The 57,888-nt window shown below is 41.7% G+C and overlaps 1 protein-coding gene across 2 annotated transcripts; it reads left to right on the top strand.

Moving 5' to 3' along the window:
• The first annotated feature begins 17,410 nt into the window (after window positions 1–17,410).
• Window positions 17,411–46,987, top strand: LOC126210194 (uncharacterized). 2 transcript variants are annotated; one of them, XM_049939371.1, is made up of 3 exons: window positions 17,411–17,829; window positions 33,293–33,569; window positions 44,672–46,987. In XM_049939371.1, exons 1-3 carry the CDS (start codon window positions 17,569–17,571, stop codon window positions 44,923–44,925), a joined length of 792 nt encoding a protein of 263 aa, XP_049795328.1. In that variant the 5' UTR covers window positions 17,411–17,568; the 3' UTR covers window positions 44,926–46,987. The 2 variants fall into 2 exon arrangements, with proteins under 2 accessions (XP_049795328.1, XP_049795329.1); XM_049939372.1 differs by having other exon boundaries at window positions 17,413–17,829; window positions 44,696–46,987.
• Window positions 46,988–57,888: the final 10,901 nt, after the last annotated feature.

The following is a 57,888-nucleotide window of genomic DNA, read 5'->3' as shown; positions in this document are numbered from 1 at the left end:
CATGATAAGATGACCGGGCTCCGGATGGCCATCGTGTTCGACGTATGGCTATGGTGCATCACACTGTATCCACTGCAGTAATCTGAGAAGTCCTTGGCACCGCAATGACACAACGAACTGTTACAAATTGGTTACATGTAGGACAGCTCTGAGCCAGACGCTCTGTAGCGCGCATTCCACTAACACGAGACCCTCACCATTTGGTATCAAGCGAGAGGTCATTGGAAGGCAAGATTTTTTGGGTTTTCTGATTAAAGATGTTTCTGTTTCGGTGCCAGTGATGGCCATGTGCTGGTTAGAAGGAGGTCAGTTGAGGGCCTGCAGCCAATTTCACTGCATGCTCGACAGAATGAACCTACACCTGCAGTTATGATTGGGGGTGCGACTTGGTATGCTAGCAGGAGCACTGTCGCGGTTATCCCACACACCCTGACTGAAAATCCGTACGTCAGTCTGGTGATTGGACCTGTTTTGCAGTCATTCATGAACACCGTTGCAGAGGCTGTTTTCCAACAGGATAACGCCCGCCCACAGACCGCTGTTGTAACCAAACGCTCTACAGAAGTGATTTATGGCGTTCCCCAATGTAGTGTTAGAGGCCCTATGCTGTTTCTTATCTACACTCCTGGAAATTGAAATAAGAACACCGTGAATTCATTGTCCCAGGAAGGGGAAACTTTATTGACACATTCCTGGGGTCAGATACATCACATGATCACACTGACAGAACCACAGGCACATAGACACAGGCAACAGAGCATGCACAATGTCGGCACTAGTACAGTGTATATCCACCTTTCGCAGCAATGCAGGCTGCTATTCTCCCATGGAGACGATCGTAGAGATGCTGGATGTAGTCCTGTGGAACGGCTTGCCATGCCATTTCCACCTGGCGCCTCAGTTGGACCAGCGTTCGTGCTGGACGTGCAGACCGCGTGAGACGACGCTTCATCCCGTCCCAAACATGCTCAATGGGGGACAGATCCGGAGATCTTGCTGGCCAGGGTAGTTGACTTACACCTTCTAGAGCACGTTGGGTGGCACGGGATACATGCGGACATGCATTGTCCTGTTGGAACAGCAAGTTCCCTTGCCGGTCTAGGAATGGTAGAACGATGGGTTCGATGACGGTTTGGATGTACCGTGCACTATTCAGTGTCCCCTCGACGATCACCGGTGGTGTACGGCCAGTGTAGGAGATCGCTCCCCACACCATGATGCCGGGTGTTGGCCCTGTGTGCCTCGGTCGTATGCAGTCCTGATTGTGGCGCTCACCTGCACGGCGCCAAACACGCATACGACCATCATTGGCACCAAGGCAGAAGCGACTCTCATCGCTGAAGACGACACGTCTCCATTCGTCCCTCCATTCACGCCTGTCGCGACACCACTGGAGGCGGGCTGCACGATGTTGGGGCGTGAGCGGAAGACGGCCTAACGGTGTGCGGGACCGTAGCCCAGCTTCATGGAGACGGTTGCGAATGGTCCTCGCCGATACCCCAGGAGCAACAGTGTCCCTAATTTGCTGGGAAGTGGCGGTGCGGTCCCCTACGGCACTGCGTAGGATCCTACGGTCTTGGCGTGCATCCGTGCGTCGCTGCGGTCCGGTCCCAGGTCGATGGGCACGTGCACCTTCCGCCGACCACTGGCGACAACATCGATGTACTGTGGAGACCTCACGCCCCACGTGTTGAGCAATTCGGCGGTACGTCCACCCGGCCTCCCGCATGCCCACTATACGCCCTCGCTCAAAGTCCGTCAACTGCACATACGGTTCACGTCCACGCTGTCGCGGCATGCTACCAGTGTTAAAGACTGCGATGGAGCTCCGTATGCCACGGCAAACTGGCTGACACTGACGGCGGCGGTGCACAAATGCTGCGCAGCTAGCGCCATTCGACGGCCAACACCGCGGTTCCTGGTGTGTCCGCTGTGCCGTGCGTGTGATCATTGCTTGTACAGTCCTCTCGCAGTGTCCGGTGCAAGTATGGTGGGTCTGACACACCGGTGTCAATGTGTTCTTTTTTCCATTTCCAGGAGTGTACATAAACGATTTGGGAGACAATCTGAGCAGCCGTCTTCGATTGTTTGCAGATGACGCTGTCGTTTATCGACTAATAAAGTCATCATAAGATCAAAACAAACTACAACATGATTTAGAAAAAATATGTGATTGATGCGAAAAGTGGCAGTTGACCCTAAATAACAAAAAGTGTGAGGTCGTCCACACGAGTGCTAAAAGGAACTCGTTACAGTTCGGTTGCACGATAAATTAGTCTAATCTAAAAGCCGTAAATTCAACTAAATATCTAGGTATTACGATTACGAACAACTTAAACTGGAAGTAGCACATAGAAAATGTTGTGGGGAAGGCTAACCGAAGATTACGTTTTATTGGCAGGACACTTAGAAAATGTAACAGACCTATTAAGGAGACTGCCTACACTACGCTTGTCCGTCCTCTTTTAGAATACTGCTGCGCGGTGTGGGATCATTACCACATAGGACTGTCGGAGTACATCGAAAAAGTTCAAAGAAAGGCAGCACGTTTTGTATTATCGCTAAATATGGGAGAGAGTGTCACAGAAATGATACAGGATTTGGGCTGGACGTCAATAAAAGCAAGGCGTTTTTCGTTGCTGCCTGCGACCGTAGTAGCAGAGCGGTTCCCGACTGACGCGCCTAGAACCGCTCGGCCACCCCGCCCGGCGTGACTCGCAAGGGATATTCCTCATCGACTATCTGGAAAAGGGTAAAATTATTACAGATGCATATTATTCATCGTTATTGGACCGTTTGAAAACCGAGCAGCAAGAAAAACGCCTGCGATTGGACCGCAAATAAGTCCATCACGACAATGCACCAGCATACACCTCAGCAGTAGTGGTCGCAAAATTAATGGAAATAGGATTCCATCTTGTTTCACATTCCCCCTATTCTCAATACTTGGCTCCCTCGGACTACTATTTATTCCCCAATTTGAAGAAATGGCTGGCGGCACAAAGATTTTATTCAAACGTGGAGGTGATTGCAGGAACTAATAGCTATTTTGCAGACTTGGACAATTCCTACTATTCGGAACGGATCAACAAATTAGAACAGCGTTGGACGGAGTGTATAAGTCTAAAAGGAGACTATGTCGCAAAATAAAAATCGTTTACCCCAAACACGTAAGTAGTTTTTACTTTTGCACGGACTTTTCAAACGCCCCTCGTATGTTAGAAAATAACTGAAACACGCGCACTATTCAGAAAACTCAGTATCACGTCAGAAAAGCTAAACTTCTTTTCCAAGATCGCTAATAGTAACCTTTATTCTCGGTATCAGGTTTCAGTAACCTACATCTACATCTAAATCTACATTTATACTCCGCAAGCCACCCAACGGTGTGTGGCGGAGGGCACTTTACGTGCCACTGTCATTACCTCCCTTTCCTGTTCCAGTCGCGTATGGTTCGCGGGAAGAAAGACTGCCGGAAAGCCTCCGTGCGCACTCGAATCTCTCTAATTTTACATTCGTGATCTCGGGAGGTATAAGTAGGGGGAAGCAATATATTCGATACCTCATCCAGAAACGTACTCTCTCGAAACCTGGACAGCAAGCTACACCGCGATGCAGAGCGCCTCTCTTGCAGAGTCTGCCACTTGAGATTGCTAAACATCTCCGTAAATCTATCACGCTTACCAAATAATCCAGTGACGAAACGCGCCGCTCTTCTTTGGATCTTCTCTATCTCCTCTGTCAACCCGACCTGGTACGGATCCCACACTGATGAGCAATACTCAAGTATAGGTCGAACGAGTGTTTTGTAAGCCACCTCCATTGTTGATGGACTACATTTTCTAAGGACTCTCCCAATGAATCTCAACCTGTACACCAACCTTACCAACAAATAATTTTATATGATCATTCCACTTCAAATCGTTCCGTACGCATAGTCCCAGATATTTTACAGAAGTAACTGCTACCAGTGTTTGTTCCGCTATCATATAATCATACAATAAAGGATCCTTCTTTCTATGTATTCGCAATAGATTACATTTGTCTATGTTAAGGGTCAGTTGCCACTCCCTGCACCAAGTGCCTATCCGCTGCAGATCTTCCAGCATTTCGCTGCAATTTTCTAATGCTGCAACTTCTCTGTATACTACAGCATCATCCGCGAAAAGTCGCATGGAACTTCCGACACTATCTACTAGGTCATTTATATATATTGTGAAAATCAATGCTCCCATAACACTCCCATGTAGCACGCCAGACGTTACTTTAACGCCTGTAGCCGTCACTCCATTGATAACAACATGCTGTGTTCTGTTTGCTAAAAACTCTCTAATCCAGCCACACAGCTGGTGTGATATTCCGTAGGCTCTTACTTTGTTTATCAGGCGACAGTCCGGAGCTGTATCGAACGCCTTCCGGAAGTCAAGGAAAATGGCATCTACCTGGGAGCCTGTATCTAATATTTTCTGGGTCTCACGAACAAATAAAGCGAGTTGGGTCTCACACGATCGCTGTTTCCGGAATCCATGTTAATTCCTACAGAGTAGATTCTGGGTTTCCATAAATGACATGATGCACGAGCAAATAACATGTTCTAAAATTCTACAACAGATCGACGTCAGAGATATAGGCCTATAGTTTTGCTCATCTGCTCGACGACCCTTCTTCAAGACTGGGACTACCTGTGCTCTTCTCCAATCATTTGGAACCTTCCGTTCCTCTAGAGACTTGCGGTACACGGCTGTTAGAAGGGGGGCAAGTTCTTTCGCGTACACTGAGCCACAGCGCCAGAGATCGCTAGAGAGCATTGTTCCGCCGCCTCCACTGGCAGTGATTATTGAGAACTCGTGGTAGTCAGTGCTGAGATGTCGTAGTGAGGAGTGTTTGTTGAGATGAGCTAGTAGGCAGTGCTTGCTGAGATGTGATACTGAAAAGTTCTTGTTGAGATGTGATAGTAGCGAGTCGGTGTGGAGAGATTGTAATGTCTAGAGTGCTTTTCATCAATATAAATTAAGGTAACAAACTACTTTTCTTTTCTTTCTCATTATTTCAAGTCCTGAATAATGCGTCATTACAGGTTCAGTCAACAAAGCATCTGGCTTGTGTTCTTGTATTAGAGTGTAATTCTGGTTTTCTTGAGTAATTATGGTATTTCTATTTTCTTTAATTAATTCAGTATAAATGATATTTAAAATTTCATGTGTTGTTGAAGAAGAACCGTGCCACATGCGTACGTTGAGTCATACTTCCACACACAGAACAGTTACACTTGTGCTTTGGTTTCGTAGGTTTTATAGTTGCTGGGGACTTAATTAATTAATTGTGTTAATGAAAATTTCCATTTCATTCTTTGTTATTGTTCTATGCAGTCAGATAGCGTAATAATACTAGTCAGGGCCAACCGTTACGAGACTTCGTAATCGGACAAACAGCTACTAAAAACAAAAAAATTAAAATTATTTTCATTATATATTAATTGAGCCCCCATGCACGTGGCGACCGCTGCTTCGGATCGTCCCTTGGAATTCTTCTGATTGTAAAAATAGTAGACAGTAGTATTGTTGTAGTAATTTGTAATTTAGTAATTGTAGTCTATTTTGCATGTGTAGATTTGGTAATTGTCATTCTTCTAATGGTATTTTTTTTCTCTCAATTTGATTGTTGTCTTGTATACGCGTTTGACGATTTAGTGCAATTATTTCAATTGTTCGTTAATCGTATTTGAGGGAAACATTTCGGGTGAATGGTATTGTTGGAGATAAAGAGTCATTGTGTATAATTTCCGTACACTGACGAGTTTTGTATGTTTTGTAAATCATTACGCGATCAATGAAAAAGGCGAAAATGATGGATAGTGAGAATGACGAAATTGTTAACATGGCGAACTCGCCAACAGAGGAAAACAGTATGATGGATAATGAAGTGGAAAACAATGTAATAAGTCGGGAAAATAGTCCGGAACCATTTCAAAATTTTTCTCAATCAGAAAATTCACAGAATCCGAGATTAACGACAGAAGATTCTGAAATAGTATCGAACACAGATAGCTTTACAGCCATGACGAAAGAAGTTGGTTTCGCGGGAAATGTTGGGGGCGAAAAGAATTTCGAACCGGCTATTACGGAGCAGTTGATGAGTGCTATATTAAATTTGGGAGCAGGAATGGAAACAATTAAAACAGAGATAGGAACTTTAGCAACACGGTTAGACTCACAGGGATCACAAATAGGAATAATTACAACTGGTATGGGAACAATGGAGCAGTTTCGATCTGAATTTAAAACAGAAATAGGAACAATTAAAACTGAGATGGGAACAATGGAAACACGGTTAGATTCACGAATAGGGACATGTTTCAAAAATATGAAAGATGAATTAAAGAAAGAAATCAGAGAAGAAGTACAACCGATTTTGAATGCTCACAATAATAGATTAATTGCAGTAGAGATTAGACAAAGGGAACAGGATAGAGAACAGGAGGAAAGAGATCGCGTGATAGTACAAAAATTTTCAGAGTTAAATTTACAACGTGCACACGATAAGGAAGAAATATTTGAGAGAATCGAGGAATCCGTACCAAATGACAGATTAAATAACCTAACACAACAATATGGACAGTTAACTACCAAATGTGTCAATACTGAAACCCGAGTCGCGACACTTACGGAAGACGTAAGTAAACAGAAAGAAAAAATAGGTGACTTATCGGAAAGAGTTGAGGAGATTTCAGATAAATTGACAAATCTAAGTTTACATGGGGACAGAGATTCGGATGATACAGCTCCATTACCATTTGCAGAAACCGAAGAGTACCAGAACATAAATAAACATGTTGACAATCAGGGAAAATTTAATGAACGCGTGAAAAGGGAATTTGAGGCATTACAAAAGCAAGACAAATATATTAAAAGCGAAATCGTAGGAAAAGACAGCAGACGAATTTTAGTATCACAGATAGCAGAGGGCTTTGAAGAAAGTAATTTGTTTCATTTACGGGATAAACAAGAGAGCGCCAGGCGCGCGAACTTGACAATAATCGACATTGGGACTGGGACAGACGCGGTAGGTCTTTGTCGCCACGAGGCGGAAGCTTTGACTGTAAACACTTCTTGACTGTTCGGAAATTTAAGATCTTTCGTAATTCTAAGAATGAGATACATCCATGTGCATGGTTAGATCAATTTACGTACGCACTTCCGCCAAGTTTGCCACTAAGTCATAAACTGAAGTTTATGTGCAGCTGTTGATGTCCTCAGGGGATTCACTACACTAAGTGAATATGTGCCGTAGCGCTCACAGGGCCCCGAGCTGTAGTGGTGCTATTTCTCTTTTAGTTTTCTGCGCCGCTGCCTACTCTTTCACTATTCTTTGCATCTAAAAAAAACAACTCTTCTACTATCAATTTATCTAGACAGTAGGTAAACAATAACCGGATTTGACTGTTTTACCCAAAAGTGACTTTGGAAATTACCGTTTGGACTTACTATATTTTCTGCAGCATTAATTCGAGCTTAAATGAAATTTTACCTGTTTATATTCGTGACAATATTACTTCATATGTTGACGACATTCTTATTGCTAAACATTCTTGGAGTGAGCACAACAAAATTTTAGATTCATTATTACGTATTTTTGCAAGAGTTGGCATTACAGTGAACTTAGAAAAATCTGAATTTGGTCGTTCACAGGTGAAATTTCTCGGTCACATTATTTCTACAGAAGGTATTCTCCCTGATCCAGAGAAACTAGACGCTATTCGTAATTATGCTGTTCCTACCACAAAACGTGATGTTCGTAGTTTCCTTGGTGTCTGTAATTTTCTTAGACGCTTTGTTAGATTGGACAATTTGGCCACACCTCGTTTATGTGAACTATCTGGAAAGAAATCTAATTGGTGTTGGGATGAGGAAGCTCAATCAGAATTTGAACAACTTCGTGACGCTTTAGTTGCTGCTCCACTTCTTTCACATCCGGATTTATCTAAAGATTTTTGTTTGGCGACGGACTCATCATACAAAGGCCTAGGTGCACATTTATTTCAAGAGATAGAAGAAAACGGCGTTGTAGTACAGAAGACTATTGCATTTGGAAGTCGTGTTCTCTCTAAATCAGAAAAGAATTATTCGATTACGGAACTTGAAGCTTTGGCTGTTGTTTGGGCTTTCACAAAATTTCGCACATTTTTGTTTGGTAGACATACTAAGGTTTACACTGATCATCGAGCTTTGGAATTTCTTATGTCAACAAAATTAACTCATGGCAAATTGTCACGATGGGCGCTGTATCTACAGGAATTTGATTTTAGTATTGTTTACATACAGGGATCTTCAAATATTGTTGCTGATGCTTTATCACGTGCACCTATGGGTTTGAAACAAAGTGCTGAAGAGGACTGCAAAGAAAACCATTATTGTTTGATGTACATTCAAGGTGTTGCGTTTGAGAACTTTATTTCATCTTCGCTCCAGGACATCGCTAAGGAGCAAAATAAGGATCCAATCTGGAAGGACATTAAGGAGAAGTGGAGGAGAAAGGAAAGCGTAGCGATCAGACAGTATTATTTAGTTCGCAATGATATTCTTTTCAAACGAAAATCGGTCGACAACTCTGTTTGGTTAGTTTGTATTCCTGATGAGTGGGTCAATAAATTGATTTGGTACACACATTTCAGTTATGCGCATTTTGGTCCCAGAAAATGCTTTCATAAATTACGAGAAAATTGTTACTTCAGTAATATGGAAAAACGTATTCGATCTGTTCTTGCCCAATGCAAATTATGTCAAAAGGCTAAGCCGCCAAATATTTCTCACAGAGCACCGTTGTTTCCTATCATTCCAGCGAAATTAAAGGAGATGGCTGCAGTTGATTTGTTCGGTCCAGTGGTTCGATCTACTAATGGTTTTGCGTACATTTTTGTAGCAGTGGAATTGACATCAAAATATGTGTGTTTTACACCGTTACGCAAAGCAACAGCTCGTTCAGTATCTAATGCTTTCATCAAACATTTTCTTAAAGAAGTGGGTCATGTTGATAAAGTTATATCAGATAATGGATCACAGTTTCGCTCTAAAATTTGGCTTCGTACTCTACGGCGTCGTAAAATTAAACCAATCTTCATTTCACTTTTTCACCCTCAATCTAACGCTTCAGAAAGATGGATGAAGGAAATCAATAAATTGTGCCGTCTTTATTGTCATCAGAATCACAGAACTTGGGATCACTATCTTCATATTTTTCAAAACATTCTGAATGAACTTCCTAATGACTCAACCTCTTTACCGCCTCTATTGATATTAAAAAATAAAGTACCAACAAATCGCATTTCTGAAATCGTTCCTTTTCCGCCTTCACGGAAACTGCGGCATTCTGAAGTTGTCAACCTGGCTCTACAAAATATTGCATCTGCGGCTGCTAGAAGAGAGAAATCAGCTAAACGTCCTGGTCGTTTAAAAAACTTTGTCAGTTGGTCAGAAGGTATTAATTAAGTCTCATCGTTTGTCTCACAAAGGAAAAGGCTTATGTCGCAAATTTTTTCTGCTTTATAACGGTCCATATAGAATTCGCAAAATTATACATGATAACACTGTTGAAGTAGAAACTCTTAAATCTCGACGCTCTAAGGGAATACATCACATATCTAACGTTAAAATTTTTGTGGAATGACATACTTTAGAGAAACTAACAGCTACATGTAAACATGCAGAGAATACAAGGATACCGCGCCGTGTTCCGGCGACGGCACATACTCAAAGCAACAGTCAAGTCGGCGCGCCGCACAAGGCAGTCGTTGACCGCAAACAATCGCTTCCTACGTCACGCGCATACAGCTGATCGAGCGCTCAGTGCGAATGCACTGACAGACGTAAACAAATACACAGTCTAATTTCTCCGACTAAATTCAGTATAAAGCTATAGTGACTTGATAAATTATGTTATTAACGTTCAGTATTTTTCAGGATACGGTTGTATAAAATATTTAAGACCTTCAGGTAAATTCTATGTGTGTCCGACGTTAAGAGGACTTGCTATGGAGAAAATTTCAGGAAGAATGTAATTTTTTTTTTTAAAAAAAAAAGGAAGTAAAAAACCAAAAAGGTAACGATTAATTGAGTTTATTTTTCAGGTAACATATTTCCACTTAGGTACGTACTTTAGACGTAATTTGCTGCTCGCGATTACGTGATTCATACTTTGTGCTAAATTTCATGTTCTATGAATTTACTAGTGAAGCGACGTGCTTGCGCACATTAACTGATTTTGACAATGATTGACTAATGAACAGGGTTGTTATTTGTATATAGTATGCATTGCTTGGCTGCACTGCTTTTTCACTGATGTCATATTTTTTAATTATGTGCCTGCTGTGCTTATTTATTTAAATTGTAATTGTCACCTGATTAATTGTGCTGATATGGTTATGTATGTAGGTTACACTTTGTGATTTCTCTGCTTGCGCCTTCATGTTTACTTATTAAGATTACATATAAACATTTATTGGCTTATGCTGATATGATGCTAATGACTTGTTTATTACGTAAGATATATGTTTGCTGCTTTTTGTATGGATTGCATATTTACACATTTCTGTTTTGTTGTCATAACTACTCTCCAATTTAGAATATAGCAATGATGATGTACAGTGTACGAACATAGAGTTTAGGTTACACTGTGGTATTAATTATAGATTGTTCGCTTGGCAGAGCCTCGTTGTAAGAATTGTGCTGCATCCACTTGTTGACATTCTGTTCTCTACTGGTATATTTACTCGCTATTGCATGTTTTGCTTATGCTCAGTGCCTTATATTTTTAAGATAAGAAAATGAACTGCTATAATTCGACGAACGACATTAGTACAAGAAAGTCATAGAAGTCACATGAGCTGAGGTTTTATGGAAGCTGTATAAATTTATGCTAATAGGAAGGAACCTAACGACATGACATACCAAAACTAGGTTTAGACCATTGACAGTTATTACACTGCATTTTTCGTGAGCAATTAAAATAGGAAGTGACACTTGACACAAAAAATACTCCACATGTTTGCTTCTGCTATGATTCTTGAAGTGGTGTACACACTGTGTAATATTATGATCATTCACACTCCGTAATCGTACTTAATTACTGAGAGTTATTCGAACTAAGTCTGTTAGAGCTCATGTATGCATTTCTTTTATTTAATGATGGACAAGGAACCAAAATGTATCTTATAATTTATAATGAGTAGCAGATTTGGATCGGATGGATTACACGAGAGGTTGTGTGTTGACATTGTGTCTTCGGATTGTATGAGATGATGAATTGAAGTTTGCACTAGAATTTTGTCTGTACTTGTTCGAGGAGACTGACTAGAGGAAAGAGTTGTTATGGAAGTAAAATGATATTGGTGCTGAGGTTTATATATATCGACGTAGTGAAGAGGTATTATTGAAGTATTAAGATTAAGTGATGATTATTGGAGTTTTCGTGGACAAGAGGTAAGGTAAATGATATTGATGACAAGGTTTATATGTATCGACGTATTGAAGAGGTATTAGTGAAGTATTGAGATTATGCTGATGATTATTGTTTTGGTGGATAAGAGGTAAAGTAAGTGAGGAGCATATTTTTTTTGTTGGTCCATATGGAACAAGGAGGATGAAGATGGCAGACTAGAACACTCAAGTAGAAGGAAGATTGTCTACACACACACTTTGTCAAATCACAAAGCAGTATATACTTTTTTTTGAGAGAGGAAGCATTTGCATATCTTGGTACACTGACAGTTGTTCAGCAACCGTACATTTTGATCTGGCTTGGCAAACATTGGTCTAGACATGATGACTATGACGTTGACTTAACTATTATTGACTGTTATACATTGCTGCCACTACTACTTGGTACATATGATGAACATCAAATCTTGGACAGAGTTACATTTACACAGTTAATACTATTCAATTACACAGTAGTACTTAATGTGGATGAAAGATGAGTGAGTGTGTTTTGTGTGTTTTCCTTTCCTAATCCTACCCACCTATCTCCTAAATATTATTTTATTTGTTGGTAGTGGCTTGCACTGACACCCATAAATGTTATAGGTTTACTGGTATTTGTGTATTGTAATAGTTAATAGGACAATTATCTGATATCATTTGTGTGTTTGTTATGATTTGTATGTTTAGTGTAAAAGCATTGTATGTGTATTCAAACTATTGTTCATGCCTGAACTGTCTGATTAGTGATGGTGCTGCACTTTTCAACATGATGTGTGACATTTAGTCATGTTTAATTTCTGCTGATGAACTGTGTGATCAGTGATTGTAAAAATTATGGACTGTTACTTGTACCTTTTCTACATGATTGGTGCCACTAGGACATGTTTAATTTCTGCTTATAAACTCTGATGAACAGTGTGATCAGTGATACTGAATTTTATGGAACTGCTTCTGCTGAGAAATGTGACTTGTTGCTGTGTGTACCTGCTCAACATTACTGGGTGCCACTGATGGACTGCTTCTACTGAAATGGTGTTACTTGTTGGTGTCTGCACCTGCTCAACATTGCTGGGTGCCACTGATGGACTGCTTCTACTGAAAAGATGTCACCTGTTGCTGTGTGCATCTGCTCAACATTGCTGGTGCCACTAATGGAACTGCTTATACTGAAATGGTGTTACTTGTTGGTGTCTGCACCTGCTCAACATTGCTGGGTGCCACTGATGGACTGCTTCTACTGAAAAGATGTCACCTGTTGCTGTGTGCACCTGCTCAACATTGCTGGTGCCACTAATGGAACTGCTTATACTGAAATGGTGTTACTTGTTGGTGTCTGCACCTGCTCAACATTGCTGGGTGCCACTGATGGACTGCTTCTACTGAAAAGATGTCACCTGTTGCTGTGTGCATCTGCTCAACATTGCTGGTGCCACTAATGGAACTGCTTATACTGAAATGGTGTTACTTGTTGGTGTCTGCACCTGCTCAACATTGCTGGGTGCCACTGATGGACTGCTTCTACTGAAAAGATGTCACCTGTTGCTGTGTGCATCTGCTCAACATTGCTGGTGCCACTAATGGAACTGCTTATACTGAAATGGTGTTACTTGTTGGTGTCTGCACCTGCTCAACATTGCTGGGTGCCACTGATGGACTGCTTCTACTGAAAAGATGTCACCTGTTGCTATGTGCACCTGCTCAACATTGCTGGTGCCACTAATGGAACTGCTTATACTGAAATGGTGTTACTTGTTGGTGTCTGCACCTATTCAACATTACTGGGTGCCACTGATGGACTGTTTCTATTGAAAAAATGTTACTTGTTGGTTTTTGCACCTGTTGACCATTGCTGGGTGCTACTGCTGGGACTGTCAACTACTTGTTTCTTGGGCTATGGAAAGCGTTTATGTGAATATTTGTATAAACTGATTTTTTGTGTATTACTGTTTGTGAAAAGTTATGAGACTCTTACCTGCACATATTCGTCATTGCTGACGCTATTGATTGAACTGTTTAACCACATAATACTTGTGTAAACTATTATGTAAAGTCACATGTATGAAAGAATTTGTATTGCTTACTGTATTCTATATATTAGGTTATTGAAAGGTCAGTGCAAAGCCAAAATTTTATCTAGTTGTGTGATATTTACGCATTACTATTATCTTTTATTTTTGTCTGTATTTTTTTGACGAATTTGGTGGTATTTTCACCACCAATGCTGGCAAAAATACCATCAAATTCTAGCCGTGGAGGAAGGGCATATGAAAGGTGGCTACACTGAGCCACAGCGCCAGAGATCGCTAGAGAGCATTGTTCCGCCGCCTCCACTGGCGGTGATTATTGAGAACTCGTAGTGGGCAGTGCTTTGGGAGAACTCGTGGTAGTCAGTGCTGAGATGTCGTAGTGAGGAGTGTTTGTTGAGATGAGCTAGTAGGCAGTGCTTGCTGAGATGTGATACTGAAAAGTTCTTGTTGAGATGTGATAGTAGCGAGTCGGTGTGGAGAGATTGTAATGTCTAGAGTGCTTTTCATCAATATAAATTAAGGTAACAAACTACTTTTCTTTTCTTTCTCATTATTTCAAGTCCTGAATAATGCGTCATTACAGGTTCAGTCAACAAAGCATCTGGCTTGTGTTCTTGTATTAGAGTGTAATTCTGGTTTTCTTGAGTAATTATGGTATTTCTATTTTCTTTAATTAATTCAGTATAAATGATATTTAAAATTTCTTGTGTTGTTGAAGAAGAACCGTGCCACATGCGTACGTTGAGTCATACTTCCACACACAGAACAGTTACACTTGTGCTTTGGTTTCGTAGGTTTTATAGTTGCTGGGGACTTAATTAATTAATTGTGTTAATGAAAATTTCCATTTCATTCTTTGTTATTGTTCTATGCAGTCAGATAGCGTAATAATACTAGTCAGGGCCAACCGTTACGAGACTTCGTAATCGGACAAACAGCTACTAAAAACAAAAAAATTAAAATTATTTTCATTATATATTAATTGAGCCCCCATGCACTGTGTAGAATCAATGTTAACATCTTCGGTTCTCGACTGACGGGTTATTCCATGTTTCTTAAAGTAGCAGTAAAAGCACTCTTTCTCATGAATTCACTGGTACGTAACAAACTAGAAGGCTAATGCAAAGCAAGTAATGAAAGTGTGGTGAATCGAAATGGGGAGGCAGAATTTTATTGCACAAATTGACTAAAAGTAAGGATCTACATCTACGTACATACTCCGCAATTCACCATACGGTGCGTGGCGGAGGGTACCCAAACAGAACGAGGGAAAAATGACTGCCTATATGCCTCTGTACGAGCCCTAATCTCTCTTATCTTATCTTTGTGGTCTTTACGCGAAATGTAAGTTGGTGGGAGTAAAATTGTACTGCAGTCAACGTCAAATGCTGGTTCTCTACACTTCCTCAGTAGCGATTCACGAAAAGAACGCCTCCTTTCCTCCAGAGACTCCCACCCGAGTTCCTGAAGCATTTCCGTAATACTCGCGTGATGATCAAACCTACGACTAACAAATCTAGCAGCCCGCCTCTGAATTGCTTCTATGTCCTCCCTCAATCTGACCTGATAGGGACCGCAAAGGCTCCAGCAGTACTCCAGAATAGGTCGTATTAGTGTTTTGTAAGCGGTCTCCTTTACAGATGAACCACATCTTCCTAAAATTCTACCAATGAACCGAAGACGACTATCCGCCTTCCCCACAACTGCCATTACATGCTTGTCCCACTTCATATCGCTCTGCGATGTTACGCCCAAATATTTAATCGACGTGACTGTGTCAAGCGCTACACTGCTAATGGAGTATTCAAACATTACGGGATTATTTTTCCTATTCATCTGCATTAATTTACATTTATCTATATTTAGAGTTAGCTGCCATTCTTTACACCAATCACAAATCCTGTCCAAGTCATCTTGTATCCTCCTGCAGTCACTCAACGACGACACCTTCCCGTACACCAGAGCATCATCAGCAAACAGCCGCACATTGCTATCCATCCTATCCAAAAGATCATTTATGTAGATAGAAAACAACAGCGGACCTACCACACTTCCCCGGGGCACTCCAGATGATACCCTCACCTCCGATGAACACCTACCATCGAGGACAGCGTACTGGATTCTATTACTTAAGAAGTCTTCGAGCCACTCACATACTTAGGAACCAATCCCATATGCTCGTACCTTAGGAGTCTGCAGTGGGGCAGCGAGTCAAACGCTTTCCGGAAGTCAAGGAATATGGCATCCGTCTGATACCCTTCATCCATGGTTCGCAAGATTTTATGTGAAAAAAGGGTGAGTTGCGTTTCGCACGAGCGATGCCTTCTAAAGCCGTGAGGATGCATGGACAGCAACTTCTCTGTCTCAAGGAAATTCAATATATTCGAATTGAGAATATGTTCGAGAATCCTGCAACAAACCGATGTTAAGGATATTGGTCTGTAATTTTGAGGATCCGTCCTTCTACCCTTCTTATATACAGGCGTCACCTGCGCTTTTTTCCAGTCGCTCGGGACTTTACATTGGGCAAGAGATTCGCGATAAATGCAAGCTAAGTAAGGAGCCAGTGCAGTAGAATACTCCTTGTAAAACCGAATTGGAATCCCATCGGGACCTGGCGATTTATTTATTTTTCAACCCATTCAGCTGCTTCACAACCCCAGGGATGTCTATCACTATGTCCTCCATACTGGAATCTGTACGAGACGCAAACGGCGGTATGTTTGCACGATCCTCCTGCGTGAAAGATTTCTCAAATGCTAAATTTAAACTTTCAGCTTTCGTTTTGCTGTCTTCCGTTGCCACGCCAGACTGATCAGTGAGTGACTGGATGGAAGCCTTGGACCCGCTTACCGATCTTACGTAAGACCAGAATTTCCTTGGGTTTTCAGCAACATCTTTTGCTAAGGTATGACGGTGGTAGTGGTTGTATGCTTCGCGCATCGCTCTTTTTACAGCAGCACGAATCTCTACTGACTTTTGCCTGTCCTCATTCTGCCGATCTTTCTTGTACCGCGAGTGGAACTGTCTTTGCTTCCTGAGCATTCTCCGAATTGCTCTGTTAAACCACGGTGGGTCTTTTCCGTCCGTAACCCACTTTTTCGGCACATACTTCTCCAATCAATCAGTTTAGAAATGGAGGGAAATGTGGACTCTGAAAGGTGTAGACTATAGAGGGAGACCAAAGCCTGAACAGAGTGCAGGTTCAAATGGACTTTATGTTATAATAGTTACGCCAGGACGAAGGGGCGTGCACAAAACAGGCCAATGTGTACAGCTGCAGCTTCAGACTGAAGGCTACAGCAATAGATGCTGAAGTGTTTTCTTCCTTTCACGAAACGATTCCGAGGACTGTTGTGCAACAGCGAGGGTGCAGTATATGAATCTGCCCTTGACGTCCGCCGCGGTGTCCCAGTTTAGTTAGCTGATGAGGGGGAACGGCTAGTGGGATCTGAAAGAGAAGGGAGGGAGTGGGAGGGTGACAAAGGGGCGGGGGCGGTACGGTGCGCGGCGGCAACGTCAAACCTAATCAACGCAGATTCCTGCGGCCTTGTCGGGGCGGCGCGCGGTGCATGCAATTCGCAGCGCCGCGCGTGTCGGCGACCACTTCCCTCTCAGCGGCGGGTTCTGAGTGGGCGCTTCCCTCTCGTCGCGCCCCCCCTGCCCTCCCCCCACCCTCCAGCCGCTCGCTGGCTGACACGTGACGACGGGGTCCGTCCGCGGCGTCAATTGGCTGCCGCACCTGCTGGACACACTCTGGCGGCGGGCGCGCGAACTAGCGCACTGCCCTGACTCTGGCCGGCGCGCGTGGACCCATTAGACCCCATCAGGAGTCCATCCTGCCCGCTCGCTCCTCCTTACCAATCCTCCCCCCCCCCTCCCTCCTCCGACCCCCCACCACACTGGCGACAAGTGGTTCTCGTTACGGTCGCGACTAGAGGGGGCTGTTTGCTGCGCGCTAACCGGTCACTATAAAACGTCCAAACGGGGCCATCCAGTGCATTACTGCGTCCTCACGCCGCGACACCGGTGCACCAGTACCTCACTCGCTGCACAAGACAGGCAAGATGACGTCCTGTTGCTGGGTCCGCGACCTGCAGGCCGTATCGCTGATCCTGCTGCTGGTGGCTGCAGCGGCTTCGGCAATGGTCATCAAGGATGGGGACAGCGCCGAGGTCTCCACCGACGCCGATGTCGACGCGACCAGCACCGAAACTTCTCCCGAGGCGTCCTCCGAGCCCCCGACACCCACCGGCATCGAGCTGCTGAAGAAGATCGGCTGGGCATGTAGCCAAATAAAGCCTGTCTCTAACGTTTCCCTGGAAACGGTGAGTCCAATGCTGCAACTGGAGTGTGCTTTCTTAGCTAAATATGTATGTATCAACACTACCATTTATACATTCATTCATCAAACAGAACTTATCGCCAGTTGGTATTATTTGCTATCTTTCGAAAGCGTTTGATTGCGTTACTACGTTAGTCTATTAGAAAAACTCTAGTTTTATGGAACTGAAGGCTTTACACACATCAGGTTTGAATCACACTTCAAAAACAGTAGGCAAAAAGGGGGTGTTGAATAATACAGATAATGTCGGAAACAGACTGGAGAAAAAAAAAATAAATAAATAATCACGAAGGGTCTTCCACAGGGTTCAATTTTGGGTCCACTGCTGTTCTTTATACATGTGAATGAGCTTCCACTTAACATTCAACTAACAATAGTGGTACTTACGTCAGACGACACTAATGTTATAATAAAATCCATCAGAGAGAAAGCAACAGAAGAGCTGGTAAATGATATTTTCCAGAGAATTATTAAGTGGTTCTCTGAAAATGGACTCACTCTTAGTTTTGAAAAAAAAACACACTTCATTCAGTTCTGTAAAAGAACAATTGATGTAGCACAAGAGCAGGAGTCAGTAAATAGCGTAGAATGCTCCAAATTTCTGGGTGTACATATTGATGAAAACGTAACCTGGAGCTTCTAAGTCAAGTTGAACTACTTCTGCTCTTCGTATAATTAATAATTCTGGACCCAAACGTATCAACCTGCTGACATATTTTGCACATTTCCGCCCAGTAATGTCTTACGGAATAATTTTCTGGGGTAACACATCACGTAGAAAGAAAGTATTGACTGCACAGAAGCGAGCAGTAAGAATAATATGTGATGTTCACTCAAGGACTTCATACAGGTGTTCTTTAAGGAGCTCGGCGTTTTAACTGCTACGTCACAATACATATACTCGCTAATGAAACACATCCGTCACAATTTAAGGACAGTGATGTCTATACCTACAACAGTAGAGGGAAAAATGAACTTTATTACCCACTATTCTAACTGTGGCTCAGAAGGGAGTTCAATATGTAGGTACAAAAGTTTTTGATCATTTGCTCAATAACATAAAATGTCTAAAGAATAACGAAGCAAGTTTTAACTAATTTAAAATTATTCGTCCTGGAGAACTCATGTTCCATTCACAAATTTCAGCTTAAAATTTGATAGCCAGTAAAAAATAAAAATAAAGAAAAATTAGTGTGGTTGTACGAGTAGAGCTAAAAAAATTGTGTGCTCATTAATGTTAACACATGTCATGTGTGCGTATCCTATAAACTGACTCGTTCCACAACGTTTCGATTAGAGGATCGCTCAAATGATCCATGGAACATGTAACATACTAACTAATTAATCTAGAGTGGTGTAGTTCTCAGTTGGCCTAGCATACTAAGAGGCTTGTGCATATGGTTGAAAACCAATCTTTGTGTTGGTGGCAGCTCAATATTTTTGCAGTGTACTGTTTCAGGCTTTCTCAGCGTAGTAAAAATTGTTGAGATCATCGTGCTTACATAGAGGGTGGCACTTCTGGAAATATTTTTGCTTACCACCTTCGCACACTTGTAATGTTGACTGCTGTTGCGCCGGCCGAAGTGGCCGTGCGGTTAAAGGCACTGCAGTCTGGAACCGCAAGACCGCTACGGTCGCAGGTTCGAATCCTGCCTCGGGCATTGATGTTTGTGATGTCCTTAGGTTAGTTAGATTTAACTAGTTCTAAGTTCTAGGGGACTAATGACCTCAGCAGTTGAGTCCCATAGTGCTCAGAGCCATTTGAACCATTTTTGACTGCTGTTGCGAGAGCTCAGTGAGTCCCAAAGGAACCGGTGATGAGGCCACAGCAATCAACTTCACTGTAAAATAACTTTCGTCTAATACAACAATGCGTTTAAAAACTGTCATCATCACGTACCTAGCACTTAATGTCACTTCATTAAAGCGCACTCGTGCGATCAAAATATGAAACATTCATTAAATCAAGGTTCCTTGTTTTAAATGAATGCATGTTTTATATTTTGACCACACTAGTGAATTTAATTATGTGATATCAGTGCTGGATACCTGATGACAGTTGTGACTGTTGCAACGTGTTGGTTTTATTTTATTTTCAAACATCACGTTTCCTGAGGCTATGTGAACCACGCCAACTTGCTCATGAACAAGTAATTCTCCGGGTCACAGTAAACTTTGAGAAAGAGTTAAATATTTCAGAGACAGAAAATGTTTACAGTGCGTTGCAATTAAACTTCGATCTGTTAGCCGTTACGTGACTAGCTAATGTTGCCCACTACCCTGCCCGCTAAATCATTAACACTGCATTCTATATCTTTGACAATGAAATTTTTACCTTCTGCTAATAGTGCTTTCTGCTTATACAACTTTTGTTGTTAATCATCTGCCTTTTTTAGAGGCAGAACGTTGATAAATAATAATAAAACCGACAGAAGCAGAACATAAAGCTATTCCATTCAGATTGCTCTTTCTTTTTTGAATTAACCATTGTACGGCTTTCCTCATATTCCACAGTGTTGCAGCTTAAGGAAAAAGTGTATCACAGTCAAACGCTTTTGTTAAACCAAACAAAATACCTACTGTCCTTGACACCTTTGGCTCTGCAAGTACTTTGCAGTCAAAAGAAGAACCTGAACGTTTTGTTGACGTTCTTGTCCTAAAGCCAAACTGCATATCTAACAAACTGTGTTTGGTAACATGTGCTACTACACTTTTACAAACTGCCCCCATAAAAATTTTCGATTCACTAGCAGCAAGGAACTGTTCAGTAATTGTCTACATTGTCTCTTTTTATAAAGTGATTTTTACCAAGAATATTTTAACATCTGAATTCTGACTGCACATGAAAGACACATTGTTTTGGCTACTGAGTAAATAATGTATGGTGCACTTGCCTTCAATAGTCTACTTGATCTATTATTATTACTATTATAGTTGCAAAAGCGCAAATATCTGATATATTAAAGTTCATTTATTATTTTTTAAATGCATATTCCACCAAATTTGTCCCATATATGCATCTTCTGAAGCCATCCTCTCCTGGCGCGTAAATAGAGGGTTGTTGAATAATTACCGTAATAATACAACAATCACAAATATATTTCTTTCTGTGCACACATGACGTAGAACTGATTACGTCAATCAGCAGCACACAGGTGCTAGATCTATTACGTTAACACTGTACATTGTGAAAGTTAATTGTTTAAAATAATAATCATCTTTAATTTCTTGCTGTAGTAATTAATGTTGCTCATTGTCCTGAAAATATACGCGATACGATTTCGTCGAGAGGATGCCTTGATCTTGAAAGTGTTTACGAACAATATACTAACCTTCCTCTTGGGCTCAGTATTTTGGCGTAATTCAGCCGTCTACAAAAAGGCCTTCTGTCGTGTTCTCAGAATACTGCAATCAGGTATAAATTGAAACATAGTTGAAATCACCATCGTATACATTTCCTCACTCTCGAATAAGCACAGAACAATTTTTCACATTTCTTCAAACACCGACAATATATTTCACATTGCATTGCAGATATGTCACATACAGTCTTACCTCACCACGTCCAGTCATCAACACAGTTATATTACGACTTCGCTCTTTCACTGCTCACTGCAAACTGCTGTTAGAAAAGAGCAACACTAATCAAAGCTACAGTTTTACTTCGATAGATCATAGGGTATCATTCGATATTTCTTCACAGGTGACGTGTAGAATAGTTTACATCGAATAAAGGCATGTTGTTAAGTTTGAATAATAAATTAGTTTTAGAAAAAAATTATTAACAATTTTATATAATGATAAGATCAAGATTCTCTGCTGACAACTGGTATGTGGAAACATATTAGCCAATATGATTATCAGTGTTCCACCTTCAAAACTCGAAAATACGTAGTCTTTCTGAAATAAAGGAAGATAAATAAACATAACATGAGAAATATGGGACCCCAAACTTCGAAATAAATCAATAAACTCAGTTCGGTGTTTGGGGCCCATATTTCTCATGTAATGTTTATTTATCTTCCTTTATTTTTGAAAGCCTATGTCTTCGTATTTTCGAATTTTGTAAGCAGAATTTTGCGGGATGCGGAATGTCTGTCTTCCGGGAGCTGCAACTTCAGGATTTCAGCGTCTCCGTGACGCTCCACCTGGCTCAAATAAATCTGTGACCAACCGAGTTGCCCTTCTTTGTGTCCGTTTAATACCCCCTCTCAGTCATCTTTGGTATGGGTCTCACACACTTGAGCAATTTTCTGCCAGGCGACGCACAAGTGTTTTGTATCCAGTCTCTTTTCCAGATTGATTCCCACATCGAAGCTTCCTAGCAATGAATCGTAGTCTGCTGACTGCGGACCTACCTCATCATTCCACTTAACACACCGACAAATTGTTACGTCCAGCTATTTGTATGAGTTCCATAAATCCACCTGTGACTGACCGGTATTGTAGCCACAGAGTATTACATTTTTTTCGTTTTGTGAAGTGCAAAAATTTAGACTGCTGAACATTCAAAACAAATTACCAATCTTTGCACAAATTTGAAGTGTTATCAAGACCTGACTGAATATATGTCCAGCACCTAATATTGCCTGACAGGACATAAATATGCGACATGAACAGTAAGATTTCAAACACACTTCCCCTGCTATCACAATTCCTGTAAGAAAAGATCAACATCTACGAAAGAAAAGTGGATGCATAATATCCTGGACGTAGTTAGGAGGGGATGGAACTTTAATATTGGCAACTATTTATATACAGATCGTACAAAATAGACACGTGTTTCAAAGTTTTACTGACCTTCAAAGTAGTCACCGTGTATAACCCGTTGCCAGCGATGTGGAAGTCGTAGGATACTCTTAGCAGTGCCAGTTGTGTTCACAGTTCGAGCGGCGCGGTCTATTGCCCGACGAATTTAAAGCAGTTCTGAAGCGAATGCCGTGAAGTGTTTCCTTCAGTTTAGAAATCGAGATGATCTTACGAGGGCTTAAATCAGGGGAGTGCAGTAGGTGGTGTAGCACTTAGCAGCTCCATCAGTCAAACAAATCAGTAACAGCTTACACTGTACGTGCTTGAGCATTGTCCTGCAAAATGATGTTCAGGTCCTGCAGAAAGTGTCATCATGTCTGTCTCTATGCTGTTCATTTTTGGAATACAACCTACGACCAACTTAGAGACAGAAGTGATGACACTTTCTGCAGGACCTGACCATCATTTTGCAGGACAGTGCTCAAGCACGTTACTGATTTGTTTGACTGATGGGGCTGCTAAGTGCTACACCACCTACTGCACTCCCCTGACTTAAGCCCTCGTGAGTTCAACTCGATTTCTAAACTGAAGGAAACACTTCGCGGCATTCGTTTCAGAACTGCTACAAATTCGTCGGGCAATAGACCCCGCCGCTCGAACTGTCAACACAACTGGCACTGCTAAGAGTATCCTACGAGTTCCAGAACGCTGGCAACGGGTTATACACAATGCTGGTGACCACTTTGAAGGTCAGTAAAACTCTGAAACACGTATCTGTTTTGCACGAGCTGTAAGTAAATAGTTGCCACTATTAAAGTTTCAACCCTCGTATGAACACTCTAAAATAAAAGAAAAAAGCACCACGAAGACATTATTCGAATGGAATGGTAACAGATAGATGTTATACAGATATACAAAACAAATGATTAGAATTTCAGAAAAATTCGATGATTTTATTCAAGAGGTAGAGCTCCACAAACTGAGGAAGTCAATAACACGTTGATTCACATCTGGCCCTTATGCAAACAGTTATTTGGGTTGGCGCTGATGGACAGAGTGGTTGGATGTCTAATTCTGACCAGCTGGTCAGTTATATCGTTAAAATCACGAGCTGTTTGGCGAGCCCTGCCCTAATCTGCCTCCAATCTTTCTCAATTGTGGAGAGATCCTGCGACCTTGCTCGCCAAGATATGGTTTGGCAAGAACGGAGACAACCAGTAGAAACTCTCACCGCGAGAAGGTGGGAATTGTCTTGTTTAAATGTAAGCCGAGGATAGCTTGCCATGAAGGTAAGCGAAACGGGCCGTAGAATATCGTCGACGGACCACTGGACTGCCACCCCCCCCCCCCCTCCTGCCCCTCCGTTGTCGGGCTGTACGGCGGTCAACAGTGAAGCTGGTATCCCGCCGCTGCCTGGGGCATCTCCAGGCGTCCGTTCGGCCTGGAATCTCTGGAGTAGTATTGCTGTCAGTGATCAGTACGGCTTCGAATTGAGCCCTGAAGTGTCTGCCTTCGGTACGTTTACCACTGATAAAGCCAAACTGATCGTCATCTCAAGACTGGATTGGAGGTTCACTCGCGGTCTAGGAGTAGCGTCTTTGATCAGTAATCAAAACGTCTTGGATTCCAATCTTTCCACTGCATGTATTTTGGGTAATCAGCAGCAATGACACCGAAGATTCACGGCATAAGAGGTCACTCTCGTTCTGCCAATGGCCTTGTCAAAAGAGGGCCGACGAACTGACATTGCCCTCGGCGTGGGAAACAGCCCCTAAAAGTCCGAAGTACCAGCTATGATGCATGAGAATGCAGAAGGAAATATGTTTTGAAGAATTGAAAAGAATGTCATTATGATCTCTCCACAGCACAAAAGATTCCGAACTAGTCCCCCATTCGGATCTTTGGGAAGGTGACCACGAGAAAAATATTGAAAAACGAACGAAAGGATAGCGTTCTACGAATCGGGACGTGAAACGTCGAAGGTATGAACGAGTTAAGGAATCTATAAAATCTGAAAAGGGAAATTCTAGAGCGCAGTTTAGATATAGTGGGGGGGGGGGGGGGGGCATGAAGTGAAATGGAAAGAAGATAAGGATTTCTGGTAAAATGAGTAGAGGATAATATCAACAGCAGCAGAAAACGGCACAACGGGAGTAGGATTCATTATGGACAGGGAGGTAGGGCAGACACTGAACAGTTGAATGATAGGGTTGCTCTCATTAGAATCTACAGCAAACTAACATCGACAACGATAGTTGAGGTATACATGTCGACGTCGCAGGCAGAAGATGAAGAGACAGAGAAAGTATATGAGGATACTGAACGGGTAATTCAATACGTAAAGGGAGCTGAAAATCTAATAGTCATGGGGGATTGGAATGCGATTGTAGGGGAAGGAGCAGAAGAAAGGTTTGCGGCAGAATATGGGCTTGGTAGTAGAAATCAGAGAGGAATAAGACTAACTGAATTTTGCAGTAAAATTCAGCCAGTAATACCGAATACTCTGTTGAAGCATCGTGAGAGGAGGAGATATACTTGGAAAAAGCTGGGAGATACGGTCAGATTTCAGTTAGATTGCATCATGGTCAGGCAGGAATGTAAGGCGTGACCAGAAGCAGATACAGATTCTGGTCATAATTCAGTAGTGATGAAAACTAGGATGAACTTTAAGAGACTAGTCAGGAAGAATTAATGCGCAAAGATATGAGATACGGATATTCTAAGGAATGAAGAGGGACGCTTGAAGTTCTCTGAGGCTATAAAAATGGTTCAAATGGCTCTGGGCACTATGGGACTTAACATATGAGGTCATCAGTCCTCTAGAACTTAGAACTACTTAAACCTAACTAACCTAAGGACATCACACACATCCATGTCCGAGACAGGATTCGAACCTGCGACCGTAGCGGTCGCGCGGTTCCAGACTGTAGCGCCTAGAACCGCTCGGCCACTCCGGCCGTCTGAGGCTATAGATACGTCGATACAGCGCAACAGGCAGTTCAGTTGAAGAGGAATGAACGTCTCTAAAAAGAGCAGTCATAGAAGATGGAAAGAAAAACAAGGATGAAATTGCGAGGAAAACATGGGTAACGAACTACGTCAGTTGATCGACGAAGGAAGGAAGTATAAAAATGATGAGGCAAATTAAGGTATACAGAAATATAAGTCATTAGGAATGAAATAAATAGGAAGTGCAGGGAAGATGGGGTGAAATGGCTGCATGGAAACTGCGAAGAAATTGAAAAAGTAATGATTGTGAGAAGGACCGACTCAGCCTATAGAAAAGTCAAACAATCTTCCGTGAAAATAAAACCAACGGTGGTAACATTAAGAGTGCAATGGGAATTCCATTATTAAATGCAGAGAAGTGAGCAGACAGGTAAAAAGAGTACTTCGAAGGCGTCTATGAGAGAACTTGTCTGATGACGTGGTAGAAGTAGAAACAGGTGAGAGGTATGGGATTCAGTATTAGACGCAGAATTTAAAAGAGCTTTGAAAGAAAAACGGGAGTTGACAGGAAGAGGTAGCGGATGTAGTATTAGAATCCGAATTGAAAAGAGCTTTGAATAACATAATAACAAATAAGGCAGAAGGGGTAGGTAACATTCCATAGGAATTTCTAAAATCACTGGGGCAAATGACTATTGACGTTGATATGTAGAATGGTCGTGACCTCCGATATATCATCAGACTTTCAGAAACAACATCCACGCAATTCCGAAGATAGCAAGAGTCGACAAGTATGAGAATAACACCACAATCAGTTTGAAAGCTGATTTATGCAAGATGCTCACAATTAATATACAGAATAATGGAAAAGAAAATTTAGAATCTGGTGGATGCCGATCACTTTGGTTTTAGAAAAGGAAAAGGCTCCAGAGTGGCAGTTCTCACATAGCGGTTGATAATGAAAGCAAGACTGAAGAGAAAGCTAGACACTTTCATAGGATATATCGGCCTGGAAAATGCTTTCGACAATGTAAATTGGTATATGATGTTTGAAATTCTGAGAAAAACAGGGGTGTTCCAGACGGAAAGACAGGCGAAGACAATATGCACAATAATCAAGAGGGAAGAACAAGATTGGATGAGCAAGAACGAAGTGTTCGGATTAAAAAGGGTGTAAGAGAAGGATGCAGTCATTCACCCCTGCTATTCAATCTATACATCGAAGAAGCAATGACTGAAATAAAAGAAAGCTTCAAGAGTGGAATTCAAGTGCAAGGTGAAAGGACAGCCGGCAGCGGTGGCCGAGCGGTTCTAGGCTCTTCAGTCGGGAACCACACGGCTGCTACGGTCGCAGGTTCGAATCCTGCCTCGGGCATGGATGTGTGTGATGTCATTAGGTTAGTTCCTCTGGGTAGTTCTAAGTTTAGGGGACTGATGACCTCAGCTGTCATAGTCCCATAGTGCTTAGAGCCATTTGAACCTTTTTGTGAAAGGATATCAAACACTCAGGATGACAATTATTGAACTATATGAAATAAAATCGTCATAACCTCTGAACGCTCTGCGTCAGGTCGTTTAAACCGCGCGGTTGGCCATGGGGCATGATGGGAATTAGTATGCGCATATGGTTTGGTTTAGCGACGAAGCCCACTTTCATTTGGATGGGATCGTCGGTAAGCAAAACTGGCGCATTTGGGGGCTGAGAATCCGCATTTCACGATCGAGAAGACCGAGAAGTCTCGTTACCCTCAACGTGTGACTGTGTGATGTGCAGCGTCCAGTCACGCAATAACTGGTGCGATATTCCTCAATGGCACGGTGACTACCGAACGCTACGTGAAGTTTTTGGAAGGTAATCTCATCCCCATTGTCCAAGTGACCCCCATTTAAAGTAGATGTGGTTCATACAAGACGGAACTCGACCCCATCGAAGCTGGAGAGTGTTTGATGTCCTGGAGGAGCACTCTGGAGACCGCATTCTATCTCTGGGGTCCCGTCGATTGGCTACCATATTCTCCGGATCTGAAGACACGCAACTCTTTGTTATCGAGCTATATTAAAGACAAGGTGTGCAGCAATAATTCCAAAACTTTTGCTTGAGCTGAAAACAGCCATTCAGTAGGTCAAAGACAGCATCCATGTTCCAACACTTCAGCGAGTCATGCAGAATTTCGCTATTCGTCTGCGCCATATCATCGACAATGATGGCGGGCATATCGAACATGTCATAATCCAAATCTGAATATCTGCAGTGACGTTTACATGTCGAATGAAGTGAGTGCACTCCGTGGTTTGAAACCAATTCAGTTTTTTTTTTTTTCGTATAGTTCAATAATTTTCACCCTGAAAGATCCGCTGATGACACTGCTATATTCGGCGAAAGTGAAGAAGATTTTCGAGATCCGGTGTTGGAATGAACAGTCTAATACACATAGGATGTGGACTGAAAGTAACCCGAATGAAACCTATAGTGATGAGAAGTAGTAGAAATGAGAACAACGAGAACTTCACATCAGAATTTGGGATCACGAAGTAGCCAAAGTTAAGGAATTCTGATACCTAGCCAGCAAAACAACCGACAATAAACGGAGCGAGGAGGAACAAAAAGCAGACTGGCACTGTCAAAGGGGGCATTTCTGACCAAGACAAGTCTAGTAATATAAAGTCCGCCGCTTGTGGTCTCGCAGTAGCGTTCTCGCTTCCGGAGCACGGGGTCCCGGGTTCGATTCCCGGCGGGGTTAGGGATTTTCACCTACCTCGAGATGACTGGGTGTGGATGTGTCGTCTTCATCATCATCATTCATCCCCATTACGGTCGGAGGAAGGCAACGGCGAACCACCTCCACTAGGACCAAGCCTAGTAAGGCGGTGCGTGTCTCCCGCATCGTTCCCCTACGCTCTGTGAAGGAGTATGGGACTTCTTCATCATCAGTAATATAAAACAAAGGCCTTATTTTGAGGAAGAAATTTCTGAGGCTGTTCGTTTGGAGCACAGCATTGTAGGGTAGTAAAATATGGAGTGTGAAAAGAATTGAAGCATTTGAAACGTGTTACAGAAGAATGCTAAAAATTGGGTGGATTGGTTCGGTAAAGAATGAGGTGGTTCTCCGCAGAATGGGCGAGGAAAGGACTGGATGAGAGGGCATCCATTAAGATATCAGAGGCTAATTTGTACTAGAGGGAGCCGCAGAGCGCAAAATCTGTGGACGGAGACCGAGAATGGAATACATCCAGCCAGTAGTAGAGGACGTAGGTTGCAAGTACTTCTCTGATATCAAGAGGTCGACACAGGAGAGAAATTTGTGTCGGGCTGCATCAAACCAGTCAGAAGAATGGTGATTCAATGAAAAAAGAAATTTTAGAGCCCTATCTATTCGCTATCGACTCCTGTTGCTTCTTTTAGGATGTCATCAGACATGTGCTCTCTATCCTAGTCCAGTTGTAGCGGTAACATCACAAATGGAGGAAATTATGTAGAGCTCAATTTAGTGATGTGTTTCGCGTGTTGTTTTTTTTAACGGATTGTTCCATGTGACATCAGAAGAGAGGTCGCCGCTAATATCGACAGGCATAAATCAAATACAGTGACCTCACATCCAATCTTTGGACATCAACCGGCCAAGCCAAGACTGAGGTCCGGGAAGAGTTTCCTAACAACATCACACCCCTTTGAAGGATCAGCTGCGGCTACCCGACTTACCAAGTGGAAAGGAAGATGCCAACATCTGTCAAACTGGATGACACCACAAGATTCCCTGCCGCCTGGACACATGGAGAAGTGGGTCATCTGGGAGTCCTTGAACAGACTGCGGACAGAAGTCGCAAGATCGAGGGGAGAATCCCCTTAAATGGAACTTCCAACTGCCAACTGTCTACACAACACTGTGCGAATGCGGTGAATTGCAGACAATGTAACTCATGCCCAACCAGCTGTAGCATGAAGGACTTAACGTCTGCAGCACCTAATGCTATCAAAGTTGCCCAATTCTGGGTGTATACTGTATAGTTTTCTTTGTATGTATTGATTTCTGACACGAATAAAGAAGACTTTGTCTGTTGATACGCTCCTACTCGGATTTCCCGCAGTTATTTACAAGTCTGCTATAAACTTACTGTAAGGCAGATTTATAGCGACGTCATTGTTTTTAATACACTGTGATATCATTCTTTTTTAACACACTAGTAATGCAGGGACAAGTTCCTTAAAGTGAAACAAAGATTTGCTACGTGGAAAGAGTTTAAATGTTTAGATAATGTACTGTGGTAATAGTTAATCATTAAAAGTGTCTTATTTACGTGTGTATTTGGTTTTGACGACCTTGAAAAGTGTGTATTTTGAATACTTGCCGTGGAATATCAGTCAAAAAATGTAATAAATTACCCCAAAATTAGACAGCCTTCTTAATGACGGAACCTTTCAAAAATCCGAATTGTGACTTGGACAATATTTTACTTCTGGTGAGATAGTTAAGGACACGGCATTATGTTACCTTTTCTAAAATTTTTGTGGATTCGGGTAAACCTGAAAGTGGACATAAGTTTGATGGTACTTTCTTATCTCCTTTATCTCCCTCCTTTCTTACATAAAGGTTTCACTTCGTCATAAATCGTATGCATCACACACAGACAGGCAGCCTGTCAACTACACTTGTTTCCCCATAAAGGATTAGTCCTCATTGCAATCCAGATATACTATAAATATGGATGTATGTATGTTCCACATCTCTTGCTAAACTACTGGATCGATTTCAACCGAACTTGGTACACGTATAACTTACTGTCTGGAAAGATCTACTAGATCTACTGTGTGGATGAGAACCACGTGCCACTCAAAGGGATGGGGGTGAAAGAGTATCGAAGCTGACGACGCACAAATAGCCAGACTATATTGATCTATTATTTAAGAATCAAAGCTCCTAGTGGCTTGCAACAATGTTAACTAATGATCTTTTACGAGACACCTTCTCGCTGACACCCCCTACAAAATGATGAAAGGAAAACAGTTTATTACATACTACATTTTCGCTGATCATGCAGTAAAACTGCCGCATCAGGCACGGCGTTTTAATTTACTACTTCATTACTAATAACTCTTTTCGCAATAGATTATTTAGACAATATTTACATGTAGCCCTGAATGTACTAGCAAAAATATGTGATTATACGACAGATACGTCAAGATGACGCCGTAATCAATGAGACGCATGAAAGTGAAACTGCAGGACAAAAGTCTCTAGAGATACAGGTGAAACATGCGCAAAAATATGAGTGGAATATGTTAAATGTATGTGAAATATGTGTGACAAGTACTCATGCGGCGCCGGCCGGGGTGGCCGAGTCGTTCTAGGCGCTACAGTCTGGAACCGCGCGACCGCTACGGTCGCAGGTTCGAATCCTGCCTCGGGCATGGATGTGTGTGATGTCCTTAGGTTAGTTAGGTTTAAGTAGTTCTAAGCTCTAGGGGACTGATGACCTCAGCTGTTAAGTCCCATAGTGCTCAGAGCCATTTGAACCATTTGAATTTAGGCGGCCAAGTTGCAGGTAAAAAGCCCCTCCTAAAATCAAATTTGGTACACATATTTACTAGCTGGAAAGAAATATTGTGGGTGTAAGAAACAGCAACAATCTATGGGAATGGGGATGATAGTGCAGAGAAAGACGGGGAGATAGACAGTCAGGGGATGAAAAAGGTGGACACACAGAGGGGGAGAGATAAAAGGGAAGAGGAGATTGAAACACAGAGGGAATAGGAGTGAAGTGAATGGGTTGAGGAAGAAAACAGGAAGAGATGAAGAGAGGGAGGGCGAAGATGAGTTGGACAGTGGGGAGGGGAGGAGATGTACTGGAAGAGAAGGAAGAGTAGGTGGACAGAGAGAGGAAAGAGGTGGTGCTGGACAGAGAGAGGTGGAGGAAGAGATGTATAAGTACAGGAGGGAGGAGGTAGTAGACAGAGAGAGGGGAGGATGAGATGGATGGGGAGAGGGGAGAGAGAAGGATATGGACAGAGAGTCAGGTGAGGTGGAGATGACTTAAGGTGGGTAAGGAGATGAACTTATAGGGGGAGGATGAGATAAACAGGGAGGAGGCTGACAGACAGAGGGGAAGGAGGAGATGGACAGACAGAGCGAGAGGAGGAGATAGGCGGAAAGAAGGTGAAGGAGGAGATAGACTAATAGAATATTGAAATACACTCCTGGAAATGGAAAAAAGAACACATTGACACCGGTGTGTCAGACCCACCATACTTGCTCCGGACACTGCGAGAGGGCTGTACAAGCAATGATCACACGCACGGCACAGCGGACACACCAGGAACCGCGGTGTTGGCCGTCGAATGGCGCTAGCTGCGCAGCATTTGTGCACCGCCGCCGTCAGTGTCAGCCAGTTTGCCGTGGCATACGGAGCTCCATCGCAGTCTTTAACACTGGTAGCATGCCGCGACAGCGTGGACGTGAACCGTATGTGCAGTTGACGGACTTTGAGCGAGGGCGTATAGTGGGCATGCGGGAGGCCGGGTGAACGTACCGCCGAATTGCTCAACACGTGGGCGTGAGGTCTCCACAGTACATCGATGTTGTCGCCAGTGGTCGGCGGAAGGTGCACGTGCCCGTCGACCTGGGACCGGACCGCAGCGACGCACGGATGCACGCCAAGACCGTAGGATCCTACGCAGTGCCGTAGGGGACCGCACCGCCACTTCCCAGCAAATTAGGGACACTGTTGCTCCTGGGGTATCGGCGAGGACCATTCGCAACCGTCTCCATGAAGCTGGGCTACGGTCCCGCACACCGTTAGGCCGTCTTCCGCTCACGCCCCAACATCGTGCAGCCCGCCTCCAGTGGTGTCGCGACAGGCGTGAATGGAGGGACGAATGGAGACGTGTCGTCTTCAGCGATGAGAGTCGCTTCTGCCTTGGTGCCAATGATGGTCGTATGCGTGTTTGGCGCCGTGCAGGTGAGCGCCACAATCAGGACTGCATACGACCGAGGCACACAGGGCCAACACCCGGCATCATGGTGTCGGGAGCGATCTCCTACACTGGCCGTACACCACTGGTGATCGTCGAGGGGACACTGAATAGTGCACGGTACATCCAAACCGTCATCGAACCCATCGTTCTACCATTCCTAGACCGGCAAGGGAACTTGCTGTTCCAACAGGACAATACACGTCCGCATGTATCCCGTGCCACCCAACGTGCTATAGAAGGTGTAAGTCAACTACCCTGGCCAGCAAGATCTCCGGATCTGTCCCCCATTGAGCATGTTTGGGACTGGATGAAGCGTCGTCTCACGCGGTCTGCACGTCCAGCACGAACGCTGGTCCAACTGAGGCGCCAGGTGGAAATGGCATGGCAAGCCGTTCCACAGGACTACATCCAGCATCTCTACGATCGTCTCCATGGGAGAATAGCAGCCTGCATTGCTGCGAAAGGTGGATATACACTGTACTAGTGCCGACATTGTGCATGCTCTGTTGCCTGTGTCTATGTGCCTGTGGTTCTGTCAGTGTGATCATGTGATGTATCTGACCCCAGGAATGTGTCAATAAAGTTTCCCCTTCCTGGGACAATGAATTCACGGTGTTCTTATTTCAATTTCCAGGAGTGTAAATACATACTAAGGCAAAGCCAGGTACTCAGCTTTTCTGTTACATAGTTCCTTCATATTGTTCTCATAGCCGACACATATCCTGATCTTATAATGAAATACAGAATAAATTATTCTCTAATGTTTGCTTTTTTCTAGGTCTTGGGCCGCTGGTATGTGCTGGAGATAATGTCCCCAAATGTGGATAAGGAGAAGGAGAAGCGGCGGGACGCGTGTGCGGGTGTGGACTTCTGGCGCTGGGATATCGAGGAGAACAACCTGATGCCTGAAGTGGTGCCACCACCTGCCGTGGGCCCCGAGCACCTGGTGATGCGCGGCTTCAACCGCCACGTCAACGAGCACCACACGTCCAGCTACCGCGTCGACACGACCACCGTCGTTCAGGGCTCGGGCGGCGCCATCTGGGATCAGCCCGGTGAGAGTCTCACTATTCCTGCCACTCCCTGCTGCCGATGGTCCCCAGACTGTGGGGACACCCGGCATCTGTTTGAGTTGGCAGCACTGGTCACCCTGGCACTACAGCTACCATCTGTCACTGCAGTGAGGGAAGGAAGTCGGCTCCTGACCTCCGTTGCTTGTTCGCTGTGGCACTCTATCTTGTGGTGTGCCAGGCTTAATGTCTGTTCCTCACGATTGCAAAGTACTGGAAAGTATGACACCAGAGTCGTTCACAGTGGCATGCAGAAAAAAAAATCTTCTTGGTTTACAGGCCTCATCGCTTCGAATAAAACACTCGAGGTTTCAATGTAGACTGGCAATGGCATGGAAAGCGTTTCTGAAGAAGAGAAATTTGTTAACATCGAGTATTGATTTAAGTGTCAGGAAGTCGTTTCTGAAAGTATCCGTATGGAGTGTAGCCATGTATGGAAGTGAAACAAGGACGATAAATAGTTTGGACAGGAAGAGAATAGAAGCTTTCGAAATGTGGTGCTACAGAAGAATGCTGAAGATTAGATGGGTAGATCACATAACTAATGAGAAGGTATTGGGGAGAAAAGGAGTTAGTGGCACAACTTGACGAGAAGAAGGGACCGGTTGGTAGGACATGTTCTGAGGCATCAAGGGATCACAAATTTAGCATTGGAGGGCAGCGTGGAGGGTAAAAATCGTAGAGGGAGACCAAGAGATGAATACACTAAGCAGATTCAGAAGGACGTAGGTTGCAGTAGGTACTGGGAGATGAAGAAACTTGCACAAGATAGGGTAGCACGGAGAGCTGCATCAAACCATTCTCAGGACTGGAGACCACAACAACAACAGCCCACCATCACCATCGGGGGTGAAAAACACGAACTGCCAGGAGGGTACAATGTTCCTCTTAAACAGGTGCAATATCTGTTTCTGAAACCCAGGGGCAAGATTTGTATACAGTGCATATCACAACCAGTAGTAAAAGCTGACACGAGTGAAACTGTGTGAGGCAAAAGGGGGACGAGAGGGGGGGGGGGGATGAGAGGGGGAGCGGAACTGTAGGTCGTTTGTGTGGGCTTTGAATGGCCTGCAAAAGTAAATATGAATTCTTGACGCTTGTAGCAATGCAGGAGTGACAACTTCAAACGTGTCGCTGGCCTGTCGTGGCACATGACGTAACCCAGTTTCGTTCAGGGCACGGGAAATATATGCCCCACAACGAACTTGAGGTGCATTCCTCAACATACATCACGAACGCTCAACTGCATCTGGACCCAGGTGGGAAATCGGTGTTACAATGAGAAGGTACTTAATAAAGTCCTTAACTTTGTCATGTGGCATCGAGAGCGTAAGTCTATTTAAACACGTAGATATGGAATATTAAAGTGGTTTCACATAGTAACCTGCTCCCCGCTGGAGACGGTCGCTGCAAATCGTACGACTGGTCGTGCCACGCGTTGTGACAGACGCCAGCGGGCCAGTATATCTCGTTGGCCTTGGTCCGTCTACAGACCGGAGCTGCCCAACTCTCCAACGCATCCCACCGTCACCTCCATCCCTCTGGAAGGTTCCAGGCGCTGTTTTCGCTCCTACATACTCGCAACACCGTGCCCAATCCGGCAGTCAGTGGCTTTTTATTCCTGATGAAGACAGCGGTGACAGCTTTCGAAAAGTGAATGTCTTATTCAAAGCCCAAAGCTGCCAGAGGTCACCAATTTATATCAATGGAGCAACTTGAAAATTTGTGCCCGACCGGATTCAAATGTGGGTCTGTTGGTTACAAGGCACATGCCCTGACCACTACGTCATCTGAACGCAGTGGTCACCACCACCCGAGCACACCTACAGCAGACCGAAATTCTCAACTTATACCACACACAACCGATGTAAAGCCCCTATTTATTAGTCTCATTTCTAGCGACATCGCCGGCCGCTGTGGCCGAGCGGTTCTAGGCGCTTCAGTCCGGATACGTGCTGCTGCACCGGTCGCAGGTTCGAATCCTGCCTCGGGCATGGCTGTGTGTGATGTCCTTAGGTTAGTTAAGATGTTAATCCCCATAGTGCTTAGAGCCATTTTCTAGCGGCATCTCGCCGATTCCCATTGGTATGCATCTGCACTGAACGGCTCATTGGCCGTCATCGCTTTAATTATGTATGTGGTGTCGTTCTTTCGGACGCGGCTTGTGAACCGAGAAGATTTTATACTGGAAGATTGATTTCCTTGCAGCTACCTGTGTAATAAGCCTCGAGACACCATTACACAGCCATTGGAAATATTCGCTATCAAGATGCTGTGTGGAGTGTTTCACTTTGCATGACTGTACAAAACATACAAATAACGTAACTAATCTAAGGTTTCTCTGTCGTGGAAAATGTACTGTTCTGGGCTACTGAGAAACTGTATGAAGGGCAAAGCTATATAGCATTGTTGTCTCTGTAATCGTGAGGAGTGGATTAAGTCGTCACTTTCTTTGTATGTGCTCAGCTTGTCGTGCCTTAAGTGTACATGTTGAGGTGACCGCCGTGAGTGAACGTAGAGTTTATTGCTGTATTTGCAGTAAGAGAGAAAGGAGATGGCAAAACCTATTGTGGGACATGGCGATTCCCCCTATTACCAAAGCGCCCACTGAGATTAATGCTCCTATCCAAGACGCAGGGGCCGGCTGTTGTGGCCGAGAGGTTCTAGGCGCTTCAGTCTGAAACCGCGCGACCGCTACGGTCGCAGGTTCGAATCCTGTCTCGGGCATTGGTGTGTGTGATGTCCTTAGGTTAGTTAGGTTTAAGTAGTTCTAAGTTCTAGGGTACTGATGACCTCATATGTTAAGTCCCATAGTGCTCAGAGCCATTTGAACCATTTGAACGAACCCACCCAAATGAACATGGCCGATGACAACGAGGCATGTGTGCATGTGGATACTAATTCCCATCATTCCCCGCGGCCAGTCACGCAGTTTTAACGCTCTCACACAACCGTTCAGAAGTTATGACGATTTTATTTCATTTAGTTCATTAATTGTCACCCTCTATGTATTTGGGATACAGCACTTCTTGTATTTTGCAAACTGTGAGGTGCTGGCCTATCTAAAGGCACTCCATTGGTGTTCTCAGGTTTGTCAGTTAGCTGCTGATGTTGAGATGAGACGTAGTTTTATTGAAGGGCGCCTTAGAACTGTAACGATACTGAATTTATAATAAGAAACAAATATTAAGGCCACCTCCATGATTGACTGATCAGTGTGGAAGCCTGCCATGCGGAGGACCTCATTTCAATTCCCGTAACTGTCATCAGGGGTTGTTACATGGAATAGGGTCCAGTCAGCCTCGTGATGCCGTCTGAGGAGCTACTTGAAAGAAAGGCAGCAGCTCCAAGATTCTGAAAGCTAACAACAGCCAGGAGAGTGGGGTGCTGATACCATACCCACTGTTGAAGAGCAATTCGGGGATGGCAATTGCATCTTTCAACATGATCGAGCACCTGTTCATAATGCGCGGCCTGTGGTGGAGTGGTTACAACAAAATAACATCCCTATAATGGATAGACCTGAACATACTCCTGACCTGCATTCTATAGAACACCTTTGGGATGTTTTGGAACGCCGACTTCGTATCAGGCTCACCGACCAACATCAATACCTCTAGATATGTCAAGGTTTTTTTATTTTTTTAAATTACCGCTACCAGTCACAAACTTTGTCAACTGTTGTATTACTTGTTTATTTAGCGACATGTTTCGAGAGTTAAACCTTATCTTCAGGCTAAATGACATTACGAAAACAGCTTTACAATAAGGTCATAATGATATTACATAGCCTTTTCGTAAATACTGTGGTCATCTTTGTTCTTCTGGCGTGGCACTCTCAAAGATACATATTTCTTGAGACATTCACGGTCGAAAAATAGTCAAAATGGCAATACCTCTCCTCAGTGCAGCACTCCGTGAAGAATGGGCTGCCAGTCCCCAAGAAACCTTCGAGCACCTGATTGAAATTATGCTGTGGAAGCTGTCATCAAGGCTACGGGTGGGCCAACACCATTTTGAATTCCAGCATTACCGATTAAGAGAGCCAAAAAACTTGTAAGCCATTTTCAGCCAGGTGTCCGGATACTTTTGATCACATAGTGTATCATTGGGTAAAGTGGTAACATGACTATTCAAGTTGGCGTGTAGAATGTATGAGACTCGACACTTACTATCAGATTTGCGGGAAAATATCGCACACACAGAATCCCGATAACAGCGACGGAAGTTAAGTGCGAGAACTTTCGTACAATCAGCTTGACAGCTCTGCATCGAAGTTTCTGACAAGAATAACATACAGGAGAGTGGGAGAGAAAACTCGGGATGCGTTAGATGTCGATCAGTTTGGGGTTTGGGAAGGAATGTATTCTAGAGAGAAAGTTCTGTCGTTCTGCTTATAATGCAATTAAGAAGTAACAAAAATCAATAAAAGTTTATAGCTTATGTCGACATGTAAAAAGTGTTCGACAATGTAAAATGGTACAAAATGTTAGAAATTCTTATATAAACAGAAGTAAGCTGTAGGGAAAGACAATGTGTGCAAGAACCAAGACGGGACAATAAGAACTGAAGACAAACAACGAAGTGTTCGGAATAAGAAAGGATGCAGTCTCTTGCTCAGACTCCAGTCAACAGACAGAAGAAGCAATGACGGTAGTAAAAGTGAGAGTTAACCCTGTGGGGCTGTTACCTAAAATGATTGAGAATGTATGCAAAATTTAGTTTGCTGACAACATTTATTTTCCGAAAACAAAGACAGACATACATTATGTTAAACAAGTTATGATTTAATACCGTAAACGACTAATAGGTGATTTAAGACCACAATGAAGAAGGATCTTGGGTGGCGGAAGTGAGTCAAGTAATCTGGCCCTAAAATTGTGGATAACGCAATCTGAATTGATCTGACGCTGAGCAGACTTGGATTGTTCAAATATACAGACGTTTCTCGATATAGGTGCAGCTGAGAGCAAGTGGCGATTGAGGTTTATAGCCCCTGACAAGGCCTTGAGCGGCAGTACTTTACCATGTTTGCTTCGTGCAGCGATGTGACTAGAGAGATACGTGAGGTGTCACCTGTAAATCTATCGCGGCCACAAAAGAAATGCAAAAATATCACGGTCTAGTGATCAGACAGACTGATCGCAATTAGCCGGCCGAAGTGGCCGTGCGGTTAAAGGCGCTGCAGTCTGGAACCGCAAGACCGCTACGGTCGCAGGTTCGAATCCTGCCTCGGGCATGGATGTTTGTGATGTCCTTAGGTTAGTTAGGTTTAACTAGTTCTAAGTTCTAGGGGACTAATGACCTCAGCAGTTGAGTCCCATAGTGCTCAGAGCCATTTTGATCGCAATTTCCTCGCTACCAGAGCCCTGAAATCATGGTAGATTTCAGTGAGTAACACACCCGTTCACTGATTGTACCACGGACCTATTCGGTTCACTTATACGACAGAGTGCACAAGGATACCAAACGTCAAGACCGGTAAACCAAAAACGAATAAGTGTGCCCTCGACAAAATAGTAGTCCGAGACGTTTGAAGTCACACTATCACTACAGTAAGAACTTCACCACAGGCTCCCCAGTCCAAACTACTCACAGAAGAAGTCAGTCTCAGGATGAATCACAAGTACCAACCACACATGTCATAGCTTCGACCAAAAGATCTCCTACAAGACAAAATCCAGCACCCGAGTGCTTCACACCTCTTCAGAAAATAAAATCCGTTTTCCCGCAAAGTGCATGAACTGCACCACTTTCACGTTATCTTGAGCCAATCATACTGCTCTAGAGGCGCTAAATCTCCCCTCCCACACTACAGCACAAACTCCTGTCTAATCAGAGCAAGAGTTACAAAACCTCCGTCTCTGGAGAAAAAAGGAAACCGCCAATTACTGGCCTTTTTTAAGTTTTCACGGAGGGGGAAGGTATTTTTCTCAGAAGTCGCATAACGTCCCGTGGCAACAAGTGAACAGATACAATCTTTATCTAAATTGCCTGTGCCTTGGAGCTTGTTAGTCCTAGCTATGAGGTGTAATTAAGATTCTACCTCTAAACGTTTCTCAGACGCTGGAGTTTCTTATAGAACCGAGGTGGCCAATGGTATGGGTCACAGGCCTATTTGCAGTATCAGCGAACATGAAAACTTGTGAATTTTTATTATGCGTGGCTCTGCACACAATGCCCAGTTTACAACTCCATTGTGTAGACATGTCCCTTCAGTCCGTCGCCCCCAGCCAAGCCTTCGGCTGGCGCCAATGCAGGTAGCTCAGCATTGTTCTGCTGGAGACCTGTATCAACGAGGAGCTGCTCTGTCTGCCCTGTACAGCTGTGGGCCTGTCCAGCAAGATTTGCTGAGGGATGGGCTAACTGCCAATCGCTTTTAACTCCCAACATGCCGTTTCTAAGAGCTAAGAACCATAAAAATACCTCATGCTTTCAGTGCCCTAACATGCTCCATCAACGTCTACTCAGGCCATTAACTGTCTAGAGTCTCACTCAAGGTGCATGAGGTTGTAATAAAATCTTTAATAATTTTCTGTATACGAAAAATAGCTGAGAGAGTAACTTGTCCTCTCTCAAAAGAAAGGGTCGAGAGTTGGACTAAAATTCAGGGTGAAAGAATATGAAAGATAAAGTTTGCTGATGACACTGCTATCATCAGTGAAAGTGAAGACAATTACAAACTACATTAAATCGAATTAACAGTCTAATATATACATAATATAGTTTGAGAATAAACCTAGGAAAGTAATGAGAAGTAACAGAAATGAAGTCAACTATAAACATAACATCAAAATTTTGGACTGGGAAGTAGCTGAAGAGAAGGATTCTGATACTTTGAAAACAAAATAACACATGAAGAATGAAGCAGGGAAGCAGTGGAAAGACAATAGTAGCACTGGCAAAGACAGCATTTCTGGCAAAGAGAAATGTGCTAGCATCAGAAGTTGCCCTTAATCTGAAGAAGAACTTTCTGAGAAAAATTTCGAGCATGATATTGTCTGGTAGTCAATCATAGACCGTGGAAAAACCGGAAAAGAAGAGAATTGAAGAAATTGAGACGTGGAACTACAGAAGCATTTTTAAAACTGGGTGAACTCGTAAGATAAGGAATGATGAGATTCCCTGCAGGACTGGCGAGGAAAGGAAAGTAGAGAAAACTCTGAAAAGAAGAAGGGACAAGATAATAGGGCATGTGTTAAGACGTCAGGGAATAACTTCCATTGTACTAGAGGAAGCTGTAGATTGTAAGAAATATATAGGGGATGTCAGGAATTAGACATATCCAAAGAAGAATTGAGGACGGACAGTGCAAGTGTTACTCTCAGGTCAGGGAATTCGTATTTTGCCACATCAAACCATCCAGAAGACTAATGACTCAACAAAGAAAGGGAGGTAGTGACAGGCATGTAGTGACAAGAATGTTATTAAAAAACCAGCATAGGGACAGACTGACCGTTGGCCAATGAAGCAACCCAAAGGCGTGTTCCCTCCCTACAGAAAAAGTACAGGGTCCTTCGACACAAAAGTAGGAATAATGGTGGGTAAAACTGGCTTACAGCGAATATGTTGCAGCAGAATACACTCTCAGAATAAGCTGTCAGTTATTCATTCAGACGTACCAATAAGAACTACGCCGGTCCCAGGCACCTCATTAGCGCTGCCCCATTTGTTGTGATTCTTGATGTGGGAAGCGTGACTCAGACACAATTCCATCTTCTTGATCCTACCATGTTTCTGGAGCGATGTACAGAGCTAGTAGAAGATACTCTTAGAATCGACCAACGGCAGGCTGAGAGGAAGTTGACAGACGAAAGACACAGCTTTTCCATATTTCCTGCAAGTGGCAGCTTTGAAAAAAAAAAAAAAATCATTATGAAGATTGGCACATTGCATAACTAATCCCATCTTATCGCGATTTTTTTGTTCATTTTAAGGAGACCTTGTTTCGTCCTGACATTTGTCTAGAAATTAAGTGACCAGAATTTCGGGATTAGAGGCATTGATCCCTTTCCATTGTCCTTTTTCACCTATTATAATTTGTACACCAGTGTACGAATACTACAGAAAGCGACTTTCTCTATGAGTCATAGTAAGTCATTGTGTTAACGAAAAAAATTATTCTTCCAACCATAGGATGGAAAGTAAAGAGTTGCAGGAAATACGTGAATAGTTGAAACTTCAGACAGATGTCTCCATCCACAGCGATCTTCGGCCTTTCTTAATATGACGTGAAGCGGCAGACTGATAATATTCTTCGCTTGACCCAACCATCTGTTTCTGCTTTCCCACGTGGTCTTATGCCCTTAATTTTTCCCTGCACGATGGTCTTCTCTAAACTATCCCCTCTCCTTCTCATGATGTGCCCAAGAAACTGAAGGTATCTTTGGCTGACACGAGAAGATAACCTTCTTGTGATTTTTTCTATTATTGAAACATTTGTTCCTTTGTGTGTCCACGGTACATGTAGCACCCTCCGCCAACACCACGTCGCGAAGGCATCAATGCGCCTCTTATCACTACCTTTCACGGTCCACGTCTCGCATCCGCATAAGAGTACAGGAAACACCAATGCTCCTACCAAGCGCATCTTCGTTGTCTCGGATATTGCGCGATTCTGCCATGTCTTAGTGATTTTGACCATTGCGGCTGGGCCAAGAATGTTTCGTCATCTTATTTCTTTATCACTCTTTCCTGTCCAATTGATCAGAGAGTCTAGATGTACATAACCACTCACTATCTCCAGATTCGTTAAGCGTCCTGTAAGTTGGTTTTGATCGATGCCTTGACGATTTATAACCATTACTTTTTTTCATATTTATCTCTAGGCGAAGGTTTAGACTAATATCTTTCACTCTTGAGAACAACTTACCAAGTTGTATGTGAATGCAGGCTTTCCTGGTGTGTACTGCTGATGAAAACTTCTCGGGCTTCCATCCGGGTAGCTGCGAAGATGATGAGAATAACATTCGTCGAAACGTCGCAGATTTTCGACGCAGCTACCCGGATGGAAGCCCGAGAAGATTTCATCAGATTTCGAAGTTGTTCCTCTCTTCCTGCTGTGAGTGTAGTATCCTCTGCAAAGCGTAAATTGTTGATTTTCCTGCCGCCAATTGAAATCCCACCGTCCCAGCCATCCAGCGCTTTCCGATTACACACTCTGCATAGATATTGTAGAGCTGAGGTGACGGTATGCAACCTTGTCTGACGCCATTTGTCACATCTAAAAACTCCGCGTCTTCACCATCTACTTTTATGGTTGCGGTATGGCTATTATAAAGACCTTTTAGTAAGGATACTAGGTGTTTTGGAACCCCAGACTCGTTGACCACTTGCCACAACTTGTCCCACATGACACAGACAAAGGCCTTTTTATAAATTAGGAAGCAAATGTAGACAGGGGCACAGAACTCATTACATTTTTCAGTTATATGCCTTAAATTCAAGACTGCTTCTCGGGTACCTTTACCTGACACGAAACCCGCTTGTTCTGTGAAAATCTAAGACTGCCAAAAATGTTTAGGCGTTGATTTATTATATGCAGGAGGACTTTACTAGCATGTGATATTAATGCTATGGTCCTATAGTTGGAACTGTTCCTAACTGATTCTTTTCAAAAATATTCAAATGTGTGTGAAATCTTATGGGACTTAACTGCTAAGGTCATCAGTCCCTAAGCTTACACACTACTTAACCTAAATTATCCTAAGAACAAACACACACTCCCATGCTCGAGGAAGGACTTCGCTGGGACCTGATTCTTTTCTGTGCAGAGGAATTAGGATAGATGTAGTCCAGTCTTTAGGCTATTCACCCGTTTTCCACACCTTATTACGTAGTTAATGTAGGGCATGCATGCCTTCCTTTCCCATCGTAATCAGCATTTCTCTGCTAATACCATCTATACCTGAGGCTTTGTTGTTTTTCAGATGCTTGATGGCATGTTCGATTTCACTGTACAGGATATCAGGTTATTTATTTGATTCCATACAAATGTTCTCTTCATCGATGTTGTTTCCTTTGCAGCACAGTGTTGTTTCCTCCTAGCTATTGCTAATTGCTGGTGACTGATAATAGTGCCATCTAGATCTTCTACCATCCACGTGCGCGGTTTGAACTCTCAGGTGATGTTGTTTATCTTCTTAGTCCCCTTATAATTGGTCAGGTTTAGGATGGAATTTGTTTTATAGGTCTAAATGTCCTGACTTGGGCTTACCTTCTGTTTAATCTCCCATACTGTGAGCGTAAGGTCAGCCACCTAGAACGCAGCAATGACGGTAAGTAGTTGTAATTGCTTGGGCCCTTCAGGAAGTATGACCACAGACATAGCAGTTAAAAAGGTTAAATTGGGAGCTCACACAGAATAAGAGCTTAGAATTCCGCATGTGGGGAATTTGTGATGGCTACATTTTTACAGAAAATTAACTGTAAGGTTGTGTGCCTTGGAGTATTCTGTTTTGTTTCAAATGACATGGTTTTTTTATTCAGATATTTTACTTGGGATTTATGTAAGACAAAGGAATTTATTCTGGATAAACTACATGGGATGTAACTGTGATTGAGCACAAGTGTGTTCTGTATCCAGCTTTTTCAGAAGTTGTTAAGCCACAGATGCACATGGAGTCTTGGTACCAAGTCTTTACAGGGGTTTATTTTGTAATAGCTTTTCTGTTGATTCTGATTGTTCTGTGGATGGTACTCATTTTAACAAGATGAGTTTCATAGAGCATCTGCTGCTTACAGTAATTGGTGTTATGGATACAGACAGTGGATGCAGCGGGGATAGTGCAGTCTAGGGGCAACTTGATATTGTCTACAGACACTGGCAGGTCAGTTTCCCTTCTGGATCATAGTGTGACTACAGGCTGTATCTCTCCAATGAGATGCTCTTCTGTTTTTACAATGTACAAATGATCAGTGTTGCCACCTCACACCAGGATACAGGTGTCCCCAATGTTTCTTTCAGCCTTCTTCATGTGGGAGCACCATCTGGCATCACAGGGCCCTCAGGTAGGTGCTACGCTTTGCTGTGTGCTGTGTATGTATATCTTTGTGGTAATACTGTTCATTGTTTCTCGTGACGACAGTACGTTCTGTGTCTGCGTGCACAGTCACAATGGGTGCCTCAGTTGCCGTGGTGGACTTCACGCCCGACGCACGCTTCATGACCGTCACCACGTGCGTACGGCCCACCGCCTCCGAGTGGACCTCAGTCTTAGGAAGGGATCCCGCTGTATCGCCATTGCCCCGTGAGGAGCTCCACCAGCGGCTTGAGGCCGCCGGGCTCCGCTATGTGGACAGCGCCAGGCTTCAGAACAACACCGAGTGTGTCTATCCGTAGAGCTGCCATTTGCTCCTACCCTCACCAAGATGGCGGTGCCGTTGTAGGCACCCTGTGCCGCTTCCAGTCTATCAAGTTCTACTGCACCCACCTAGAGCTGTGGGATGATCATTCTTCCTGTGTATTGTAAGGAAAGGCCGCTGGCTGTAACACACTGTATCGTTAAACAAATATCTTCTTTGTACCCATTTTTTGACATCTAATGGGTAACATGTTGTAGCTGTATGACAGTCTGAAAACTTTCTGCACTCTTGCTTTGTTATAAATTTCCAATAAAGCATATTTTTGGAGTGAGAAAGAGGAAAATCATTTACATGCTTATTTACCTGTGGATTGAATAACACAGTTTACAGTATATGTTATATTATTACAAACAAATGCACACTAATTCCCTTTTGATTTTCTACATGAATCACAAAAGAAAATGCTGAACAAAAAAGTAGCGTTAGATGATTTGAAAGTATCACTGAATGATATCAGCCGTATACTTCACAAAGACATTAATAGACAACGGTCTTAGTCTTACAAACAAATAAATATATTATATGGGAATGGTTGCTTTAGTAGATGTAGTGTAGTGAAGAAAATTTCTAGACTCTTCTTCGTTATTAATGTTAAATAAAGCATCTTTTGGGGCTAAGAAAGAACCAAACTGAACTGAAGTCACTTGTATTTCTGTTTGCCAGTATATCAGGTCTCAGAGTTTGCATTTAACTGATATTTCATTGCACATGAATATGCAATAATCTCCTTTACATTTCCCTGATGAATCATAAACTAAAATGGAAAAAAACAAAAATGTTGAATAATTCAAGCAACCCACCCAAGCCTTATGGTGGTGCTGAGTATCTGTGGCTGGACGACTTGTCTCATATAACAGAAGTAAATTACATGCAAAAACCTTGATCATGAATCAGTCTACTTATTATAGAAAACAGTATAAAGCCCCCGTAATATTTCCTGAGAATTACCTTCATGTGCAAACAGAAAAACGCGTCAGGGTACTTCAGTTAGTACTATATACTGAAGGTGCCAGCAGCAACATTTGCTACGTTCAGCCTATCAAACACTACAGCAACACTCTTGTGCCTTGAGATGATTGATGTCCCTTGTGCACCATAAGAAAAGGCCGCTGGTTGGAATTCCCTGCAATGTTACATAACTAACTTCTTTGCCGTCATTGACATCTAACACTTGGCAAAAGTCCCAAAATACCGCTGCTAATCTGGTTACGTCAAAAGGGATTTCCATACTCTTCCTCCTCTTATTGTGCAGCAGTGCCTCTACAGTACGAAAAGTTTCAACACTCCTGCTTTGTTTGTGAATTTAAATATAGCTTAGTTTGGGAATGAAGAAGAGCTACGTGAATCAAAATAATTTTCATGTTTATATGGTGCCAGTTAAAAGAAAAGAGCTTACATTCAAGTGATGCATCACTACAAACAAATACACATTAACTCTCTTTCCATTTTCTTCTTGAATCATAAAATAAAAAAGTAACTAAAATAGAAATGTTAGATTGTAGACATGTACCTTTGAATGACACCAGCATTACATCTTCCAAAACACTTAAGAGACACTAGTATTAGCTTTACTAACAAATGAACAAGTTTAAATCTGGGAATGATTCCTGTGTCACAGGATGAAATATTTCTACACTCTGATTCGTAATTAATTTCGAATTAAATATTTTTTAGGAGTTAGAAAAAAGATAATGTGAATAGTTACTAGCCAGATCAGAGTTTATGTTCAACTGACGCTTCATGACATATAAAAACACACTAATTTGCTTTACATTTTCTTTGTGAACCATAAAATAATATGGCAAATTGTAATAATAATGTTGAAAGATTAACTAATACTATTCACTGAATCTAATGGCAGGGAGTTAATTAAGACTGGTGTTAGTTTTAGAAAAAAATATGTCTGAAAATTGTTGAAATTTTATAAGAAATATTTTAATCTGATGCTGGGTATAAATGTTACCAAATAATCAACTAATTAAATGCATGTAGTAAATGGACAACTATTTCAATGAATAATTAAATAGACTGAAATATTATTGTTGTTATGTACAGATTATTAAAACAATACCTTCCTGAATATAATTCAAAATCTTTGCTAGAAATACATATAGCAACAATAAATAACTTTTTTGCAACCAACATTTCATATCTGAGCGTGATAATGAGCTGATGGGAAACACCAAACTGTGCATAATTATTTTCCAGTGAATCCTATCCAAGCATGAGTATTTAACTAGTACTTTATAGAAAATGTATATGCCAAAAATCAATATTTAGAAAATAATTGTTTGTTGCTGGTTTGTCAAATAAAACATAGTTCATGACCAATGGCTGTTATATGCAATAAATTGTTGATAGTGTACAGGAACCAGCCAGAAAGAGGTTTTAGGTTACTTTATTCAAAAAGTGCTGTTACCAGTTTGAATTTTTCACTATTCACCATCAGACAGTTTTTCATGTTCTCATTAAAACAAATGATACATCGGTTTTCCATAAGTTGCCCTAGGATAAACAATAATTCGCAATTACAAACATCTAACAAAAATGATTGCACTATAGAATTGTGTTGGAAAGCGACTTATATGAAATGTCCAGGTGGTGCATTTGTTTTTCAATTTTCTTCCAATGAAATACATTTCCAAGAATATTCGTATTTTCACCATCACATACATTGGTTTGCATTGTAAAATACTTTCATTTACTCAGTAAATGAATTTTCAATGTGTCCCATAAGTTTTGATTCACAACATACTAAAACAAATATAGAGTTTACAAAGTACATGAGTGTCAAAGACGCTGCAATACAATGAAAGTGTAAATTACTGATTCTTAAGTTGAAAGAGTACTTTACTTTAAATGTAGGGCATTAAACACAGGTAGATGACGATAAATACATGGGATTTTATTAATTATCGCGTTACAAACTTATTTTATATAACAACAGAGAAACAAATATGGACAAGAAAATGTGTAAAATCCTTACATGCTATCTGAACATTGATGAATATAATACATCAAAATTTATCAGAATTTATAGCCATTAATAATTATAACTATTATATATGACTGTAGGCTTTCCTGGCGTAAACTATTGATGAAGGTTTCTCGGGTCTCCAGCTGGGTGGTAGTGTTGCGAGATATCTACACTACCACCTGGCTGGAGACCCGAGAAACCTTCATCAATAGTTTACACCGGGAAAGCCTACAGTCACATATACGACACCTCTATGGGAAGGAAATAGCCTGCAGCTTCAAACGGCTGCAGAAAGAACACACCAGGAAAGCGAAACTTCTCAGCACACTGGCTTTCCTACAACACTGTCAAGACGAGAACATCTTACCTGGGAGATATCAACGCTACCACCCAGCTGGAGACCCGAGAAACCTTCATCAATAGTTTACACCGGGAAAGCCTACAGTCACATATACGACACCTCTATGGGAAGGAAATAGCCTGCAGCTTCAAACGGCTGCAGAAAGAACACACCAGGAAAGCGAAACTTCTCAGCACACTGGCTTTCCTACAACACTGTCAAGACGAGAACATCTTACCTGGGAGATATCAACGCTACCACCCGGCTGGAGACCCGAGAAATCTTCATCAATAGTTTACGCCGGGAAAGCCTAGAGTCACATATACGACACCTCTACGGGAAGGAAATAGCCTGCAGCTTCAAACGGCTGCAGAAAGATCGCACCAGGAAAGTGAAACTTCTCAGCACACTGGCTTTTCTACAACGCTGTCGAGGCGAGAACATCGTACCTGCGAGATATCAACGCTACCACCCGGCTGGAGACCCGAGAAACCTCATCTATAACTATTATATTTATATACAATGTTGTAAGATTAGTTACTTGATCTGCAGACAGGTGTAAAAACGTCACTTGTTTGGAATATGAAAAGTACTTTGTGGAAGGTTTTCAGAAATGGACTGTTAGCCTACCCAGTCTGATCATTAAGAATATTTTCAGGAGAAGTGTTTTTGTGTGTGTTTGTTTCTATTTTCTCTAACAGATACATAATGGCTCATTTTTCTGCAAAATGTAATATTTTCATGTTGCTTTCGGTGTTTCTCGCTGAATAGTTTTCTTCTGCATTGTGGGCTGGAAATATAAAGTTGTTAAAGTTTCCAAATTTTATGGTATCAAGGTGTTCTTTGTATTTGATTTCGTAACTTCTGCCTGTCTGACCAGTACAGAATTTTGGGCATGAATCACATTGGAGCTTGTATATTCATGATTCACTGTAGGGGCCTTGAAATGATTTACATCATAGATCACTTTCTGCTGTAATTTACTATTAGCAGAGAAGCTGACATTACTATTCTTCAATTAAAATATATTTGGAATTTGGTACGATATTGGGTCTTTGTATGGGATAATGGGAATATATTGGTTTGGCTTCTGTGGGAGGCTGATCTGTTTCGGATTGAATGCTGTCTGAACTTGTGTTCTGCCAAACCGTGACTTTTGTTTTTATTCCATTGTGGAGTTTGTTATTATAGGATCATAGCCATTATTATCAGCAATAATTGATTTGATTAAACTGATTTCATTTTGTTTATCTATATGGCCCATAGTTACTTTCAGCATTCTGTGTACCACTGCTCTGAAACATGTCATTTTTTCCATTCATTGGGATTACATCAGGAGTTGTCTATGTTGATATTTTTGTTCTCAAGAATGTTCGTATTTTCACAATTACACACGTTGGTTTGCATTGTAAAATACTTTCGACTGGCCACCAAACGAATTTTCAATGTGTACCACATGTTTTGATTCACAACATGCAAAAACAAACACAGAGTTTACAAAGTTCATGAGTGTCAAACATGCTGCAATACAATGATACAAAGATACAGCATTATTGGTAAAAGAAGTGAAATTACTATTTTCTTAAACTGAAAAAGTATTTTGCATTACATGTAGGGCATTAAACACAGATAGATAACTATAAATACATAGAATTTTTGTGTATTATAGCGTTAAAAACGTATGGACAAGAAGATGTGTGAAATCCTTAGATGCTACCTGAACATTTATGAATACAATACTTCAAAATTTACTAGTATTTAGTGCCATGAATAATTGGTGGTAGGCTTTCTTTATATGCTAAGTTGATGTTTATGGTTAAGGTTCCAAATTCTAAGACCAAGAAAATTTATCCTCTTATTTGTTTCATGCTGAACTCTGAATTTAATATTTTTAATCAGTTTGCTGAGGTCTGATGCCAACACATCAATTTCACTGTTTGTACCATCAAAAAGGAGGACCGCATCATGAACATTTCTTTTGCAGTATATTATTTTGTTTGTTAGTTGCTGATTAGTTGAGAAGTATTTTTTGTTCTACATGGTTGGTATGAATGTCAGCTAATATCCCAGCCAAGCTACTTCCCATTGCCAAGTCATGGTAATATAAATAACTGATTATAATGCCTTGGTAAGATGATAAAACTGTGCAGTATTTTGTATTGAATTTCGATTTACATAAAACTTTTAGTAATGGAAATAAACATTAGACCACAGTTCACCTATAAGGGGATTACAACTAACCAAGAGGCTAGAGTTTTTGGCCATGTTCGATTGTTTTGAGAAGATTATAAAAATTGTACCCTCAAAAGATATCGAAGAAAAAACGTATAGACATTTCATACTTACTGCAGCAGATGCTTTTACATCTTGTTCATAAAGCAATCACTTTTTATCTCTCATCCCCCCCCCTCTCTCTCTCTCTCTCCTTTTTTTCCACCATCTGATGTGTTATGATGACATACATTTCAGCAATTGCTCTGTTATTAACAACAGCTAGCATATTTAACAGTGTGACAGAACTAGTAGAAAATATTAAGAATAAAAACGCCACTGTCAGTTGATAAAACTTAGTTTTAATTGACCACACTACAAGTTTCACGGCTTACAGACACAGCTTCAGGTGGAACTTACATATGTAAGAACTTAAATATAATGATAAAATGTTTTGCAATTTTATGATATTATAGATGATTATTTGAATGTTTATATTCCCAAAAAATATTACATTGCTGTATCATAGGTTGAACCGAACATTCTTAGTCTAGATACTGTCATTCTGAGAATACTGTCATCACTTAAAAATTGACAATTGAGAAGGTGGTAGATGTGATATCCTCTAAGAATATTGCTGTGTAGATTGAACTGGCATTCTAGTCATTCATTGTATGAGCAAGTATCTATAAGAAAAGGAAACAATGCAGAAGGCTAAAAACAATTTCGAATTCATAACACAGTTAGTAGTCGAAATAGTGCAAGACTGTAGGTACAGAGCAAAATAAATTAGGTGCGCTGCTTTCTTACCTATGTCAAACCAGATATATAAGGTGCAGTTTGGAAAAGTAGGTCCTGTTTACTCCAGCCACCAGGAAACACTGACTGTTCAGTAAACACTAGCAATCGTGTGGATGCTGTGTCACAATGACTAAGAGTGGTGCATCATTCCCTTACATTGAAAATATAATACTGAACGTCCTTCTCTTTATTCAGTTAACCGTACAGGCAATAAAAGTATGCCAAAATATTATGTTGCTTTAAGGTCAACAAACTATTCAATGCTTTGTGTATACTACCTTTCTTTTATCTAAAAATTTTCACTTCCTCCATTAGATTCAAAACGTCCTTTTTCTTTCCTATGGAGGATTACAAGATTTTCAGCAAGACCTGTGATACTGTGACCCTCTTCTCGTTAATGGCGTAACTCAGAGTACGCTGTACTCACACACCCGATTCCTGAACCTTCCCCATTGCATACAAATGTCGCATAGTGGTGCACTGATCACAGTCCATCACCTCTGCCAGTTCTCGAGTACACTGATGTCTATCACTGTGGAGTAATGCGTTTAAACGATCTTCATCAAACACCAAAGGTCTCCCTGAACGTGGAGAGACTCTAATTTCAAAACAATCCTCCTTGAAACGAGAAAACCCTTTTTTTTTTTTGCTGTGCTCTGTAAAATGGCATTATTCGCTTACACGGTTCAAATGTTTCTGGCTGCCTCTGATGGCTGTCACCCCTCTACTGAACTCAGACAGAAGAATATGTCGGAAAAGTTCCGATTTCTCCACTTTTCACTGCATTTTATAGTTTCCACAGCTCCACTCACTATTTCTATTGACAAAATGACGATATGCAAACTCAAATAGCAACATTGAACCAAAAATAAAAAAATAACAGTCAATAATAATATCCGCAGTCAATAACAGTACCAACATCCAAAGCAAAAACTCAACAAATATATGCATCAACCACATAATTATCTATAACAGCACAAAATTTCACTACAGTTCATTTTCATATTTCAATTCTTAAACATGTAGGTTGCTGCAAAACCAATAGTCCAGTCAATTAAAACTAAGTTTCACCAGCTGCCTGGGTCGTTTTCATTCATCATGACCTTCATCAGCTGCAGATGCCCTGCATAGAAAATAGTTTGTAATAGAAAATAGGGTGTTGCATGATCATCTGGCAGTGAATTATTTTCTGAAAAATTAATGCCCTATCTTCATCTAGCATAAAACAATCGTTATATATACTAGGTCTTCCACAAAATTACAGGGTATAATTCTAATCCACTGAAAAACGCAACAAAACTTATGCTGAGTTATGATAATGACTGCAGACAAGCTGACTAGTATAAATTATTGAATTTTCATAAATTTCTAATTGTTAGCCCAATAAATTCTGATGGTGAACAAATGAACTAAAATCACTATCTACAATCATACTGTTTGAACTAGGTAACTGAAGTATACCATCCAGCACATAATGCTAAATAACCAACTGAAAAATTCAAAATTTGTGAAAATATCTATTTGCAGTTTTTTATCATCTTATGCAAAGTATGTACACAAGAGAATTAAAATTAGCTGTGCGGGGAAGCCGCGCGGTCTCAGGTGTCTTGTCACGGCACACGCGGTTCTTTCCATCGGCATGGTTGTGTGTGTTGTCCTTAGCGTAAGTTAGTTTAAGTTAGGTTAAGTAGTGTGAAAGCTTAGGGACCGATGACCTCCACAATTTGGTACCATAAGTCCTTACCATAAATTTCCAATTTTTTCCATTTAAGATTAGTTTTCTTGGTTTTCTACCGTAGTGTATATATGACAGATGAAATGTTTCCCCAATTTTACCTGTAACAGTCAAGTAAAGGTTAATTTACTATATTGTTCCCAAAACAGATAACCAAGTTTTATAGCATTTATTGAGAGCTTCAGTGACTGAAAAAGTAACTCATTGGTTGTAATCTGAAAAGGTGATTAAATACTAAAGGATTCTCTATGGTATTCTCTGTACAGATAACTAGCAGTTATACATGAATGATTTACATTTTAGATATGGTGACATACTAATCAATAAGCTATCAAAGGCTTCCTCTTATTTATCCTTTTGTTGCAGTATCTGTCCATAGGTGGATATTCTGTTCAAGGCTTAAATTGCCTCTTCTTCTCACGGAGCCTCCTCAACCTTTTCATCCTTCTTTTGTCACTTTTCTGTTGAGATCATGATCGTCAGTATCCCCTGCTCACCCCATCACACTGTGTCCCACTGCGAAAGGTCTGCCCCATTCCAAAAATTCCAGAAAAATTTCTCTATGCAGGGCCATTAAATGTTAGCTACAGCAAAGTCTCTCCTCTTCTGCCCTTTTTACACTGTAATATCTAATCTAATTTGTGACATTGTGAGTTTCAACAGCATCATTGGTTTGTTATTATCAGTGAATAAAGAACACTTTTGAGTAAATAAGGGCTAATGTAAAAGGTTCATTACTACCTGAGCATCAAACTGCACAAGTACATTTAACATACTCGTATATTTTCTAACATATGAATTTAGTACAATCTTCTACTTCAATAACTTCCTCAGTGAAGAAATTCTGACTGCTTCTTTAATGGCTGGTTAGAAATGAGTGCTGCGTGAAATCACAGATAGAAGCAAAACGAAAAAGAAATGACAACTGAACTCCAGTAATCGTGAGAGGAGGTCGAGAAGTAAACACCTAGAAATGATTTTAATCTGAAAATATTCTTTAATAATGACATCAGTATTAAACATGATTTAACCCAAAAGGCAGATGAAGCAAGGGGACTGAAATTCCATTCTACACTCTACTTTTTTAGCGCAAACTATTAAAGTAATGTCATCCCACACATCACTTGTGTTCACTTCTTGTAATTAATATATTTTTGCAGCTCTCATTTGACACAATATATAAAATGTGGAAAACAAAATCAGTATTGGTTCTGTCGACAGCCGTTTTTCTGCAATGCAGTAAATGTATTACAAGCTTCTACACATTTTCTGTGATGTTAATGGCAAATAGAGAATAGTTTTGACGGTGATAAACAGTGACAACATGTGTGTCTTTTCCTGAGCTCCTGCATCCAGTTACTTTCTGTCACACCTCTCGTCATCCCCATTTTCTCCCATACGATGTTGGCCATTCTATCCGTGCCCATCCTTAATATATTCGTGTAAATGTTGCAGTCTCACTTATTTTCCTGATACTGTCTTCATGTTTGGGTACAATTTCTTCTTTACCCTTTATCACCCATCCTCTCCTCATTTTCTTGGCTCCCATGTCTTTGTGGAGATATTTCTTCTATATTTTTCCTCTACTTGTTATACATCACATCTTCCTCTTTCTTTATATATGCAGGTAAGCAGTTATGTGGGTGTTCACAGCAGGATAAATTGTTAAGAATACCATGTTTGTATGGTGGGTGAACAGTTTAACTAACAAAATTTCAAGTATGCTGTCATAAACTAATGTACACATCAGTAAACTAATGCAAAAAACAGTTCTACAGTTCTAAGGAATACAAAACAAGCTGCAGTGAACAATATTGGTTGGTTTAAAAAAATCTGAGTTAGCACCATTATAGTGATAAACTGTGTATTTATAGGCTGTTACCGTTTTATACATGCAACTGTATTCTGATATATTATGAAGCATGTAATATTATGTATCATAACACGATAAAGTATTTTCTGTGACAATACTGTAGCAAACTTTCTCTGCTATGTCGCCTTTTTCAATCAGATATAGACGAAATGTTGTTGAGATACAGCCCATATGCATAAGGCAGTAGCCTCTGTGGTAAATCAGATAAATTCCAATGGTAGTATGTTGGTCTCATTCCTATTTTGATTCGCTAATGGGGTTACATTCATTCAATTGTAAATATGACTTTCCACTAATTTAGGCTGAGTAAAGCTACAGTCTTAGACATAAAAAGTGACTGCAGGCCGGCGGCCTCACAGACTAAGTCCGAGTCGTTCACTTAAGGTGGTCAGTAAAACCGACTGCGCGTGATAACGCTAAGTCCGGCCATCTGCACAATCTGGCAACACAGTAGGATGGGGAAGTGTCAGGCGAAGTGTTGGCTACTACCAAGATGTATTGTGTGAGCCAGTGGTCTAGTGGTAATCGATGTGCAATCTAAATGTATAGTCGCGTGTTTGCTTCCCACTGCATCTCTTTTTTTTTAACCACATTTCGGCCCTCGTCTAGAGTTACGAGTCCGATAGAACATCTAACATAATTCGCTTGACATTCTACCCACCAGTAATAACAAGATCTTCCAGAAACAATTCCGCAGGACAGCTCGCGGCTGCGTCGCTATCAGAACAGCTTACGCTCGAGCGTTTCCAACCCGCCGCCTGAAATCCGGCGCAGCCCAGGTGAACGCGGCGTGAAGCTGTCACTGTATCAGCTGTCATTTTCGAATTTGAAGTTCTAGTCATCACCTTGCAGTTAAAGATTGGAGATTACATACTTGAAAATCATGAACTACGGTTAACGGTTGTAAAATTGGGTCGCAAGTTTAGAATGGTGTAACATCTGCAACACATTATTTACTTTTCGCATAATATGAGGGTAATTTGTACAGAATCCAGATGGCAGTAATAAGAGTCGAGGGACATGAAAGGGAAGCAGTGGTTGGGAAGGGATTGAGACAGGGTTGCAGCCTCTCCCCGATGTTATTCAATCTGTATATTGAGCAAGCAGTAAAGGAAACAAAAGAAAAATTCGGAGTAGGTATTAAAATCCACGGAGAAGAAATAAAAACTTTGAGGTTCGCCGATGACATTGTAATTCTGTCAGAGACAGCAAAGGACTTGGAAGAGCAGTTGAACGAATGGACAGTGTCTTGAAATGAGGATATAAGATGAACATCAACGAAAGCAAAACGAGGATAATGCAATGTAGTCGAATTAAGTAGGGTGATGCTGAGGGAATTAGATTAGGAAATGAGACACTTAAAGTAGTAAAGGAGTTTTGCTATTTGGGGAGCAAAATAACTGATGATGGTCGAAGTAGAGACGAAATAAAATGTAGACTGGCAATGGCAAGAAAGCGTTTCTGAAGAAGAGAAACTTGTTAACATCGAGTATAGATTTAAGTGTCAAGAAGTCGTCTCTGAAAGTATTTGTATGGAGTGTAGCCATGTATGGAAGTGAAACATGGACGATAAATATGTTTGGACAAGAAGAGAATAGAAGCTTTCGAAATGTGGTGCTACAGAAGAATGCTGAAAATTAGATGGGTAAACCACATAACTAATGAGGAGGTATTGAATAGAATTGGGGAGAAGACGAGTTTGTGGCACAACTTGACAAGAAGATGTGGTCGGTTGGTAGGACATGTTCTGAGGCATCAAGGGATCACAAATGTAGCATTGGAGGGCAGCGTGAAGGGTAAAAGTTGTAGAGGGAGACCAAGAGATCAATACACTAAGCAGATTCAGAAGGATGTAGGTTGTAGTAAGTACTGGGAGATGAAGAATCTTGCACAGGATAGGGCAGCATGGAGAGCTGAATCAAACCAGTCTCAGGACTGAAGACCACAACAAGAACAACAACAACAACAACAACAGTGGTAAATGCAGAGGTGGCAGCTAGGAAGATTTGAACTGTGTGTTGCGCGAGTACTTTTGGGAAAAATGCTCAAAGAAAAGATATTATTGTTTTAACTGAGATCGTTCTGGCATGAATAATTTTCCACATTAAGGAAGTCTGGACTACTGATATAAGTGATGGATTACCATTTAACCATCATGCGACATTTGCATTCAACAGGCGAGGTTCAGAGGCCTGGTGTAGAAGTACTGACGCTCTAATTCGAAACAACAAAAATCAGCAGAGTGACTATTATTGCAGTTTTGCTTGAACGTCATCAGGTCGCTCATTGAACATTCCTAAGCAATGCTGTTGCTGGTGACGAGCTATGATGCCTTTATTGTTAATTTCCTAAGAAGAAATGAAAGGATCAGTCCTACCAAAAGACCTAAACTCGAGCAAAGAGTAGTGTGAACATAATATTTTACATCTGATAGCTCCAAAAGTGTGTTTTGCACTCAGAATTCTTCCCCAAGAATATGTCCATCATAGCTGGAATTTGATGCCAAAAATTGAGACACCTTTCACTCGCAGTGCAAAAAAAAAAAAAAAAAAAGAAAAAATCGACCGACAAAACTACATCACGTGTGCTGCATGATAACGCACTCTGTTGATTTGAGAAACAAAATTATCTAGGACATGATAGGGCAGTCATCTCTCAGGCATTTGTTCCTCAGATAGCATACTCGTAAAATTTTACTTTTCCCGCTCCTCATCGATCAACCGCCAAGACAACTCATTTCTAGACGAAAATGCTCTTCAAACTACACTAGTTTAATGACATCGTTAGAACCAGTAGATTTCTACAGGCGTTGAATTTGTAAACTACTTTAGCATTGTCAGATTGTTTTAGATGTTGTGAAAGAATATACTGTTGCTGATTAATTTCTTTCTGATTTTTACTATTGTATTCAATAAACTAGTGGAAAATGCAATTAAAATATTCACTGTACTAACACCAATTAAATTCAATTTACTATAGAAACATTACGACGGTTGTTGTTGT

Source organism: Schistocerca nitens, chromosome 10 (assembly GCF_023898315.1).
Source record: "Schistocerca nitens isolate TAMUIC-IGC-003100 chromosome 10, iqSchNite1.1, whole genome shotgun sequence".
Taxonomy (NCBI): Eukaryota; Metazoa; Arthropoda; class Insecta; order Orthoptera; family Acrididae; genus Schistocerca; species Schistocerca nitens.
The sequence above is the reverse complement of the archived record's forward strand: the minus strand, read 5'-3'. Positions and strand labels throughout refer to the sequence as shown.

What these genes read in the sequence shown, in the direction of transcription:
- LOC126210194 (XM_049939371.1), top strand. Translation starts at nt 17,569, where the DNA reads ATGACGTCCTGTTGCTGGGTCCGCGACCTGCAGGCCGTATCGCTGATC. An exon ending in CTAACGTTTCCCTGGAAACG is followed by an intron (nt 17,830 to 33,292) that starts GTGAGTCCAATG and finishes GCTTTTTTCTAG; the next exon opens with GTCTTGGGCCGCTGGTATGT. An exon ending in CGCCATCTGGGATCAGCCCG is followed by an intron (nt 33,570 to 44,671) that starts GTGAGAGTCTCA and finishes TCGTGACGACAG; the next exon opens with TACGTTCTGTGTCTGCGTGC.